Genomic DNA, 68,292 nt, shown 5'->3' on the forward strand with positions numbered 1-68,292 from the left:
CCTCCCTGACCTCTCTCTTTCTCCCCTCTCCCTTTTTCTCCTTTCCTCCTCCCTCCCTTCCTCTCCCCTGCCTTTCATATGCCATAATTTTGTCCTCCAGATACATTGCATTCCCGAACCAAGGCTCTCATTTGCCGGTATTTTCCCTCTTCTTACTTTCTACTCCTTGCCAACCTTTTGGCAGAAGCAGTAAGCTGTTTACTCAGTTCATTCACACAGGGGCGGGCTTTTCTTCCTTTTGTCAGCACTGTCTTATTTACAGGATACGATCACACTCTATTAAACACCCTGGTGTACTCTTGCCCCCTTCTCTCTCTCTTTTTCATTATTCTCGCACTCATGTAGGTCCCAGTCAAAGACCTCATGAATGGAACCAAATTCTCCTTCTGCTGGGCTCTGCCTTCCCATCGCACTTATCTGTGAAGGCAGCAAGCCATCATTGCGTCCCGCAGGAGGTGGACTTTGCTCCCGGAGTCTGAGAGTCAAGGCTCAGCATCTGTCCTCAGGAAGGTTATTCTGCAGAGGAGGCCCTGTGTGTAAACGGACATGCGTACGGCACGAGGCGGGGCTGTGGGACGATGACCCGCACGCTGTACATGTGGCCCCAGGGGCAGCGTCCATCCCAGCCCATCACATCCCAGGAAGGGCTCCTGGGACAGGTGTAAACTGAATCTTGAGCTGAACTTTGAACTGAACCTTTTTATTTATTTATTTATTTATTTTAAAGACTTTATTTTTTTCCTTTTTCTCCCCAAAGCCCCCCGGTACATAGTTGTATATCCTTAGTTGTGGGTCCTTCTGGTTGTGGCATGTGGGACGCTGCCTCAGCGTGGTCTGATGAGCAGTGCCATGTCCGCGCCCAGGATTCGAACTGACGAAACACTGGGCCGCCTGCAGCGCAGCGCGCGAACTTAACCACTCGGCTACGGGGCCAGCCCCTGAACCTTTTTTTTTAAATAGCTTCATTGAGGTATATTTTAAATATCATAAAATCTACCCTATTTAAGTATACAGTTCAGTGCTTTTTTAGTAATTTTTCCAAGTGGCACAACCATCACCGTAAGTCAGTTTTAGAACATTCTCGGGGTCCCCCGGTCAGATCCCTCCCTTGTGCCCATTTACAAGTCATCCCTGTTCCCATTCCAGCCCCAGACAACCTCTGACCCACTTACTGCCTGTCAGTTCGCCTTGTCTGGACATTTCACGTGCGTGCGATCACACACTAGGTGGTCTCTGCGTCGGTTCTCTCGCTTATCTCAGCATCTCTGCCGTTCATCCATATGGCAGCACCGCCATTAGTTTGTTCCTTTTTATCGGTGAATGGGGTTCTAGCATATGGATTTCCCACACTTTGCCTGTTAATCAGTTGATGGGCATCTAGGTGGTTTCCAGTTTTTGCCTCTCGTGAACAATGCTGCTATGAACACTGACTCACAAACCTTTGTGTGGACGTACGTTTTTGTTTCTCTTAGACAGGGATCTGGGAGTAGAATTGCTGGGCCACATGGTAAGTTTGTTTAACTTTCTTTTTTTTGCAGGGAAAGATTGGCCCTGAGCTAACATCTATTGCCAAATCTTCCTCTTTTCTTTTTTCTCCCCAAAGCCCCCAGAACATTCTTGCATATCCTAGTTATAGGTCATTCCAGTTCTTCTATCTGAGCTGCCACCACAGCACGGCAATGACAGATGGGTGGTGTGGTTCCGCGACTGGGAAGTGGACTGGGGCCGCCGAAGCAGAGCATGCCGAACTTTAACCACTAGGCCATCATGGCTGGCTCTGCTTAACTTTTTAAGGAACTGCCAAACTATTTTTTGAAGATGCTGCCCCATTTTATATTCCCTCCTGCAATGTCTGAGGTTCTGTCATTCCACATTGTAGCCAACATTTGTTATTGTCTGTCTTTTTGATTATAGTCCTTCTACTGGGGGTGATATAGATTGCATTTCATATTTGCATTTTCTTTTTTTGAGGAAGATTGGCCCTGAGCTAACATCCATGCCCATCTTCCTCTGCTTTATATGTGGGACACCTGCCACACCGTGGCTTGATAAGCAGTGCGTAGGTCTGTGCCGGGATCTGAAGTGGCAAACCCTGGGCCACTGAAGCAGAGCGGACGAACTTAACCACTGTGTCACTGGGCCAGCCCTGCATTTTCTTTTATTTTTGGGGAAGATTAGCCCTGAGCTAACTACTGCCAATCCTCCTCTTTTTGCTGAGGAAGACTGGCCCTGAGCTAACATCCATGCCCATCTTCCTCTACTTTATACGTGGGACACCTACCACAGCATGGCGTGCCAAGTGGTGCCATGTCCACACCCGGGATCCGAACCAGTGAACCCCAGGCCGCCGAAGCAGAACGTGCACACTTAACCGCTGCGCCACCTGGCAGCCTCCCAGCCCTGCACTTTCTTAACGACTAATGATGTTGAGCATCTATTCATGTGCTTATTAGCTATCGGTATATCTCCCTTGGAGAAATACCTGTTCATATCTTTTGCTCATTTTTTGATTGGATTATGTGTCTTATTATGTAGAAGTTCTTTGTAAATACAGGATACAAGTCCTTTATGAGATTTTGTTTGCAAATTTTTTGTCCTAGTCTATTGTTTACCTTTTCATTTTCTTTTTTTTTTAATTTATTTTTTTGAGGAAGATTAGCCCTGAGCTAACATCTACTGCCAATCCTCCTCTTTTCGCTGAGGAAGACTGGCCCTGAGCTAACATCCGTGCATATCTTCCTCTACTTTATATGTGGGATGCCTGCCACAGCATGGCTTTTGCCAAGTGGTGCCATGTCCGCGCCTGGGATCCAAACTGGCGAACCCCAGGCCGCCGAGAAGCAGAACGTACGAACTTAACTGCTGCGCCACCGGGCTGGCCCTATCTTTTCACTTTCTTAACAGTAGCTCTTAAGCACAAAAGTTTTGAATCTTGTTGAATTTCAATTTATTAATTTTTTTCTTCTATAAACCAGGTTAAGAAATGTTTGCCTAACTCAAGGTTTTGAAGATCTTTTCCCTATGTATTCTTCTGGAAATTTTATTGTCTTAGCTCTTACGTTTAAGTCAATGATCCATTTTGAGTTAATTTTTACGTACAGTGGGAGGTAAGAGTCTAAGTTCTCCCTTTTGCTTGTGTGTGGGTAGCCAACTCTGCCAGCACTGTTTGTTAAACAGACTATTCTACCCTCGAATGAACTTCCCCAGCACTTTTGTCAAAAATCAATTGACCAGGGGCCGACCCGGTGGTACAGCGGTTAAGTGCGCACGTTCCGCTTCAAAAGCACGGGGTTCCCCGGTTCGGATCCTGGGTGCAGACATGGGCACTACTCAGCAAGCCATGCTGCGGCAGCCGTCCCACATATAAAGTAGAGGAAGATGGGCACGGATGTTAGCTCAGGGCCAGTCTTCCTCAGCAAAAAGAGGAGGATTGGCAGCAGCTGTTAGCTCAGGGCTAATCTTCCTCAAAAAAAAAGATCAATTGACCATAAATGTAAGGGCTTATTTCTGGACTCTCAATCCTGTTCCATTGATCTACATGTCGGACTTTAGGCCAGTACCACACTGTCTTGACAACTGTCGCTTTATAGTGAATTTTGAAATCAGGAAGTGAAGATCCTACAACTTTGTTCTTATTTTTAGAGAACGTTTTGGCTATTCTAGGTGTTTTTCATTTCCATATAAATTGAGGGTCAGCTTGCCGATTTCTGGGGGGAAAAAGCCTGCTGAATTTTGATAGGGATTGCGTTTGCTCCGTAGACCAGTTTGGGGAGGCTTGCCATCTTAATACTGTTTCCAATCCAAGAACACGGAGTCTCTCCGTTTATTTACATCTTCATTGATTTCCCTCAGTAAAGTTTTGTGATGGTGTACAAGTCTCACACTTCTTTTGTTAAATTTATTCCTAAGTATTTTATTCTATTTGATACCATTTGAATGGAATTCTATTCTCAGTCTCGGTTTTGGCTTGTTCATTGATTTCTACACATTGATCTTGTACCCTGTGACCTTGCTGCACTTGTTTATCAGCTCGCATAGTAGATCTTTCTAGATTCCTCAGGATTTTCTATCTACAGGATCATGCCATCTGACAATAGGACACTTTCACTTCCTCCTTTCCAGTCTGGATGCCTCTTTGCCGTGTCTCCACCTGCGAGGCTGCTCCTGTTCTGGGGTGTCTGCCTGGGTTCTTATTCCCCTAGAACCTCCATGGCTCATTCCCTCACCTCCTTAGGTCTTTACTCACATGCCAACTTCTTGCCGAGGCCTCCCTGGAACCCCTACCTCAGCTGAACCCCTCTCCCCGCCCCAACCTCCACCTTGCACCCCCTAAACCTTCTCGTGCTTTATATTTCTCCACGTCACTGACCACTTCAGACTTTACACCTCTCCCCTCTCAAGACCGTCCTGAGATCTCCGACAATGAGTAACGCACCTGGAAGGAGGGCGAGAGCTGGTACCTGGCCAGTGTTGGATGAAGGAGGGTCCAGGAGTTTCCACTGGAGCACTCAGGGCCAGCCTGCCCTTCTCGGCTGGGAGGGGAAGGACACCTCTAAGCAGTGGGGAGGACATTCAGGAGGCAGTGGGGGGTTACCCAGGGGCCCCTCAGCTGCTGCCCACACTCAATTGAGGCTCACATACGGCTGTGCCTGTGCTGGACAGCCCAGCCCTCCGGGGTCCACCTGAAGCTTGTTTGCACTTGATCTGACCTGGGGAGGAAAAGCTGGTGCTCAGGAAATGGGGAGGGTAGGGGAGGGTAGAGGGGGGCTCCCAGAGACTCCTCCAGCCCCGACCTGGCTAAAGGCGCTGCTACCTTGCGGATCCACTGCCCCTGCACAGCCCCTGCCACCCAGGGGGCAGTTGCTCCCCCACTCTGGGGCTCCATTTCTTCCTCTGTACACCCCGTGTGAGGATACCTCCTCAGGGGCCAGCCCAGCCCTGTGGTGTAGCGGTTAAGTTGTCCCGCTCCGCTCCAGGAGCCCAGGGTTCGCAGGTTTGGATCCCTGGTGTGGACCTACACACTGCTCACCAAGCCATGCTGAGGCAGGATCCCACATAAAATAGAGGAGGACTGGCACAGATGTTAGCTCAGTGACAATCTTCCTCAGCAAAAAGAGGACGATTGGCAACAGATGTTGGCTCAGGGCCACTCTTTTTCAAAACAAAAACAAACAAACAAAGAACCTCCTCATGGGCTAGGGACTCCAAGAAGATATTATCCATTAAAAAAACATCTTTTGGTAGTAAAATACACATAACATAAAATTTACCATCTCAACCACTCGTAAGCACACAGTTCAACGGCATTAAGTACATTCATGTTGTTGTGTACCCCAAGAAGATATCATCCTTTCAAAAGTACTGTTCATTCCCACCCTCCCGTCCTGTGTCCCACCCCTGTGCTGGGTGTCACCCTCTGCCCTGTTCTTGTCTCCTTGAGCGGTGAGATGATTTATGCGTCCCTCTCTCCAGGGTGGGACCATGTGTAGCTTATCTCCTTGGCCCCAGTGTCCTGAACAGGCCTGGCACAGAGTGGATGCTTCGTCCAAAGGAGTCAGAGAGAGGCGGGAGGGGGCGAGCCTTGGGCGCAACGGCAATCTGCTGGAGCACCAGTGGGATGTGAGGGTGCCCCAGACAGAACACTGTTCTTACAAATAGTGCCTTCAAATCGCCCAGCCCTCCCGAGAGCTTTGGAGGAGGGCGCTACAGTCGTCTCCATTGTGGAGATGAGGAGCCTGGGGTCGAGGGAGCACATGTGACTTCCCCCAGCATTGCCCTTTGGGGTTACGGGCAGAGCTGGGATTCGAGCCCAGGCACTGGGGCAGGCACACTATTTTTCTTTAAATCATGAAGCATTTGAATTTTACTTTCTTAATTGATGCAAGCACTCTACACTGTTAAACTCACTTTGAAAGTGATCCAACTTCGCTTCAACTGTAAGTTCTCTTTTACTGGCACACCTTGATTTAAAGAATACCATGACTTTCCATTGACGGGTCGCTAGGTGAATCGTTAGAGCGAACGGTTTATTACAATCTCCTTGTTCTCATTCTCAAGTAGTGTCCGAGATTATTGTCTACACTAGAGAACAGAGTATTAGCCCTTATAAATGGGTACTGCTTATAAGGTGCAGCAGAAAGATCCCTATTAACGCCATGAATGGTTCATTAAGGAAAATAACTTAGTCCACTTTTAGGCTGTTTCTCCAAACCCTCCTAGCCCTTCTCAGAGACTGGCTCACCCAGATTAACATCCATCGGCAGAGCTGGGGGAGTACAAATCTCTGTGGATTTGGCAGATGGTTGGGCTTCAGCTTCCTCCTTTGCAAATGGGGACCTCCTTGTGGGGACGCCGGGAAGATTAATGAGTTGGCTGTTGAAATGTGGCCGGCACCCCCAGTAAGTGCTGGAGCATGTTAACAATTTTGACTGTCTCAGCTGAGCTAGTTGCCTTGGCTGACAGCTTCCAGTTCATCCAGAGCTCAGCTTGAGGCCGTGTGACTGGACCCCACCTTTTATTATGACAAATTTCAGGCATACGGCAAGGTGGAAAGAATACCATCCATGAACACTCTTACACCCATCACATAGACTGAACAAGCGGTAATGTTTTGCCGTATTTAATTGACTTATTTGCATATCTTCTTCTGCATCTTTAGAGCAAGTTGCTAACACCATGACCTGTTATCGATAAATACTTCAGCATGCATCTCTTAAGAACAAGACATTCTCCTAAGCAACCACCGAAGTAAACACTTTCCTATGTTGTCTACCATCCAGCCCTATTCAGATTTCTCTGCTCAGCAGAGGGGACTGTCAGATGTTCAGATTTTTGCCAATCTGATGGATGAGAGTCTCTTGGTGTAGTTATGATGTGTTTGTCTCTTTTTATGATTACGAATGAGCATCTTTTTACATGATCAGGAACCTCCTGCAGTTCTTTTCCTGTGAACTATCTGTTCATAGCTTTTGTCCATTTTAAAACCATATTTTTGTTTTTTGCATTTTTAAGAACTCCTTAAATATTGGTGAAATTAGCCTTTGTCTTTAAGTTGCAAATATTGTCTTCCAGCTTTCTTTTTTTTTAAACTTTGCTTATGGACATTTTTGTGTCATGAAAAGGGTTTGCAACAATTTAGCTTTAGTTTTTTTTTTTTTTGGAGGAAGATTAACCCTGAGCTAACTGCTGCCAATCCTCCTCTTTTTGCTGAGGAAGACTGGCCCTGAGCTAACATCCATGCCCATCTTCCTCTACTTTATATGTGGGACACCTACCACAGCATGGCTTGTCAAGCAGTGTGTAGGTCCACACTTGGGATCCGAACCGGCGAACCCCGGGCTGCCGAAGCAGAACATGCGCACTTAACCACTGCATCACCAGGCCGGCCTCATGGCTTTAATTTCTATGTAGTTGAATTTATCAAGCTTTTCTTTCATTATTTTGAGTCCTAAGTTGAAAGGCTTTCCTCACTCCTTGGTAATGAAGAAATCCCCTCATGTTTTCTCCTACAAATTGCAAGATCTCATTAAAAAAAATCTGGATCTCTGGGCCATTTGGTACTTATGTAGGTGTTTGGTGTGAGGTATGGGTCCACTTATCTTTTTTCCAAATGGTTGTCCAATTGTCTCAAGACCACTTACTAACAAGTCCCTCATGCCCCAGTGGTTGGAGATGTCACCTTCGTCACACACTGAACTCCCATTTGTCCTTGGGCAAATTTCTGGAGTCTATTCTGCTCCCTCGGTCTGTCTGGCTATGCAGGCTCCCAACGACACCATTTAACCGTGAGGGTTCGTGGTACGTTTGAACTTCTGGTAGGGCTTACTTCCACCCCACTGGCCTTCCTTTTCAGTTTTCCTGGCCATTCTTGATTGTTTATTATTTCACATCAACTTCAGAATCAACTTGTTTAACTCTAGGAAAGGAAAACCAACCTACCCTCAGCATTTTGAAGAGGATCATGTTAAATGGATACCTTTACCTGGGTTAAACGGACATCTTTATGATATTGAATGTGGATTATCAGGGGCTATCTTTGGGGCACAGACTCTGTTATGGGTTGAATTACGTCCCCTAAAAAAGATATGCTGAAGTCCCAACCCTCAGTACCTCAGCACGTGACCTTATTTGGAAAGAGGGTCTTTACCCAGGTTATCATGTTAAAATGAGGTCATTAGGGTGGGACCTAATCCAGTATGACTGGTGTCCTGATACCAAGAGGAGACTGGGCCACAGACACACAGGGAGAATGCCACGTGAAGATGAAGGCCGAGATTGGCGCGATGCCTCTGCAAGCCAGGGAACACCAAAGATTGTCAGCAAACCACCAGAAGTTGGGAGTGAGGCCTGGGACAGATGCTCCCTCACAGCCCTCAGAAGGAACCAACCTTGCCAACACCTTGGTCTTGGACTTGTGGCCTCCAGAGCTGGGAGACAATCAATTTCTGTCATTTGATGTCACTCAGCTTGTGCTGCTTTGTTATGACAGCCCTAGCAATCTACTGTAGGCCCCTCGGAGGACCTCATAGGTCAGAAGCGAGTGGCCTATCCAAGGCTTCAGGACACCAAGAAGCATTTGTGTGCTTCCCTGTTCCCGACCCCAAGCAAACCCAACCAGGCCTGTGTGGTGCCTGCCTGAAGTTGGATGAGAGGACCAACGAGTGCCCTGGAAAGCTGGAGGTGTGACTTCACTCTCGACGGGTGGCCAAACCCATTGAGGTTAGGGCCAGTGAATGAATCATTTGTGCAATGTGGCTCAGTGAGTCAGGGAGGGCCAGGCAGAAAGCCCGAGTTTGGAGCATATTTCCTTTTCCCTTTTCTTTTCGACCTAGAAGCAGCCCCCTAAAAGTCATCATCCCCCCAAATAAACAGTGAAATGGTGCAACACGCCATGCTCATGACATGCCCACTGAATGCTGTGAGAGATGAGGACAAAAGACTGAGAAAACAGAGAGAGGGGGCACCAGGCACCTGGCTGTGCCACTTACTTGCTGCGTGCCTCTGGACAAGTTAGTTTCCTTCTCTGGGCCTCCATTCCCTTCATCTCTTCACCTGGGGGTGGTGATGGTACCTGTCGCCCAGGGTTAGCGTCACGGCATGCTGAGGAAATGAATCTAAGGCAATTGGTAAAGTGCCAGGCTCATAGTAAGTGCTTAATAGAGATTGGCAATGATTATTATTAAGAACTGCCCCTAAATAACCTACTCACAAAGGCCAAATTGGGATGCACAATTTCTGAGTCTTCCACTACGATTCTGAACACACCGCCAATAACTTTTCTTCCTCTTTCCGTCAGGGAAGAGTTTGGAATAGACAAAATATGACCTCATTTGCTCCCCCCAACATTAATTAATGTTTCCTAATTATGAAAAGGAAATTACGTCTCAATTCATAATCTGTCTAAAAGAAATTAACTAACAACAGAAAGCTGTCGCTTCTCACCCTGGCGTCAGCTTCCCCCGCGGCTGGGGTGTGGCTTGGGGCCATGTTGTCAGGCTGTGTCCTTGGTTCAGGGACAGGCCTGAGTCACCGAGGCCCTGCTGCTTCCTGGTTCCTTTCCCAGGCTCCTGTGCTCATCTTCATGTGTTTGTCCGACAAACCTGCCTTGAGGTTTGTGCTGGGGACCAAGAGGGGCAAGACGTCACCTCCCTGCTCCGGGGCTCGTGGGAGAGACAGGAACGAGCAGCCCTGGGGACCGCTCACACAGGCTGCTGGGGCTTTGTCTGCTCCCACGGCGAATCTGAGAGTTGGTCTCAGGGTTAATCCTGCCCCATTCAACAGGGGAGGAAACTGAGGCTCCCAGGGAGAAAGTGGTAGACAATTGAGGCCCATCTCTCAGGGGTATTTCGTGCAGATATTTCTATCCCACGTCAGTCTTTATGTCTCCAGATAGACATCCTCTCCTTGGCATCTTCCCCTCATAACCCGCTCCCAGCTGGGTGAGGGCCCCTTTTCTGGTCTCCCCAGTTTCCACTCTGGCACTTAGTACCTGGGTGTACTTTATCAACAAGTCTGTCTTCTGCTAAAATGTTTGTTAATTGAATGACTGCAGCGTTTCAATTCTTGTCTACCTTAAACCTTTTTATGTGACTGCATCCTACCAGATCTAAGGTGTCAGCAATTCTAAGACCCCCTGATTAATTTATGCACCGTTAAGAAAGGAAAATGCAGGGCTGGCCCAGCGGTGCAGCGGTTAAGCCCGCACGTTCTGCTTCGGTGGCCTGGGGTTCACAGGTTCGGATCCCAGGTGTGGACATGGCACCGCTTGGCACACTATGCTGTGGTAGGCATCCCACATATAAAGTAGAGGAAGATGGGCACAGATGTTAGCTCAGGGCCAGTCTTCCTCAGCAAAAAGAGGAGGATTGGCAGATGTTAGCTCAGGGATAATCTTCCTCAAAAAAATAAAATAAATAAATAAAATCCTTTTCAAAAGGAAGAAAGAAACAAAGAAAAATGCTGTCATTGAACTATGTCAATTAACTATGATATGCCTCTGATTCTAACTCACCTTCCACTTTGAGCAATGTTAAAATATGAAAAATGTGCTTTAGACTCAATGAAACATAAAAGCAATTACGGCTTTTAAACGCAGCCTAGGGGAAGAAGGCTTTATAAATAGCAGTACGTTAATAACAACAAAGTTTACTAAACACTGACCCTGTGCCAGGCATTGTTCTTAAGTGCTTTTCATCCACATCCATGATCTCATTCATATCAGGAGCTGACACACTTTTCCTGTAAAGGCACAGAAGCCAACATTCTACGCTTTGTGAGCCATACAGTGTCACAGCTACTCACCTGCCATTGCAACGCGAAAGCAGCCACAGAGGGTACGAAAGCCAACGGGTGTGGTTGTGTCCCAATAAAACTTTATTTACGGACACTGAAATCTGAATTTCATACAGCTTTCACGTCACAATATTACTCTTCTTTTGATTTTTTTCCCCCAACCCCTTAAAATGTAAAAGCCATTCTCAGCTTGTGGGTTGTACAAAAAGAGGGAGTGGGCTCGATTTGACTCATGGGCTGTAGGTTGCCGACACCTGTCTCACGTGGTCTTCATCTTGGCCCTACAAGACAGATGCTATTATCATCCTCATTTTACACGAGGAAACTGAGTCTCAGAGAGGTAAAGTAACTTGCCCAAGGACACACAGCTGGTGAGTGGTCAAGCTGGGATTCTAACCCAGGTGGTCTAACTCTGTAACTTGCTTTTAACAAGTTACCCTGAATATAATAAATATGGTTTACCCTAAATATGGTTGCCTTTTAACATCTTTAACTTTTTTCCTGTTTACAACAGTTCCAATTTGTGTTGAAAAATTCAAACCATACAGAGTTATAAGGAAGAAAACAAGAGGAACCCACCCTCCTGAGATAAACACTTAAGGGTTTGAACACACAGGTCACACAATGCTGACTAGATTTAGAATGTTCCGAACACTGTGTGACTTTGGATAGGTTGCCTAACTTCTCTGGGCCCTTGTCTCTCAATCGAGGGGGCGGGCTGAGATGACGCGGCTCTGCAGGCCCTCCCAGGCCTGACCATGGAGACCTGTCGGTAAGGCTTGTGCAATAGCAGCTGGCTCTGTCCTAACCGCCTGGGTGTGGAGGGTGAAGTCAGCTCTTGTCAGTCCCTTAAGATGGGCCGAGTGGCTGCTGGGTCTCCCTGCCTGTGGCCCCCCCAAATCCCAAGCACTGAGTGACTTTGGAGAGGCAGTGGGGACACCAAGGCCTAAGTCAGGGATCCTAGGAGCCTCAGGCTCCCTCCAGGGCTGGGGCCAGGGACCACTCTGCTCAGAGAATCAGAGGCTCCAGCCAGCGCTGCCTGGGGTGGGGCCTGCACGGGCGAGGCCTTCACAGACGGGGCTTCCTGAGGCGGCTGCCTGGGCCCCAGCTCCTCCTCCCAGTCAGACAGGCCCAGGGCTTGGATCTGCGTCCGAGGATTACCAGCTTCGTGACCTTGGGTGTGTCCCCTCTCTGAGCCTCTTTCCTTGCCTGTGACTTGGAGATAACAACCTCCTCACAGAGGAATCATTGATTAGTTCATGAGATGATATTTGTCATGCAGAAGGCACAAGGAGAGGTTTAATAAAGGCGAGTTCTGTTCTCTTCTCTTCTGAGTCTTTTCAACAGTACGCTTTAAAAAAATTCGTCCATCATGTCACAAACTGTGGACCTACTATGTGCCAGGGCTGCATCCAAGGTCATAGGGTGGTGAGGTATAGAGATGAGAAAAACACAGTCTGCCCTCAAGTAACTCAGGGAGGGTCAGATAAGGAGCTGAGAGACTCTTACAGTCAGAAGGTTCGGACAGAGTCCTCCAGGGCTCAGGGGTAGGAGACGTTGGAGAAACCAGGGCAGCCTCCACGGACATGGCTCTTTCGGTCTTGAAGGATGGGGAAAGATTATGGCCAAGTCCACAGGGGGGAGCGTCCTGGCAGGGGAAGGAGGAGCAGTGTGAGCAGAGGTGGGAGTGGGAAAGGACGTGGGCCCAGCAAGTTTGCCTAGAGAACAACAGGAGAGTCAATGAGAGTAGCGGGGTCTGGCCAGACGGATGGGCGAGGCCCTGTGGTGGTGGGCTTTGGATCTGGTGGGAAAGGGGTGCCACGGAGGGTACTGGGCAAAAAGGGAGGAGCCACCAGATAGCCCAGAGGAGACAGTACCAGGGCTGTGGACTCTGCCAGCTCCCTCTGCCGAGAGTGCCCCTCCTAGGAGAGACCCACTCAGGCCCTTTCTCACACACTCTCACTTAGGCCTGGATGGATCATATTTCCAGATTACAAATGGGGAAACCGAGGCTCAGAGATGTTAAGCTGCTTGCCCAATGTTGTGGAGCAGTGAGCTGGGCTACTTTCTGACTGTCGTCTGTGGGAGCGCCACCCTTTCTCCTCCTGTGACCCCAGGACAGAGCCAAAGTCGACTTTGAGGGCAGGATCCCGACAGGGATTAGAGGGTCACGCCAACCCTGGCTACACTCCCCACAGCCCCGAGAGGTACCTGTTGTTATCTCTGTCACAGGAGGAGGGCCTGGAGGCTCAGCGAGGGGAACTGACTTACTCAAGGCCACACGTAAGGGTGGGGAGTCCAGGCCAGGCCTTCTGAGTTCAAATCCTTCCTGCTACCCTACACTGCCCCCGGGTTTGTTCCCAAGCGCATCTAAAATGGGGAGAAGCCCAGGCCCGAAAGGCCCGGTTCTCTTCCCTGAACCCACGTCTACTGATTCCTCCTCCTTCGTGGCCCTCTGCCTGCCAGGCCTGCAATTCCAGTCCCCGCTTCTTCTGCAGTCACTACAGACCCCATGATGCTGGGCCTCCCTTTGGCTCCATCTCCAGCCAAAAGCAGCATCTCCACTGCCTGGACTGGGGGCCTCAGTGGCTACCCCTTCACCACCAGACCCCTGACCCCAGCTGTTGTGTGTCAGTTGGTCTCAGGGAGGGACATTTCCCTCAGCTGGGCCCTGTCCCAACCATACCTACTGGCATCTCGTGGTGACCTTCTCCCGGGTTCTGGTGCCAGAGCCTGAAATGCCCAGTGGCATGATGATATAAGAAGTGCTCTGCTGGGAAGGGGAAAGCCAGGAGATCTAGTGAATCATAACGAGAGGAGGTTGGGTAGGGCCTGCGTTCCTTACACCCACCGTCTCTCACTTGGGCTTAAACCGGCCACGAAGTAGCCAGCTATAAACCCACTGTACAGATATGGTCTTAGAGGCTCAGCACGGAAAGAGATTCACCTAGGATCACCCAGCAAAGAACTGACAGCATGGGGATCGAGCTATGCTCTTTCGGAAGGGGATAAAGAGGAAAACCCCAGAGCTCAGCAGACACCTGACTCCAGGGCCAGACTGCGCCCCATCACTGTAAGATCTGCATTAAAAAGTTTTCTTTTTAAAAAATGTGAGTAGAGGAAGGTATAATGAATGTTCCTGGCAAACAGAAAAAAAAATTGGGGCAGATCAAGTTGGTATGCTGTGAAAAGTCAGCAGCTGTAACATTTTATGATTCAACCCCCAAAATATGTGAGTTCCTCAGCTGAATAAGTAGTATAAACAAATAAAGAATTTTTTTCTTTTTTTTTAAAGATACTGGGAGGGTGTTGCCATTATCTGAGGACCTCTTTGCTGTCCTCAGTCAATGTTTATCTGAAGGTAGAAAACGCCCTTAAAAAAAAAAACAGCCCAAACTTTTCTAGAACTTGGGCCGAAAGTTCGAGCATGTGTGAACACAGAAGCCAAACGGGGCAAATGCAGAAGTTGCCTCTCTTGGTGATATAATCAACAGATCAACGACACAGGGTGGCAGTGAAATCCCCGCCCCCTCCGCCCCGGGAGGACAGGGGAAGAAACCGCAGAATGTTCCTGACTCGGCACCCCGGCCGGTGGCGCAACCTTTCTGTTTGTGTACCTAGCGCGTCGCTGCCGCCACAGCGGTCTCCGCTGCCCTGGGGGCCGTCACTGGGGCTCAGGGGGCGGGTGACCGCATGGGGTCTTCCCAAACGTTTGTCCAGGTCCTGGAAAGCCTCCTAAAGCCGTAAGACGGGATTTCGAGTTCAGCCCATACAGATGGCGAGAACCAGGGCCTGGGGTTGGTGGTGGTGTTGGTGGGGGGCTCAGCCCCCCGCTGGAGCCCCCAGCCCCGCGCACGGAAAGCTCCCAATCCGTACACATTTGTGGGAATAAAGGGCGAGCCGGCGCGGCTCCATCTGTCCCAGGCAAACGTGACCAGAAACGCGCCAGGCGGCCCCTGGGGGGCGCTGTCGAGTTGCTCTGGGGGTCGTCTCCCCAAACGCCAAACCCAGCCAACCGCAAGGGCACCTTGCGACCCCCCACCTTGATTTCAGCCCCATTCCCCGGCTCGAAGTCTTCTAGGGACCACACCACTAGGAATAACATTTTTTTCGCTGGGGGTTTGCTTGGAAGGCATTTTACTTATTAAATGTACATTTTTTTTAAGTAACAGGAAATGCTGGGAAACAGGAAAGCATTTCCCTAAACCCCTCCAGCCCAACTCACCCCGGTTGTTCTTGGTAGGAACAGTTCTATGAACAAACTTCTAATTTTTCTCCGACCCTTATTTCAGGCTCCTCTCTCCCCTCGGTCCCCCCCGCCTCCCATTGTGATACTGGGCAAGTAAATCGCTTCTCCTTGGGACCCTGCCTCCCCGCCTGTTGGGGACGCGGAAATGAAAGGGGCACACGTGTCTGCGAAGGCGCAGGAAGCCCCTTTCCGCTCGGGTCGGAGGCGGCCGGGGGCGCAGGGAGGGGCGCGGGGGCAGGGGGTAGGGGGCGGGGGCGGGGGGGGGGGCCGAGGCCGCGGGCACGCTGCCCGCTGTGCCAGAGGTCAGCCCTCGGCTGGCAGTCCGCCCTCCTTCTCTGCTCCACTCTGGGGCCGGGGAGCAGCGCGGGCCGGGTCCCCGGGGACGCGCCATGCGCAGGCCGGACGGCCGGGCGGGGGCCGGGGCCCGAGCCAGCGCCAGGCCAGCGGACCCCGCTCGGAGGCCGATGACGTCTTCGCCTCTGGCTCCGCCGGCGCCAAGCCGGGCAGGGCGGGTGACGTCACCACCCGGTCACGTGACCGCCATTCAAACAAACAGACCCCCCTCCCCCTGCGCGCCCGCCCCGCCCCGCCCCGTCCCGGGAGAGGCCACATATAACCGCGCTCCCCCGGGCCGAGCTCGCAGTGAAGGACAGCAGGGCTGGAAGTGCAGCGGGGCCGGAGGGGCAGAGCCGGGGAGAAGCAAGGAAGCCGAGGCGCCCGGAGTCCCGCACCGCGCTCCCTCGTTCAGTCAAAGGCAGTTTGGGGTTCGGCGCAAAGCAAGCCAGTGCCGGGCTTTTCCTCGAAAGCGGTCGCCCTGCTCTTGGCTCCCGAGGACAAAGGGCACGGGAGGATTTGCACGCTGGGGGCGCTGGGGCCGGCCATGGTCATGGAGGTGGGCTCCCTGGACGCCGGCGGCCTGCGGACGCTGCTGCGGGAGCGCGCGGCGCAGTGCCTGCTGCTGGACTGCCGCTCCTTCTTCGCCTTCAACGCCGGCCACATCGCCGGCTCGGTCAACGTGCGCTTCAGCACCATCGTGCGGCGCCGCGCCAAGGGCGCCATGGGCCTGGAGCACATCGTGCCCAACGCCGAGCTGCGCGGCCGCCTGCTGGCCGGCGCCTACCACGCCGTGGTGCTGCTGGACGAGCGCAGCGCCTCTCTGGACGGCGCCAAGCGCGACGGCACCCTGGCCCTGGCCGCCGGCGCGCTCTGCCGCGAGGCGCGGGCCGCGCACGTCTTCTTCCTCAAAGGTACGCCCGCGGGGACCCTCGGGCGGCCGGACGCCCCCTGCCGCCTTGTCGGGGGACCCCTGCCCCACCTGGAGCGCGTGGGCGCCTGAGTCGGATTCTGGGGACTTGTCATTGGCATTGTTTGCCTCTAGGAACAAAGGCGATCCGAGCCTCTCCGGGGTAAACTTCCAGCCCCGGTGGGTGGGGGAGTTGAAGGAAGGTGCCCTCTCACCCCCGCGGTACTAACGGAAACAATGTCTCTTTGTATTCCCAGGAGGATATGAAGCTTTTTCAGCTTCCTGCCCGGAGCTGTGCAGCAAACAGTCGACCCCCATGGGGCTCAGCCTTCCCCTGAGTACCAGCGTCCCTGACAGCGCGGAATCAGGGTGCAGTTCCTGTAGCACCCCACTCTATGACCAGGTTAGTAGGGGACCGTGCCAGAGGGGAGAAGGAACAGCTGGCAAAGGTCTGGAAGGGCAGCGCTGGTGAAAATATGGAAAGTGACCTGCGGCTTATTAATAACGGAGGGGACACAGGGAACTTATTGATCCCATGGCTAAGTGGTATGATGGAGCTTGAGTCTCGAATTGCCAGCACTACAGAAACGAACCTGTTAGCCCTGCCCAGGCACGTGGGTTTAGTCCCCAATTATTTAGACAACAACGGCAGTGCAGAGAAGTTTGCCCAGTATTGAAACTGACTTTTCCAGCCGGGAGTTTTTGTGGGTGTGGGCACTGGCATTGACATGAGCGAAGCTTGACAGTTGTTGGATATTCCTGGATTTCAGGGTGGCCCAGTGGAGATCCTGCCCTTTCTGTACCTGGGCAGTGCATACCATGCTTCCCGGAAGGACATGCTGGATGCCTTGGGCATCACTGCCTTGATCAACGTCTCAGCCAACTGCCCCAACCATTTCGAGAGTCACTACCAGTACAAGAGCATCCCGGTGGAGGACAACCACAAGGCGGACATCAGCTCCTGGTTCAACGAGGCGATCGATTTCATAGGTGAGTGGAACAGGTGCCTGGGACTTCTGCCTCACTCCCCCATTTGAGCCACTGGGCCCAACTCTATGGCAAGGACTTGAATGACCTTCTTCTAAGCCTTTCTCCAGACTTTAAATGTCAGTGTGGTGTGGGTAACATGCCTGCAAAATAATGGATTTGATGGCCCACTTTACAAATTGGCGACCCGAGGTTCAGAGAGTTGAATTGGTTTGTCCAGTATCAATCTGCTGGGTGGCAATGGCTGGGCGAGGTTATATCCCTCGCTGTTCTTTGCACCGTGCCCCACTGCCTCCACGAACAGTGTCCGTGTGATGGCGTGAGGCGAGGGTGGCCACCTCTGGACAGGACCCATGACATTTCTCAGACACCCTATGCCTGGGGTCGGGGTCATTCTGAGCTCTTGAGTAAGCAGTTGCCCTTCGTTTTCCAGACTCCATCAAGAATGCCGGAGGAAGGGTGTTTGTCCACTGCCAGGCGGGCATTTCCCGGTCTGCCACCATCTGCCTCGCCTACCTCATGAGGACTAACCGAGTGAAGCTGGACGAGGCCTTTGAGTTTGTGAAGCAGAGGAGAAGCATCATCTCCCCCAACTTCAGCTTCATGGGCCAGCTGCTGCAGTTCGAGTCCCAGGTCCTGGCCCCGCACTGCTCGGCCGAGGCCGGGAGCCCTGCCATGGCCGTGCTCGACCGCAGCTCCTCCACCACCACCGTCTTCAACTTCCCCGTCTCCATCCCCGTCCACTCCGCCAACAGTGCGCTGAGCTACCTTCAGAGCCCCATTACGACCTCTCCCAGCTGCTGAGGCCGCGGGAGGCGATCCGCACAGCCCACCGGACTCCTGGCTCCTTGAGGAGAAACTCACTGACTCCGGGGAGGGGGCTCGTGAGGGCCGGTCCTTATTTATTTAATTTCACCTGAGTTCCGCTGGGTTCCCAGGCAGTCACAGTGATGACTTAGCGTCGAGACATTTGCTGGACTCAGCACGTTTGGGACCAATATATAGTGGGTACATGCAGTCCCTCTGACAAAAAGGGGCACAAGAGAAAGGACTCTTTGTGAGCCGGTTTCTTTTTGCTCGCCCCCCGTTTTTCGTAGGAACTCTTCATGCTTGACATACCTACCAGTGTTACCATTCCCGGCGACGTATATGTGTGAGAATTTACCTTATTTATTTTTGTGGAGGTGGTCTGCCTTCACAAGCGTCAGTGTCTACTCCTAGAAGAACCAAATACCTCAATTTTTGTGTTTGAGTACTGTAATATCCTGTAAATAGATCCTGAACAGGTTTGTTTTCAGCACTGATGGAAAGCACCAGTGTTGGGTTTTTTTTTAGTTGCCAACAGTTGTATATTTGCTGATTATTTATGACCTGAAATAATATATTTCTTCTTCTAAGAAGACATTTTGTTATACAAGGATAACTTTTTTATACTACAGAATAAATTATGACATTTCTATTGATCCTGCAATGCTTTATTTCTTGGGCAGCCCTGCCACACCCCTCTTGCACTGGTGGAATAGTGGAGAACCCGGAGGCGGGCCTCCAGAGTGTGTGTTCGGTCTGACCCCACACTCCTTGGTGGCTGCAGGATGGCTGGGTTGCAAGGGAGGTAGAGAGTGTGATCTATCACAAAAAACCACAGCTGTATCCCCGACCATGTCACCCAGGGAGCCCAAGTGTCTCCAGAGCCAGAAGTAGGACATAGCCATTTGCCTGGGTTGCCTTTTTCTTTGAATACCTTCTCCAGAATAATACGGAACCTTCCTCCCGTTTCTGAGCTGTGCTAGAGTCATGAGGACGATAGTAATGTGTTCCTACTATGTGCAAGGCGGCAGTGTGTGGTACCTGCCCCCAAAACGATTCAGCAAAATCGTTTACAGATTTCGAGACCCAGGGTGGTGGGAGTGGGGGGTGGGGGAATTGGGCCCCACATCTGTTCTGCTTCCTAATTCCATGTGCCTTGTGCCCTATCGGGTGCTTCTCATGTGCTCTCTTGAGCCTTTGATAAGACCTTTATTTTTGTGAAAGTAATACCTCAGATGGTTAAAAAAAAAACCAATCACCATAAGCAAATAGAAGGTAGACAGATCACCTGAAATCCCCACCCACCCCCAACCTGACGCTTAGCGTTTTGGAGCCACATCTCTGCGTGTGTACACAGCATGTCTGCTGGCTGTCTCCTTCAGGTCACCTGCTGCTCTAATTTCATGACTTTGTTGAAGAAGATAGGCAATTAAGTCTGACCTGCTCTAGGGCAATATTCTGGATTTTTACTCTCTCTTGCCAAAGCGGCCAAAACAGAGAAGGTGTAATCGACTACCAACCCAGTCTGTAATGTTGAATTAAATAATAGTGAAGCTTCTGGGTTGCTGGCCCCTTAGCTGCCGCACCCCCTCTGCTTGTTTCTGGACAAAGTGCTGTAGGAAGCAGAAAAGGAAAGCTCTTACTTGACTTCTCTGGGAGCGCCCTGAGCAGTGGTCTTGGTCCAGTCCCGTGGCTCAAGGCCTTGACGCAGAATCAGTGCCCTTGACCTTTCCCCACTGGTTCACCGTCTGTCACCTGACTCCCAGGGCCTTAAAGATCCCTGTGTTCTAAGTTCGAAGAACTTATCCTGGCTGGCAAGCTCATTTCCTCGCTGGGCTTCCGTTTGCAAGTGCATTCACGCCTTACAAAACAAACCGTACCCAGTGTTTTTATCAAACCCTAGAAATCTACTATTGCAAATATCTCCCTTCGTGGAAATGTACCAGCGACTTCGAGCCCATGGCAGATGCCATGGCTGACTTCCCCATGGGCTCCGGCCATCACTTTCTGCTTGGCAGGCACTGGCTGAACAAAATTAATCTCCAGTGTGATCCACGCAGTGGAAAAATACAGCGTCTGCCTTAGGGAGCCGCCGGTGAAAACAGTTCACTCGCTTCTCCCAGCACAAGCCGTTCCACCTCCCACCAGCCCGGGAGAGCAAGGGTGGTCAGCCCTTTCCCCATGTATCCGATTACCTGTCTTCAGGCCCTCCAGAAAAATGTCACTTTTGGCCTGAGACTACGTTTCTTAGGGGAAAAAAAAAGTACCTCATGAGGAAAAGATGCTTAAACTATTGAAATGTTTGTTTTTCAGTGGGAGGTTGAAATAGAGACAACGCAACATTTAATACTGATAGTGTGGTAATAATAGCTGTCAATTTTAGAGCTGATGTCGTGTGCCAGCCACTGTGCTAACTGCTTTCCATAGGATCACATTTAACCTTTAACAGCAACACCCATTTTACAGAGGAGGAAGCTGAGGCCCAGAGAGGTGAAGCGACAGCCTTGTACTTCCAGCCCACGGTCACACAGCAAGTAAGTGTCATTGCAGACATTGAGACCCGGGTCTGTGAGGAGACTGTTGCCTGAAGCCTAGTGCAGTCCAAAAGACAGTGTGAGGGAGCGGGGAAAAGATGAGCTTTCTAGCCAGCCAGACGTCATCATAGTTTTACCATGCAATTTTGGGGTAGAAAAGCTGTTTATCCCTTTGGGCCTCAGTTTCCTCATCTGTATGATGAAGATAATGAAACCCGTTTCACTTGTGAGCAGGAAATGGGCTCATGAATGTAAAATGCCCGGCAGGTCGTGGGCCCTGGAGAAACACTCAGACCCTTTTACCTCTCCTAGTGACCTCTAGCGGTTCTTGGGTCTCAGTTTTCCCCCCCGGTCAAATGACCAGTTTGCACTGGGTCTAATGGGTAAGGTTCCTCCCAGCCCTGTAATTCTAGGACGTAGAAAGTGCATCAATGCATACTTTATGCTTTTCTGTGGTTTCCAAGTACCCATTGTTCCATTAGGATACTTCCAACACGAAACGCTTCCGCCACGTCCTCTCCTTTCCTTGGAATTTTGCAAATCATAGCTAATTTGCCCTGGACCTGCAGCCTCCGGCGTCTGTCTCCCTGCCTCCTTCCCCTGGCGCATCTAGGATGACATCATGGTGTGTACACCTTTAAGATTATATAAATCTGTGATCATACAGTGGCCTCCATTCCCATGGTAATGCGGAGGAGTTTCCCTTTTGTGAGGAAAGCTGTCATGTCACTTCCTGATGCTGACAAATCAGTTTAGGAGATTAAACTAAGGGGGGGGCAGGGTGCGAGAGGCAGCCTCTGAGAACTGCTGGCCGCGGTGGTTTCTGGTTGCCATACACAGAGGCAAACAAAACCGGGCCACGCGAGGGAGCCCCGCCCAGAGCCAGGCCCGAGCTCGGGTTTCCCACACCTCACCAGGCCGGCCTGGATCCAGGTCACCCTGAGCTGGTTTTCTCCGCAGGTTGCCTTCTGGGGAGCAGGTGGGAGGGCTGCCCACCTCTGGGGACTTTCCTGGGGCTCTGCAGGGAACGCCTGTTGGAGAACAGCCTCTGGGTCCAGACGAGCCTCTGCTGCCCTTTGTTGGCTCGGGAGGTATTCTTCCTCCTGGAGGACAAAGGGTGCGCACGTTGCTAGCACGACAGTGGACAAAACTGGGCTGCCACACAACCAGAAGGACCTACAGCTAGAACAGACAACTGTGTGCTGGGGGGCTCTGGGGAGAAGAAGAAAAAAAAAGATTGGCAACAGATGTTAGCTCAGGTGCCCATCTTTAGAAAAAACAAAACAAAACAAAACAAAACTGGGCTGCCAAGGAGAACACCGTAAAATCACCTTTTTCTGGACTGTGGCTTTTTAAGCTAAGCAGCAGGTCCACACACTCATTCATTCATTCAACAAACACTGATTGACTCTGAGCCTGGGATGCTCTCATAGGATACAAAGTTCTTGTTCTCAAGTAGCTAACAATGTGGGGGTGGGGGAGCATTCTATAAACAGATAATTAAGAAATAAGGCAAGGATGAAGGCTATGACGGCGGGATAATGAGGGGGGCTACTTTAGAACTTGGCATCAGGGAGGCCTCTCTGAGGGTGGCTAAGCGGAGACCCGGATGGTGCCACCCAGCTGCCGCGTGAGGCCGAGCTGAGAAGAGGGCTCTGGGCCGGGAGGGTGGCAGAGACCTGAGGTTTGAGAGCGATCTTCCAGGATTGGTGGACAGAGCACGGGACATGGAGCCAGCTAGACCGGAGTTCAAGGCTTGATCCTGCCACGTGTTAGCTGTGTGGCTTACTGTGGGCACATTACCAAACTCTAAACCTCAATTTTCCCAGCTGAGATACAGGCCAATAACACCTGGCCTTCAAGGCTTCTTAAGGATTAAATGAAAGGCGGTGACATCTGGGCACACCAGCGAGGCTTGGGAAAGGCTCATTGTCCTCTCAATGACTCAGCTGGTCCCCATCCTGCCCCCATTCTGTCATTCGAGCAGCAGCACCCCTCCCCAGAGTGTCCTGGAGAAGGGAAACGAAGAAGGAGGTTGTGCTGCCCGTCCTGACACACAGCCCAGGCCTGCGCGCCCATCTGGCTGCCCTCCGGCCTTCGGAGGCTTGTTGGGGAGCGGCCTCTGCATGGAGACCCCGGCCCTGCCCCGTTGACCGTGGGCGAGGTGTGCCCTTTCTGCACCTCAGTTTTCTCGTCTGTAGAGGCACCTGGAGTGACCTTCATCTATCTTCCTTTCCCACCCAACTGCCGGCTCTAAGCCACTCCCCACCGAGCAGGGAAGGCTCTGTGTCCCTGGGTTCGTTCGGGCTGGTTCAGGGGGACAGAGGGGAGAGGCACGTCTGGGAAGGGGCAGCAAGGGGCCACGGGCCTTTGGAAGGCGGGTTGGTGTAACAGACATGTGACTGGTCCTGCAGGAATAGGTCCCACCCAAGGCCCCGCGGGGGCATCACATAATTCTGGCCCCCGCGGTCTTGCCCTTTTCTCCAGCTCAGGGCAGTCCTGTGCCATGGGCCACACCGCAAAGTTCCGATTTAAGGGATTCATGGAGGTTAACGCCAATGGACATCTGAGGTTGGCTGCCTCCTCGTCATTCCTCACTTTTCACGTCTCTAAAAAGGGAGTGATGAAAGTATTTGCTTCATGTCCCAGTTGTCAAGATCAAATGAAATAATGTACATAAAATGTTTTGCACAGCACTTGACACAGCAAGCGATGTGACTGTTTTAACCATCGTCATCATCGTCATCATCATCATCATTATAAGGGAAAGACAAAAAAAGGAAATAAATGTAGACAGCTGTCACATTTTCCTCTCTAGCCGGCACCTCTCCCCTACCCGCAGACTTGTAGATTTACCAGCCTCCTTGAGATATCCATTTCTTGGTCGAATAGACTCTCAGATTTGGCAATTCCAAAAACAAACTTCTGATTTACCGTTGAACCAGCCCCTGTGGTCTTCCCACCATTGTTATTGGCCACGTCATTCTTCCATTAGCTCAAGTCAAAAACTGTGGCGACCTCTGTGACTTTGCCCATTTTCTCATAACCTATATTTACTGCACCAGAAATTGAGACAGGTCTATTTTCAAAACATAACCATTTTCAAAACATACCTCCTTCTCATCACTTGCAAAGCCACCTCTCTGGTCCCACCCCCATCCTGTGTTGTCTACGTTACTGCGGCAGCCTTGTTGCCGTTCCCCGGCCTTGGCACCGTCTCGCTCAGTCCATCATCGATCAGAAGAAGCCAAAGTTATTCTTTCAGCATTGCATATAGCTCACATCTTGTGATGACAGATCCTCTCAGTTTTTGCTTCCCTACAAATATTTTTATTCACTTTCATTATTAAAGAATGTTTTCACCAGGCAAAGAATTCTAGTTTCAACCTTATTTCTTTTACCACTTTGAAGATACAATCCATTGTCTTTTGACTTTCGCTGTGTCTTTTGAGAAGTCAGCTAACTATCTTAGTCTCGTCCCTCTGAGGGCAATCTTTTATTTCTGGCTGCTTTAGGATTTGCTCGTATCTTTTTGTTGTTGTTGTTTTTTGGCAGTTTTATTATAATGTCTCTGTAGTTTTCTTTCTATTTAGATTGCTTGTGATTTGTGGTGCTTTTGAATCTGTGGCTCGGTATCTTTCATTAATCTTGGAAAATTCTGTTATCATTTTTCCATTTTGATACTTTTGCATATTGAACGTAGTTATTTTAACATCTGTGACCAACAACTATATGGATCTTCTTGTCTTTGTATCTACTGCCCATTGTTTCTCTTGTTTTTTAAAATCATGTTTTATTCCCTCATATGCCTGGGTGTTTTTGATTGAGTGTAAGGCACTGGATATGGAAAATTTTAGAGATCATTTGTGGCTTGAGGTGGGGTTATCCTCTTCTCCAGAGGGTTCACTTTGGGGCAGGTGGCTAGGGGCCTCAGAATTCCAGGCCACCTTCATCCAACCAGAGGCTGAGATGGCTTGAGAGGCCTTGAACTCTGTGATGGCTGCTTCATTCTTCCTCCAAGGCTGTGTCCTTTAGGGCTTGTGACTAAAGGCTGGGGGATTGAACAGGCCCCACAGCCTGGATTGCTTTTTGGGGTAACACTAAAAAAAACCCCAGGAGTGTACCAGATTCCCCCTTCATGTGCCTTGAACACTATTTTTCGACCCATTAGGCTTCTGATTCTTTCAAGAAGTCTGCTCCGTTTCTTAGCCTTTCAGCCTCCTATTTCAGAATTGGCAGATGCCCTTTGGGGGAGAGAGGCCCCCAGTTCTCTGTGCTCGTCCCTCTGGGTTTTCCTCTTCCAGATCTTGATCTCATAGTTCCTCACTGCCCTTTTAGTGCCTGAGTGTGTGCAAACTAGAATACCTACAAATATTCTATCCCGCTTTCCTAGTGCTCAGCAGCACGGCGGTTCTGAATTACGTAGTCTGCCATGACTGGACGGGAGTCAGACTTCTAAAAACCCAGAATGAAACTTGTAGCGCATCAGGTCTTTTTTCTCCTCTGCTCAAAACCCTCCCGGGGCTCCCATCTTTCCCATTTTTCTCAATCCTAAAAGGCCAAGTCCTTACAAAGGCTGTGAGGCCTGACATGATTTGTCTTGCTGATGTGTCTCTGATCGAATCCCCTGCTGCTCTTCCCCTCACTCCAGCCAAGCTGGCCTCATGGCTCCTTCTAGAACAGGGAGAGTTCACTCTTGTTTCAGGGACCCACGCTCTTCCTTCTGCCAGACCCATCTGCCTTCAGACCTCGGCAGGGCCGGCTCACTCGTCTCCCCCGTCTCCCCTAGCTCTGTGTTCAAGAATCGTCTCATCCGTGGACCATTCCCTGACCACATGCCCCTTAAACCAGCAGCCACCCTGCCCCAAACCTCACCATGCCATATCGTTTCTCTGCCTTACCACCCCCAATATTTCCTGGTTTGTATGCAGTCTCTCCCCCGACTCAAACATGAGGCCTTGAGGGCAGGGACCCTGTCTGTGTCTGTCGCACACACCCCCGGATCTCCTGCCCCGAGAACCACACCTGGCACGGAGTGGGACTCAGTCAGTGTGGTGGACAAAGGGAAGAACTTTGATGGCTCTGGACAATCCCCTCCTTTCTGGGTCGGTCCTGGGCCCAAGCTAGAGGGAAGTGAGTCCTTTCTGCTCAACAAACCTCTTTCTCTTCCACATGAGGCAATTTCCCTTGGAGACTTTCCAGTAACACACGGTAGTATGTAAGTGAAATAAAGTGTATAAAAGGGCTTTGTAAGCAGGGAGCAACACGAGGGTCCTGGCTCTCCGAGACCCACTGTCCTGGGGTTCTGGGCTTGGGACCACCGCTGTAATTCTGGAAAGGACGATGGTGAGAAAATCTGCTCAGGGACTCTACTCAGAGCCCCATCCTCCCACCACTTCCCCCCACATTTCCTCCCTCCCGTCTGAGGGAGAATTCCCCATGGCGTGAGCCTCTAAGGAGGAGAATGGGGCAGTGGGTGATTCATGGGGAAGTCTGTAGGGCCGCTCGGGGCTTATGACTCACGGCTTCTCATCTAATAGGAGGATTAAATATCCATACTGAATCTCCCAGAAATGTCCTTTGCTGAGGCCCACAGTGACCACTGGAGATGCTCCCCCACAGAGCTCTCAACAGCACCTTGCTGGCACCTGTCACTTTGGGTAGAAGTGTGTCTGTTGCTCAGCGGGAGGGGGAAGGTGGGGAGCGGACTTCTGCCTCCCCCATCGGACTGTGAGCCACTGAGGGCAGGACCATGCCCTTTTCATTGCTGTGTTCCCAGCCTCCAGGGCAAGGCTCAGCATACAGCTGGGGAAGTGAATGTTCAAATAAATGAAGAAATATTTGCAGGGGTCTTGAGGGACCTCATTCTAGGACCTTGCCAGCCTGACAGAGCCTCAAGGGGGTGGCAGGTGGGGGAACTGTGAGTGTCAGCCAGGCTGGGGCTCTGTGTCCACTGTGGATGACCCTCGAGAAGCTAGGGCAGATGGCCTAGTGGAGACAGGTGCTCTGAAGCACAGGCCAGTCATGAAACAAGCACCTGCTGAGCTCTACCTGCTGCCAGGCCCCTGTGCTGGACACTGGACACACAGGGTGGAGAAGGCACGGCCCCTGACCCGGGCTCTCCGGCAAGCGCTGGAGGCTGATGGGGTGCTCCAGGATTTCAGTGTGGTGGTCTGGGAGCTGTGGGTGAGGGATGGGCAGGGTGAGGGGCGGGCAGGGCAGGGCGGGGAGGGGCAGGGAAGTGGCAGGAACAAGGAGGAAAGACTTTCTGCGGGGGTGACCCTGGAGCCCAGGGGTCTGGGGACTGGCTCAGGGAGGACTGCTGTCCTCAAGCTGATGAGGGATGATCTGAAGCCAATTCACTGTTGTTCGACAGACGTCATGGAAGGAAGAAAGGCCCCAGGACTTGTCCCAGGCCTGACCTACTTGCCCGAGGGGTGAATTCCCCGGAGCCCTCCCGAGAGTTCCTGTACTTGTCCCCCTCATGTAGCGCCCTGTGCTTCCTGAGGTGGGCACTGCAAAGTGTGGCACTGTGGTGCCCTGAGCGAGGCCAAGAGAACACCCCCAGGGAAGAGGGACCGAAAGGCCTTACGGGCCCCGGGCCCCAGCTTGCCCCAATATCACCATGGGATGAATTGTGGGTGGTCCCCTCCACAGCAGGCAGAGGAAGGGTCGACTCTACCACGAGCTGCCGCCCTGGGGTGCAGGGCCTCGCGGCCTTGGAGGGGCAGCACCTGGGGGCCCACTCAGGCCGTTGCTCATCCTACTGTAACGTGTATAAGAGACGGGGGGTGACTTTATTTCTAACGTCCCCGGCCAGAGCTGGTGACCAGTAGAACCACGACAGCTCAGAGTGGGAGAAGAGAGAGAAAGGAAGCCTCTTTTACTGAGCACCTGCTGTGACCATGTGCTTTACATCTGTGACTTATTTCATGCTCCCGTCTGGCCTCTTTGGCAGGGCTTACTATCACTGCCGCGTCACGAGGAGGTGTCACTGAGGCCTGGAGAAGCAGGGGATTCACCTAGAGCCACAAGCTGGGCTGAACTCAGTGTCTGGTCTGAGGCCCAAGCCTGGCAGGGTCTTTCCACGGCACCAGGCCAGACGAGGGTGAGTCCTGCCCTCACTCTGGGGCCCACCATCCCTCTTTAAGATTGGGGAAGGTGGAAAGTGCTGGTGACGGCTGCTAGATGAGGCTTCCTCCCAGGGCTCCTGGGAAGGGGGTTTGTTTATTCTTGTGTCCTCAGTACCCTCGATAAATTCACAGACCATGATTAAACCGACTATGTCGGGCATACATGGCTGGTTCCCCAGTATCTATCCTTCCTTTCTTCCTTAGTAATAGATTTTAGCCAGGTATATGTCCTACATTTTCCAGTCTTTCTTGCAGACAGGTGTGGCTGTTTGAGTAAGTCAGGCTTAAGATATGTGCCACTTCCAGGGAGTGTCCTCAAAGAGAGGGAGAATGCCTTTCTTCCCCCTTTCATCCTTCTTGTCTGGAATATAGATGTGATGGCTGGAGCTGAGGCAGCCATTTTGAACCATGAGGCAATGCTGGGAATGATGGCAGAGCAGCAAGATAGGAGTCTGGGTCCCTGAGGACTGCTGGGGGATAATTCTCCATGGCATTTTTATACCTCTTATGACAACTTTTGTCTTGAGTCATTTTTTTCAAAAGATCTGTACGGCAAATAGCCTGGGGGAACAGAGATAGAGTCTCCTTCTGGAACAGAGAACAAATTTTAATATATTTTATTTTTCAGAGCAGTTTTAAGTTCACAGACAAATGGAGTGGAAAGAACAGAGAGTTCCCACATGCCTCCTGTCCCCACACAGGCACAATCTCCCCCACTATCAACATCCCGCACCAGAGCAGGGCATTTGTTACAGTCAATGAACCTACCTTGACATGTCATTATCACCCACAGTCCGCAGTTTACATGAGGGCTCACTGTTGGTGATGTACATGCCCTGGGTTTTGACAAAAGTACAATGACACGTATCCCCCATGACAGAATCATACAGAATAGTTTCACTGCCCTACAATCCTCTGTGCTCCACTGTTGGTCCCTCCCTCCCCTCAACCCCTGGAAACCACTGATCTTTTTACTGTCTCCATAGTTTCACCTTTTCCAGAATGTCCTTTATGATTTTACAGTGTGTAGCCTTTTCAGGTTGGCTTCTTTCTCATAGCAATATGCAAGCAAGTTTCCTCCATGTCTTTTCATGGCTTGCGAGCTCATTTCTTTTGAGCACTGAATAGTCCATTGTCTGGACGGACCACAGTTTATTTATCCACTCACCTACTGAAGGACATCTTGGTTGCTTCCAAGTTTGGGTCATTATGAATAAATAATTACAAACATAATTCATAAGTAAATATTATAACCAAATTATGAATAAAGCTGCTATAAACACCCATGTGTGGGTTTTTGTGGACATATTTTGTTCTTCTTTGGGTAAAGAGCAAGGAGTGTGATTGCTGGATTATAGTGTAAGAGCATTTTAGTTTTGTAAGAAACTGACAAACCATCTTCCAAAGTAGCTGGGCCCTTTTGCATTCCCACCAGCAACGTGTGGGAGTTCCTGCTGCTCCAAATCCTTGTCTACTTTTGGTGTTGTCAGTGTTTTAGATTTTGGCCATTATAACAGGCACATAGTGGTATCTTGTTGCTTTAATTTGTGATTCCCTGATGGCATCAATGTTGAGCATCTTTTCATGTGCTTATTTGCCATCTTTATATCTTCTCTGGTGAGTGTCTGTTTAGATCTTTTGCCCACTTAAATGATCAGGTTGTTTGTTTTCTTATTGTTGAGTTTTAAGAGCGTTTGTGATTTTGGATACAGTCCTTCATCAGATGTGTCTTTCGCAAATATTTCCTCCCAGTCTGTGGCTCGTCCTCTCTTTCTCCTGAATCTGGTGGGTTCCTTCGTGGCCGAGGAAACTATTTCCACAGTCCTGTGTAGTTCAAGCTGCTGTTATGCCCGCCTTGTCTTGCAGCCGAGCCCAGTTCTAGCTGACACAGGGAGCCACGCTTCTGCCTGGAAGCCTCCAGTGGCTCCCCTCAGGCCCGGAATGAAGCCCCCTCTTTCAGTCAGTCTGGCGCCCGGCAGAGTGGTCAGGAACAAGGCCTCCGAAGCCAGGGGGCGAGTTCTGGTGGCGTTGCTTCCCACGTCTGTGACCTCGCGGACGTTAACTTCCTGGGGCCTCAGGTTCCTCACCCGTCCGATGGGCTAATAACAGCACTACCTCATCAAGCGGTTGGAGGGCCGAACGGCTCATCACAGCAGACACTGCGTCCGGCACAAGGCCGGCTCCCAGTCCACGCGGCCGCGGGCGCTCTGTCCCCTCCCGCCGCCCCGCGGTGGCCACACCCCTTCCTCCCCTGACTTCAGTGGGCGGAGCCTGCGCCGCCGCCGGACTCGCTCCTTTCCCTCCGCGGGAGCTCCAGCCCCACACCCCGGGACACTCGCCCCGACACATACACTCACCCCCACACTCACACACGTCCACGAACACTCGCAAACAGGGCAGCACACACACTCTCGCACAGCCACCCATGCTCACACACACATCCATATCCACACTCAGATCCCTAGGCTCACACACACTCCTACCCACACACGCTTGCACTCAATGCTTTCATGAACACTCACACTCACACACACATTCGCACGCACCACCACACACACTCCTTTGTGAGGCTGGCGTCTCCCCCCTCCAGAGGTCCTGCCTGACCTCCCTCCGTTTCTCCAGCTTTGCGCCTTGTTCGCTGACGCTCCGCGGGGCTGCCCCCACATCCTTTCAGCAGAGGGATGCCCAGGCGCAGCCCTGGCTTCTGTTCCAGGGTGACGGTGCTGCTCCCGTCCGCGCGGGGGGCACCTGTTGCTGCGCAGGGCCACATCGAGCTTGTTCGCAGTTGCATCCCAGCCCTGCCACAGGCCTGGAACACAGTGGGTGCTCGAGCAATGTTTTGGAGGACGAACGAACGAACGAGTGAATGCACAGGACCACAGGGTGTCTGAACAGGAAGGCCCTTGTGCACACCACCTGCCAGGGGAGCCGAGGCTGAGTGAGAGGCGCGGCCGCGGCCGGGGCAGAGCACGGAGGGACGCCCCACTGGGCCTCAGCTTCCTGCCTCCCACTTGGCCGGCAGTTCTGTCTCCACTTTTCCACAGGGACAAGGATGCGGCCTCCCCTCCTTAGTGGGCTGGTTCTGGAACCCACTATTCTCCCACTTCTGCCCCCTCACAGAGAGCAGGCAGGCCAGGAGGTGGTGGGCAGCAGCCCGGGGGGGGCACAGGCCATGCTTCTGCTCTGCGCGTGGCCCGGCCCTCTCCCTGGGCACAGCACCCTTCCACCGGCTCCCGCCTGCCACCAGGGCTGTGAGGCTCAGCAGGTGAGGCTGGGCAGGAATCAGGAGTCCCCACGTGTCCTCCCTCTTTGTTGGCCTCGATTCTCACTGACTGGATGCACATATCAAATCTTGGGAACAGTAGGTAGTTTGAAAACAGTTTGAAAATGCATATTCAACCTTTTTGATTTTTTTTAACGTCAGGTCGCAACAGCAAAAAGCAAGTTTGACAAAGATCTTCTTGGGGGTGGGGTGGGGGTCGTGGAGAAATCGAGACAAAGGTGTTGAAGATTTGGAAACGCTGCCTTAAGAATGTGGAGACATTGAGTAGTGAAAATGAGGTGCTTGGTGTGAGTGTGCGCCGTTTTGTGGGTGCTGAGGTGTGTGGGTGCAGGTTGGCAGCTGTGGGTCCCTCGTGTGCGCACTGCTGAGGCCCCTGTGTGATTGTCTAGGTCTGAACGTATGCGCCGCGCTGTCTTGTCTGGATGGAGAGGAAGGATGTGCCATGGGGGGAGGAAGGGACATCTTTGGGTGGGAGGCCAGGGTGGTCCTGGCCTGAGGACGCGAGGTGGGAGCCAGCCTTCTCCGTGTCCACTGCCCTCGGCCGACTGGACCAGCAGAGCTCATGGTCATTTAAGGTGCTGGCTGGGTCAGGCAGCTGTTTGGGTGGCAGGCCACCCGGGGCCGAGATGGTGTGGGCCTTCCAGGGGGGCCCTGGGAGCTATTTTTAGTGGTCTGGGCTGACTCCCAAATCCTGCTGACTATTTCTGGCCCCAGAAGACTGCCCTGAAGGATGTGGAAAATTTTCGTGTCAAGAATGTCTGATTTCCCTTTGGCTATGCAAGGGCATTGCAGAGAGACCGGGACAAAAGGCTGGAGGCCCGAGGGCTTCTGGGAAAATTCACTGGCACTGAGAGCATGAAATGCCATCTTCCTGCCCTTTGGAGACTACCATGGACTGTTAAAAACACCAGCGTCATTATGGGCGACCGTCTGGCCCGGGTTGCCTCCGTGTCTCAGTTTAGCACTAGAAGCCTGGCATCCGGGACACCCTTCTGACCCAGGCCAACGGGGACGGTGGTCACTTGAGCTCCGCTTCAGCCTCTTTTAGTTCTAGAAGTGAAATTAATCAGAACGAGAATTGAACTACCCGCATCACCTTCCAGAATGTTCTCAATCATCACATACCGGAGGTGCTGTTTTCACCTCCATTTTCACATCAAGAAACTCAGGCACAGAGCTGCGAGGCAACTTGCCTAGTGCAGAACAGCCAGTGAGTGTGGGGCCAGGGTGTAAGCCCTGCTGCTCTGGAGCGGTAAGCCTGCGGCCGGCACAAAGAGGGGCTTTGCAGGCGGGAGAACCTGGGTTCAGCCCCTTCCTAGCCAGACACTTAAACTGGGATAAAGACACCGATTTAGCCAGACTGTCATGGGGGTTAAATGAGAAAGTGTGGTTGCATGCAGCCTGAACTAGCAGGCGCCAGAAGTACCAACTCGGGGCCCATGGCTCTCCCTTTGGGGATGGCAGCCCGGCTGTGTGGACCCCCCTGCCAGCTGCACCACGCGGCACCTGGGTACCAGAGACCCCCTACTTGCCGCTCTCTGGGCTCCCTTGCCAGGTAGCGAGGGAGGGAAGCGACATGGGTGGGGCAAGAGAGCCGGGGCCTGCGAGCCACCCGTCCCAGTCCTGCCCTCGGTGCCCTGGGCGTCCTTGCTAGCCTCTGGCCTCCACTGTCTTCAGCGTAGGGTGGGCCAGTGGGCCTGCCCTCGCGGGGGCGGGCACGGACACTCCGTGAGGCCTGCTCCCCCGCAGCCGCCCCGCAAGGCTGGTCCGGAGCCGGGCGCTGGGAGGGCCCAGGGTGCGGACGTGAGTGTGCGGCGGGGGCGCGAAAGGAGGGGAGGGGAGGGGAGGGGAGGGGAGGGGAGGGGAGGGGAGGGGAGGGGAGGGGAGGGGATGCGCGGCCGGGGGCGCTGTTCCTTCCGCGGGCCGCGCGTCAGCGGGCAGGAAGGGCCGGCCTGCTGTTCCCACCGCCCCCTCCCGGCCGCTCAACAATAGGGCCGCCCGGAGGGACCGTGCCCGGGGAGTGTATGTGCGTTTGTGCACGGGTACCCTGGGGGATGCTGAGAGGCAGAACGGGAGAGCAGGGAGAGGACCCCTCCATGGGTCCACCCGCGTCGGCCGGGGCCGCGTCATCTCGTCTAGTCCCCATGGCGGCCCTTGGAGGAGGCCCTCGCATCCCGGGCGTGGGCATCGCTCAGGGAAGGCCCTGCTGGCTTCTGCCTGCTTCCAGCGCTGGGTCTGGGACCGAGGCTGGGCTGCAGGCGTGCCCAGCCTTTGACGAGAGACCCGAGCTCTGCCCCCAGGCCGGAGTAAGGCTGTGGGCTCAGCAGCATCCCTGTCTTACAGGCGGGCGGCAGAGGCTCAGACTAAGGTGCCTACCCACCCTGCAAACACCTATTTATTATACCAAAAAGGATTTAAGCTCCTAAAGAAAGGTAAAGAATCGTAATTAACTCAAGCTTTCCTACTGCAGTGGTGCCCCGGGGTAATCAAATGGCTGATGAGGGTAAATTTCTATTTATAGACTTACACCTGCTTGAAAATGTAGAAGGAAGGGTAAAATTAGAGACTCATCATTGTGCAACCTCTAATGAATGGATGAGGCAGCCACAGCTGCTTACATCTCAAGGAGCCAGACAGACAGTGTGAGCCTCAGCAGGGAGGAACATGTACCACCGGGAAGTGGTCTTGCCCCAAACTCAAACCTGCATCTGATGGAGCCCCTGCATTTGAACAAGTTACAGGAGCGACAGGGGACAGAAGAACAGGTTAAGGGGCACCTCAGGGATGCAGGCAGCCAACTTCAGATATGGGAGACGCTGTTGATAAACCGCTGCTGTCTTCTAAAAATACATTGCAAGAAGAGAGACAGACAGAAACAATAAACAAACAAGTCAATAAGTAAATAAATAAATGTGGGGGGGAATTGATAGAGTAAAGATTTGGAGACATGTCAACCAATCACCAGATGTAGATAATCATTTAGCATTCTGATCTAAGCAAATTGTAAAACGGACAAAAAAAAAAACACCTCAAAATAAGTGAAAACCATTTATGAAATAAGAAATTCAAATAGATCCCAGAGAATCACCTGCTGGGGGTTTGTCATCACTGGGGAACCAGACGGGACCCTTGGGGTCAGGCAGCTTTGAGACTCCTGCCTTGGGGTGCCGTGGGAACTGCCCTGGGACACTGATCCCTGCGGCCTCCTCCCACTGGGCACCCCTGGTGGACGGACACACCCTGGAGTTCGGGGGAGGTGGGGAGGGGAGGGAAAGACCGTTTTCTCCCTCCTGTCCTCTGCACTCGGGTCATCTCTTTCTGGCGCGTGCATCTTGTAGGAAGCCAGGATCCGGCCTTTTTGTTCAGTCTGCCCAGAACCCAGTGTTTAAAGTTAGACCCCTGGAGCCAGTGGGCACTGTGCTCCTGCTCCCTGGGAAGCGGCATAAACAACCAGCTTCAGTTGCTGGGACATGTGCCCCAACCCGGGGCGGCCCAGGACGGCGAGGCCCACCCTTCTGAGGACAGCCCCTGGCTCAAATCCAGCGGTGGCCCTCGGGCCTGGATCACAGCGTGGGCGCTGGCGGCTCTCTGTTCTCTTCTCCTGATGGTCTTTCCATTTTAAAGATGAGGAAATGGAGTCGCCATGAGCCTCACCCAAGGTCAAACAGCAAGTTTTTATTATTATTAATTCGTATACATAGGCTTTAGAAATTCTTGTTTAAAATGGTTTGCTCTCCTCTTAACAGGTTAAGTCGTGTCCATGGGGAAGATTTCAAAGCAGCCAGGATGTGATCTGTGATGAGTGGCTTCTCTCCAGCCCCACCCCAGTCTCCTGACTCTCCGTTGGAGGAACTGATGCCATCAGTGTGTCACGTGGCCAGCCTTCCTCCGCCGGCTTCGAGAGAACGAGGGCTTGAGGCGTGGTGCATGGAAGGAATTAGCTTCTCTCCTCTGCATCCCGAGTGGTACCGGTTATGAACCATCCTTCGGTGAACTGAGCCTTTGTCCCTTGTGTCATTTTCCGCATTCTGTGCCAGATCCTGACCCCCAGCTGGTCGGTTAAACCAGCCCTTCCATACCTCTCTTTCCCCTTCCTCTATCTCGGAGAGGGCGCATTGTTAGCGTGCACACCTGCCTCTGGGTTCCGGCTGTGTGGTACCCCACGGTGGGTGCGTGTAACTCATAATGTGCCTCCTCTGACGGGCATGCAGTTCGCTCGAGTCTTTTGCGTGTGTGCTTCCATGTGTATTACATGCACATACGTGAGGGCATCTGCGAGATAACGTCCTAGAGGATCAGACATTACTGCCTTGTGTCCGAGCTGGTCCTAGCGCCCAGGCTTCTGGGGCACAGACAAAAAGATTCTGTAGCCAGTCTGGGATCAGCCTGGCCCAGATCTCTGGCTCGCCTCCATCTCCAGTTCTCCTAGAACAGACTGGAAGTTAGAGGAGGGGAACAAGAATTGCAGATGTTCAAGGAAGAGAATGAACGGTTATCGTGGGCCTACTACGTGTTAGGCATCTCCATGTTGCCTTATTTAATTCTCACGGCAGCTCTGTGGGGTGGGTACCTGTTTCCAGTTTACTGCAGAAGCTCAGAGAGGTTAAGTCACTTGCTTGGGGGCATACAGTGGGGAAGTGGCAAAACTGGGATTTGAACCCAAGTGAGTCTGAATCCAAAGCCTGTGCCCTTTCTGCTCCACCACCTAATGGCTGCGAATGCGTCCAGAATGGCCAGGGGTCAGGCTGGCAGGTTGCCCACCTCCAGAGGGTATTATTCACATTGCAGTCTGTGTGCTTGGCACCCCCGGCATTGTGCAGTGCACAGTCTGTGAGGCCGCACATGGCAACCGTGCTGGGGTGCCCATGCTCTACTCTCAACAACAACAACACAATCACCGCCTTTAAGAACATGCAGCAGCAGGGGCTGGCCCCGTGGCCGAGTGGTTAAGTTCGCGCGCTCCGCTGCAGGCGGCCCAGTGTTTCGTTAGTTCGAATCCTGGGTGCGGACATGGCACTGCTCATCAAACCACGCTGAGGCGGCGTCCCACATGCCACAACTACAAGGACCCACAACGAAGAATATACAACTATGTACTGGGGGGCTTTGGGGAGAAAAAATAAAATAAAATCTTTAAAAAAAAAAAAAACATGCAGCAGCAAACCAGTTGACTCATAAATTCTTTCTCTTATATGTTCATTAAGAAGTTATTAGTGATACTAATAACATCAAAGTTGAGAGAGGCTGTTTCCTGCCTTCCAGGGCCTCTCAGTCACTGTGATTTAGAAGTGCCTTGTGATCAAAGGGGAGGATTGGACTGACCCTGTTGGGCTGAGGATCAGGGAAGGCTCCTTGGTGGAGGGGGCAGTTGGCTGGGCCCTGAAGGATGAATAGGAGGTTTTGGTAGGAGAGGGTATAGGGGGCATGAGGGTGGAGGAAGGACATTTCAAGCAGAGGGAACGGCCAGCAGAAGGCACAGGTGTGAAATAAGCAGGCCCATCAGGAGCTGCCAGTGCTTCCCTGTGACTTGGGCGCGGGGAGCATGGGAAGAAGTGGGGAGCAGGCAGAGGCCCTTGGAGGGATTAAACACACAGACACACGCACATGTGTGTGCAATGAGCAAAGAAGGGTCCCTGGAGACCCTGACTTGGGTGTGAATCCTGATCCTCACTCTGCCATCTTGGGTGAGGCCCTCCCCCACTCTGGGCTTTGTGTCTGCGTTCGGGGGAGGGGACGGGCTGTGGCCCATGGTGGGAGTCGGGGGAGCCGTGGTTGGCGTTGTGTGTGCTGAGCCCTGAGCATGCAGCTCGCTCAGCTGGCCTTGGCAATGCGGATGCACCTTGTTTGGCGTGACCCTCCCTGCTGGGGTCAGGCCCAGCTGGCAGCCTGGGGAGGCCAGGGTGAGGTAGGGGCCTTGGTGGGGCAGGGGAATGACCTCTGGCTCAGTGGTCTGGGTGCCGCCCGGGCTGGGTGTGCAGACACCTTCCGCGGGCTGGGGCGGTGAGGGCCCACTGAGAGCTGCTGGGTCTCGGTCCCCTGTCAGCAAAGCGGCCACTGTCCGCCTCACAGAGGAGGGGACCGCAGCCCCGGTTCGCACAGGGAAGAAGGGCTGCAGCCCGCGGCTGGTGGGCTGCTCTGGTCTGGGTTCTGTCTGTCCTTCACTTCTTTCCTCATTGCCCCTTCCCAGGTGACAGGTGAGGTGGGGGCCAGGGTCGGCTGCCGCACTGGCTTCCGTGCTTCCCGAGCTTGAGTGAAAACAGTGTCTCTGGGTCCAGCCCTCGCACTGTGTGCTCTTGGCGTCACCTCCTCCAGGCCTCCGTCCCTGTCCAGAGGCTCTTCCCTCTGCCTGGAATGTGCCGACTCCTCTTTGCCTTCTCGGCAAACTCCTGTTCATCCATCAAAACCCAGATTAACCAGCACCTTCCCCTGGAAGCTGTTCGAGACTTTGCCTTAAACAGAACGAGTCCCTCCTCCCTCTGGCCTACCCAGGCCCCTTCTAACATCCTCTCTGTGCCCCTCTGCAGGGGGTTGTGATTGTACATGGGCCTGTCTGTCTCCCTAACTCGATGATTAATTCTGTAAGGGCAGAGGCTGTTCCTGCTTATCTCTGCACTCAGCTCTCGCTGCAGGCCCCAGAGTGTAGCAGGTGCTCAGGAAAGCCTCAGTTTAATTGGGGTCTGTTTGCTTTGTAAAACTAGATAATGTTTGCTGAGCCTGTACTGTGTACAGCACTGTACTAAGTACTTCTCACACATTTAGGTCTCACAACAACCTCATGAGGTTGGGTTGTTATCCCCACTTCACTGAAGAGGAAACTGAGGCTCAGAGAGGTTAAGTAACCAGCTCAAGGCCACATGGCCAATAAGTAGCATAGGTGGAGCCTGTTCAATGCTGAATTCCCCAGTTTGAACTTACATATTGCTATTTCTCAAACCAGCATGAAATGGTTTGAACTGGTGCTTGGACTAGCTCTTTTTAAAAAAACTGAGCATTTATTTATTTATTTATTTGCTGAGGAATATTGGCCCTGAGCTAACACTGTTGCCAGCTTCCTCTATTTTGTATGTGGGATGCCGCCACAGTGTGGCTGGATCCACACTGCATAGGTCCACACCCGGGATCCCAGCCTACGAACCCCAGGCCGCCGAAGCGGAATGTACAAACTTACCCACTACGCCACCGGGCCAGCCCTGAGTATTTATTTTAAAGTGTATTAGAAGAATAAATAACTAGTGTATCAAACTCATGTGTTCTGGTAAACTTTTATTCTTATAGTTTCACTGTCCGTCTTTGGTCTTAACAGTGTGTTCACTTGTTCATTTAAACCTCCACTAGTTGTGTGTTTATGTCAATGGGCATTAGAAGAAAAATATGTCATGCATTAAACTCAAGACTTTTGACTGCGATATAATTTCCTTTTAGAAAACAAGTTAAGTAAAAATGGCAATTGATTTAAATGAAAGTTTCAAGTAAAAACAGTAAAGGTCTTGAAGAAACCCCTGCAGTGATACTGGAATGAGAGGGGACTCTTGCCCATGCCCCGCTGCCCTCCTGCAGACAGTGGGAAAGGCGAAGGACAGAGGGAGCCTGACCCTTGAGGAGACTGAAGGCTGTCCTGGTCCCAGCTTGCCCCATACCCACCACCTGTCCATTGCCCTTCTCCCCGCAACGGCCAGAGTGACCTTTGAAAAATGTAAGCCACATCCCATTCCTCTCTTGTGAACGCCTTTAATGGCTTCTCAAAGCATTTACGAGAAAGCAAACTCCTCCCCACAGCCGAGAAGGCCCTATATAACCCAGCCTGCTCCAATCTATCTTCTCTCTTCCTCATTGGCTGTGTTGGCCTCATTGCTATTTCTGCCTCAGGGCCTTTGCACGTGCTATTTCCTCTGCTTAGAGCATTCTTTTTCCAGATCTTCACACAGATGTCTCTTTCTCAGCCACCTCCCCAGAGAAGCTCCACCCTCCCACACCCCTCACAACTCAAAGTAGCTCTTCTAAGTACTCACAATCACCTCACACTTGTTCGTTTATCTGAGCAGCACCTCTAACACTGTCTATATTTTCTTCTTTCTTTTTTTTAAAAAAGCGTATTTTTTGTTGTTTGATTAGAGCAAGAACTCTGTCTTGTGTCCCCAGAATAGAGTCTGGCAGGTAACAGATGTTCAGTAACTATCAGCGGGGCCCCTATGTGTGTGAGTGGTGGCTGAGGGGCTGGGGGCGGGTTGCATTAAGCTCCTGCATCCACAGCTGGGACCCGAGCTCCTCCAGAAACAGCTGAGAGGTTTGAGGCCTCCAGCCGAACAGTCCAGGCAGCTGAAACCAAAAATGCAGACGGGCTTAGTCACCCTTGGAGCCTGGTAACGCTGGCACCAGACCCGCTCCCCAACCAAACACATCACAACACCCGGGCCTCGCGTCTCCAGGGCCCCAGATGGCAGCTCTGGCACGCGGGAGCGGGCAGCCGCTGCGGCGCGGGCAAGGGGGTGGGGTGGGGGTGGGGGGCGTGGGGAATGAGCCAGGCTGAGGGTCACAGATAGGGTCACCCGGCCTGGGGACAGCCAGTGGCCAGCGGGGGTTCTGAGCACAAACTTTGAGACAAGTTGCCTTGAAGAACGAGCTCAAAGCTGTTGAAAAATAAAAATCCCGCTGATAAACCGAAGCAGACCGCTAGGTTGTGAAATCCATTTCCATGACACTTTGTGTGTCTGCGAGGGGAAATTCTCTCCTTTCTCTTTTGGTTTATAACGGCTTTATTGAAATACCATTCACATCCCATATAATTCACGCATTTAGAATGTACGATTCCACAGTTTTCAGTATATTCCCGGTTGAGCAACCATCACCACACGAGTCTGAGACCATCTCCACACTCCGAAGGGACGCCCCCCACCTGTCGGCATCCCTCCCCGCCCCTCCCCACCAGCACCATGCGCCGGGACTCTGATGCTGTTTCTGTAGATTTCTCCTTCCAGACACAACCTAAAGGCAACCGTGTGTAACCTCCCGTGGCTTCTTTCTTGTAGCATGATGTTTTCTGGGCTCATTCGTGTCATAGGATGTGTCAGGACTTCATTTCTCTTTAGGGCCACGTACTATTCCACTGTATGGATGTGCCACATTTACTCTGTTCACTCATTGGTTTATGGACGTTTGGGTTGTTTCTGTTTTGGGGTGTTGTGAACAAGGCTGCTGTGAACATTGGGCAAGTTTGCGTGGACATATATTTTCACTTCTCCTGGGTATATATCTAGGAGTGGGATCTACTTTCTTCTAAAAGGAAAAAAAAATCCCCCACATCCAAATGTAGATAGTGTGGAGTGGATTTAGAATGTCACTTGCCACTCTGATAGAACCAGTGAACTTCACGGTGGGGCCGTGGCCGTGCCCGGAGCAGACTGGAAGCTCAGCGAGGGTTTCTGAAGGAATGCCCAGATTGTTCCTTGTCCTGGACTCCCCAGAGAAAAGGCCTAGGGGTAGCAATTCGACAAAAATGGGTCTCCATCCACTCATTCAATAATTACAGTGGCACATAGTAGTTCCCCAGATGCCGTTTGAGTGTAACGAACGGTGTCGAGTTTCTTGGACAGAGATGGGGGAGCCTGAGTGTCCGTGTGAGGAGCGCAGCATGCAAGGGCAGGCAGCGCGGGGCGCCGGCACCTTGGCGCAGGGGGGAAGTGGGGCTCTCTCCGTCCCTGTCACTCCTGCTGTTTCCTCCTGGAGCTGGTGACCCTTCCCCCAGACTCCCGGTGTGAGCTCGCCCTGTCCCGGGGCAGCAGCCGCCATGGGACGAGAAGGCGCCATCTCAGGACCTTGATCTGTGGTTAGCACCCATCCTTGGGGCGCCCCGCTCCTGTCTTTGTGTCTGACATCGAGGACCTTTCTTACTCTTCTGTGGAATAAAGAGCGTCTTCCTGTGGCTTTTTTCTGGTTCTTGACGTATTTCCGCTGTCCTCCTGAGGACAGTCTAAGTTGTGCCGGGCGCCTCGGGTGCAGAGGTGAAGAGACAGGCCCTGTCCGCCGGGACCTCCACCTGGTGGGACAGACACGGTTCCCCAGGCAACCCAGAGGGACAGGAGGACTCAGAGGGGCCCCTGATCCTAGAGCTGCCCTTGGAGGCTCCTGTCTGAGCATATACAACCCTCTGTGTTTTACTAACTTGTCAGACATATTCCTACAATCGGTTCCTGCTATACTTTTGTTCTTAGAATTTTCATATGTATCTTTATTTTTAAGGAAGATACTCACTCGTTCATGCATCAACATTTATTGAGTACCTGCCATGTGCCAGGTCCTCAGAGGGGTCCAGAGACGAGTAAGACGGTACCTGGGCTTGGGTGCCTCACGGTCTAGCAAGAGAGAAAGACAAGGAAATTACAGCCAGCCCCGAGCGCGTGCTGGAATAAGGGCATCTACGGGACACCTAGGATTTCTATTCTGTCTCACGTATAATCTTCTCACTTAGAATATATAAATACACCCATATACATATTTTAGATATTATTTTAGTAACATCTCTGACATATAGTCTGTTCTCATCTGGATTATATGTAATTTTATATATTATTTTTTCTTTTAAATGTTATATTTTTAATTTTCTTCTCAAAAGATATTTTCTATCTTTCTACTGCCTCTTTGAGTTTCATCTTCTTAATGATACATTTTATCTTTTTGAAAAGGTGCTCTTTTCTCATGATTTTAACAGAGGTGCGTTTTCAATGGAGAAAGTTAAAAAATATAGAAGAAATAAATACATAGATAAAAATTGCTCATAGTCTCAGCCACTGGAGACAGGATTTGTCCGCCTGTGGCTGTCTTCCCTCCCAGTCTCACCTCTAGGGGTAAGCAAGATTAGTGTGTTCCTATTGAGACAGTAGAGTCTTACGTGGTAGTTAATTCTAATGGGACTGGTAGGAGCACAGGTGTCTCAGAAGGCGACGCACCTACACCTCCCTGCCCAGAGGAAGGCTTCCATCCTCTCCCTCTCTGGGTCACTAGCTCCCCAACGTGGCTACTAAATCCAGGAGGCTGGGGCACGACCAGCCAACCCCGTGGCAGGGAGGGTGTCTGGAAGCCTGGGACTAGGGTCCAAGACGATGCCCAAGGTCAGGGAGTCGGCTGGGCTCCAGATCCCAAGCCCTTGCTCACCCCGGGGTGGGGGTGGGTGGACAGGGCCAGGCCCCCCACAGCGAAGGTTCTAAATAAGGCCCTGGAATCTGCTGTGTCAAGTGACAGCTGAGAATCCCTGTGGCCCAGTGTCCTCTACCACCCGGCCCCAGAGTGACATGGGGGGTGCCGATGGCAAACCAAGACCCCCCGCCCAACCTTCAGCCACCCTCCAGCCTCTCGGAGAAAGGAACTTCTCAGAGAAAACAAAAGTGAGTGAACTACATGGCCTGTGACACCCAGCCCGGGAAAGGGGAGTCCCAGCTCTCTATGGCGAGGAGGTGGCCAGTGTTTGACCGAGCTGGAGGAGAAAGGAGGACCACGAGAGGTCTGGTGCAGGAAAGGTCACACAGACCCCTCCTGATGGCTCCAGGAGGCAGGTGTCACTGCCCCCTGTGCAGCGAGGCAGAAACTGAGGCTGGGAGAGTGAGTGACTCGTCCACCGTCACACAGGGTTGAGGCGACTCTTAAGACAGACACGGTTAACCCCGTGCTGTCCTCCTTTACCCTGGGTTCGCAAAGGCCTGTTGGTGGCCTCCATCTCTGCAGGCGCTGAGCATCCTGCAGGATCAATTTCCCCAGCACCCTGCCCCCCCTCCCCCTCCCTCCTCCTCCTCTCTCCACCTCCTCCCTCCTCCTCCCCCTCCCTCCTCCCTCCATCACTGCGCAGGCAGGATACTCAGCTCCTCATCTTGGCTTCCCGGCAGCCCCCAGCCGTGGCCTTCACACATAAATATTTATCTAGCGAATTAATAAACACAGAGAGGAGGCCTGCAGATAAAACCAGGCTGGAGCAGAATCTTCCACCACAGGTTCTCCTGGGGGTCGCTACGTGCCCAGCCGCACAGCGCTCTGTGTGTGTATGTGTTGGAGGGGGCAGTGTTGTTGATAAAAGAGGCAGATAGTGGACTGCAGAGGTTTGACAAACAGATTCTGGAGCCGGGCTGCCTGGATCTGAATCTCAGCTTCTCAGCTGTGTGACCTCGGGCAAGTGCCCACCCCTCTCTGTGCCGTCTCCTCCTCTGTGAAACAGTGGAGTGGTAAATAGTCCATGCGTCCTAATTAATGCAGCCTCGCTGGTACAGGAGTCAGCACAGTGCCTGGCACACAGCAAAGCTTTTAGAGTGAAAATAAATACTCGGGAAACCGAGTCAAGATTCCACGATGAAGTAACTTTATGACAAGGGAGAGGCCCCCTTCAGGAGGAGGCTCCTCAGAGGGGGTAACGTCGGAACGTTCTGGAATTCTCCCCCCTCAAACCCGCTGATGACTCCTCTGCTGTCCTCAGAGGCAGCCGGAGCGGGTTTGTTGATTGTTTCCATGGCTCACAAGGCTCCACACGGTCTGGAGCCCAAAGGAACCCCTCGATTTCGCCCCATGAGCCTGCTCTGCTCGCCTCGCCCATGCGGGCTCCCTAGTCCCCGCCCCCCCCCCCCCCCCCGCCCCCAAACCCTGGAGCTGCTTTCCACTCCCCGGTTCTCTCACGCCCCACACCCCTATTGCACGCTGCCCTCTACCACGTGTCCTTCCTCCAGCCTCCTCGCCCACCTCCACCAGGCCGGCTGCCGGCTCTGCCGCAGGAACCCCTCCCTTGAGTCACCCTGGCCCCGCAGGGGGGGGACAGACCCTCTCAAAGCAAGGCTCTGAGGATGCTGCCTCTCTGCCTCTGACTCCCCACAGCTCCCCTCCCACCCGCAAGAAAACGCCAAATCCTCGGAGCTCATGGAGCGCCAGACCACGCTGGCCTCTCCTCTCCAGCCGCCTCTCCTCCTGCCCCGCCACTCACCCACTCTGACCACACGGGCCCCCTTGCCGCTCCGCCTCGGAGCCTGCGTCCCTGCCGTTCCCTCCCCTGAAATGCCTTTCCCGGGTGCTCCCACGGCAGGTGCTTCCCCTTCTAGGTCTCTGCCCGGCATCGCCTCCTGAGAGCCTCACCGGGTCCCCCCAGCACCCCACTCTCTCTCTCACGTGTGCACACCCTCCTCATCTTGTCACCCCTTTCCTGCCTTCGTTTTTCTTCAAAGTGCTTATTTCCACCTGAAAATATGTTATATTGTAATAACTGTATTTATAGAACGTATAAATAGTTTATAAAATTTACAACATTGTCTGTTGCTCTGAAGTGTAAGTTCTAGGAGAGCATGAATATTGCCTGAAGGAAAGATGGAAGGGGAGAGCGATGCAGGGAGGGAGGGAGGAAGGAAGGAAGGAGGGAGCCGAGGGTCAGATCTGCTGGGCGGACACAGGAGGGCGCGGGGAGGTGAACCCCAGGCGCTGGGACATTCGAGGGGACGGTGGTCTGGCTGGCTCAGAGATAGGGCACTTTGTGACGTGTGAGGCCGGAGGATGACATTTGGAAGAAAATGTGTGGAGCTTTAAATACGAGAAAAGGGAGCTGCGGCACCAAGAAGCAGAATTCAGTATTGACCCTAAATCCTCTTCCTTTTCACTGGAAGGCAGGGTAGCTTCTAGAAAAGAGAGCGAGGGTCGAGTCCTGTAGCTCGTCCTCCAGCCTCGTCTGAGCTGCTCTGCCGACCCTCCGGCCCGGCAATGGGGAGGGTGTGGACCCGGCACCGGGGCCAGGGAGGAGCTGGCAGCGTCACACCCTCTGGAATGCTGCGGCTGCGAGTAACTCGCTCCAGATTCGCGCATTCCCGTCAGAACACGAAACCAGAGGAAAAACCCGTGAGGCCCAGATTGATCAGCACAGAACTTAGCAACAGCACAACAGGCTGTGGCCAGCCGCCCTGGCCCGCTAGAGGGGCTTTCCGCCAGGCCCGGGGTTGGGGGACTGGGAGCTGGCTCCACCACCCCTGACAGGCTTGCAGGGCCCAAAGGCCCCCCACCACGGGCGTCAGGGTGGAGGCGCTGGAGCTCCTGCTGGAACCACAGGGCTCCCAGAGATGGTCTGAAATCCCGGCCTTCCCCACGCGCTCCCTTCTATGGGGTCTGAGAGGAGAACGCTGACGGGCGTCCCCACGCGCAGCCGTGGTTCACTCTGCTGGTTGGGCAGCCAGGAGCTGACAAGGGCATGGGGGACTTCTGAGTTTCAGAAACATCCAGATGGTCCGGCATTTCTTGGTGAGTCATGCCCTCCCGTCTTCTCCACCACATCTGGACAGCGAGGAGCTTGGCCAGCTCCTGACCCAGTTCCTCAGTCGCACTTCCCTCCTTCCAGGCCAGCTTCAGGCTCACTGGGCCAGCGTGGGTCTATCTCAAGCACATGGAAAAGTCCAGAAAATCATACTGCCGACAAGCACCCCTTTCTCCTATTCAACACCTAATGATTTGCTTTATTGGCGTCCCATCTTTCACTTTTTCTTTGAAAAAACCCACGAACTCTCAGATGTATAAGACCTGCGTGAGCACAGGCCTGGGAGGTGGTGGTGGCGGTGGTGGGATGTCCCCAGGCCTGTCCTAGAGAGAAGCAGACCAGCAGAGCTGGGGAGAGGGGTGGAGAGCACAGGCGTATCAAAGCCCGTGGCGGAGGGGGAGGGGGTGTGCCTGGCACGGGTTAGCTGCTCAGGGAGCGGGGTCCCAGCATTGCTGCAGCCTCCCCACTTGCAGCCTGTGAGGCTGGCCCGGGGGAAGATGCCCAGACCGGGGCTCAAGGTCACTGGGCCAGGAACAGGCCCAGGACGAGGAGCCTTGTTGGGAGCAGAGAGAGGACAGCCACTGATCCCCCACTGCTGTCCCTTCCTGGGGGTGCAGGGAGGAGGGCCATCTGCTGGGGTGCTGAGTGCTAGGACCTGCTGGAGAACAGTGATGTTGCAAGTCACCCTGATTCCCTGCTGCGCCTTTTGGGGAAGTGGAGGCAGGGCACGGGCTTCTCCAGGGGTGGGGGGTCTCTGGGTTCACCCTGATGACCCCTTTCTCCCCCTCTGCAGCAGCTGCCACCTGGCCTGGTTGAACCTGCTCGTGGCCTGGCCGCAGTGGCAGGGAGTTAGGGCTGACCCTTTCAGCTGGGGGCCTGGAGGAGCCGGTGAAGGGCCAGAGCCTGGGATCGCAGCAGCCCCACATCTGCGCGCCTGACTCACGGACTCTGACATAGTGACGGTTTGTGCAGCTTGCTAAGGAGAGAGCACCCAGGCCTGTCCTCCAAGGGCCCCGTCTGAGGCCCCGTCTCAGAGGTGCGGCAGTAACAGGGTCCCTCTGGAGCCCCAGCCCCCAGGGGGGAGTCCCTGCCCCACCTACCAGTCTGTGGCCCGTGCACAGTTTCTCCTCCCTGAGTGTCACCGCTTCCTCGCCTGTGAGCTGGGAGGACTAAGTGACCAGCGTGGCTCGTTCCTGGCACCACATACACTGCAGCCCTCATTCTGGTAAGTACTTGGCGCTCCTGCCACCCTCCACCCCACTGTATTGCAGCAATTCCCAAAGTGGGGTCCCCGTAACCATAGCAGCGTCACCTGGGAATCTGCTAGAAACGAAAATTCCTGGGCATCAGGAACTCCAGCGTGGGGCCCAGGGGTCTGTGTTTAACAAGCCTGCTGGGGGATTCGGGTGTCCACTCATATTTGGGTACTACACTTGTAGGGCATCAACCTGACCATGTCACTTTGCTGTTCTAGAACCTTCCATGTCTCCCCACGGTCTTCTGGATAAAGTCCAAGGGCTCTAACCAGCGTTGGAAGCCCTCCCCCGGTGGACCTGACTGGTGTAGGTGCTCAGCCTGTTTTTCCAGTCAGATGACACCCTGCTGGAGGGTGTCGGTGACCGGGGCCTCAGTCCTGGGTGCTGGGGCCCCAGCGCAGGAGGCAGGAGAAAATGATGGTGTGTGATGGCTGCGTGTGTAGCTCCCAGTTGGAGTCTAGGCTCAGAGTCTGGCCTCTTCCTGTGTGAGCCAGGCAAGCTGCTTCACTGCTTGGAGCCTCAGTGTCCTCATCTGTCAAATGGGCACGATAATTAAGCGCCTGCTTAGGTCGCTGTGAGGATTAAACACCATCGCCAGTGCAACGTGCTCAGCTGGTGCCTGGCGGGTGCCTCATAGCATTGAGGGTCCACAGCCCTTGTCCAGACCCTCAGGCGGGAGCTTTCACAATTCTGAGTTTTTCAGATTCTAAAAAGGGAAATACACCATATATTACACAGCACATCCAATGGGGGGTCTTCTATTAGAAAAACATACTGATGTTTCTGTATCAAAATGTATGAATATGCAAAGTATTGCAAATGATATAGACTATTAACAAGTAGCTTCTCATCAGCTAAGGTCATGCTAAGGCTCTTGGACTTTTCCAGAAGGTGATGGGGAGCCGTCCAAGGGTTTAGAGCAGAAAAGTGACACGGTCAGGCTGATGCCCTAAAGAGCAGTGCCCAAACATGGGCGGGTGCCAGGATCACCAGAGGGCGTGGTCAACATAGACCACTGGCCACACACACGGTCACTCGGGCCTCATGGCGGCTGGTGAGGAAGGCGTGGTCACTCTCCCGTTTTACAGATCTTTCTGCAGAACACTGAGGCCCAGGAAGGTGAAATCACTGGCCCCGGTCCTTGCAGCTAAGTGGTGGGCTTGGGACTTGCCAAATGACTTTTGGGGCCAAATTTATGAAAAACCTTTTGGTTTTCAGAGATGAACTGCCCTCCTGCTGGGCTCCATGAGAGGCCTGTGACAGAGGGAAAGAACACAGGCTTCGGGATTCAAACCGGTACCAACACTTCTTGGTTGTTTCACCTCAGTCAAGTAACCTTGCCTCTCTCAGCCTCAGTTTCCCCATCTGCAAATTGGGATTAGCAGTTGTCCTTGGGCAGGGTTGAGGGAGGGCATGCTGAGATGAAGGGTGCTGGGCACCAGGGGAACCAGGAGGAGCAGCATGGCTACCAGCTCTGCTCTCCTCTGGGGCACCGGCTGAGCCAGGGAATTACCCAGGCCCCGCCCCCGCCCCCGCCCACACCCCAGCATGCCTGGGCCTGGGCTCCAGACCAGGAGGAGCGCTTCCAGCCTGTTCTGCCCAAATAGTGCAGAGCTGGCTCTGTTGGTGGCTCTCTGTGGTGATGGCACCTGAATAGGATGGGGTGAGAAAGCTGCCTCCACACCAGGCACCCGCAGGTGCTCTGCCCGCCCCTGGGACGCTGCAGGAGACAGGCCGGCTCACCCAGGCTGGCAGGGCCACTGCCATCTGAAGGAGGCCACAGGGCAGCTGGGCCTCGGCACACGAGCCCTCCAGGGAACCCAGCAAACGGGTGCTTACTGAGCCCAGGTCTGGGCTGCTCTTTCCATTCCAACCGTGGAAGTGGCCGCATTTCCAGTCCGGGCACTGACTGTCTCTCTCTCGAAAACTCTTCTTTCAAAGTTCAACATCTGGTGACCACCGCAGCGGACTGGGGAGCTCGAAGTTTCCAAAACCAGAGGCCTGAGTTCAAACTCCAGCTCGGCGACGGCCAGCTGTGTGATCTTGGGCAGGTCCTTGGCTCTCCGTGCCTTAGTTTCCTCAGCTGTAAAGGAGCTGCCACCTCTGTCCTTCTAGGGGTCAGATGGAAACCTCGGAGATGCCCTTGGCTCAGCTTTCTCTCACCCCCACATCTGAGCTACCAGGAAGTCCAGGCGGCTCGACCTCCAGATGTTTCCAGAACCCAATCACATCTTTCTCCCGCCAGCTCTACCCCGCTGCTCAGAGCCACCACGGCCTCACCTCCCTGCTTGCACCCTGGCTCCATGATGCTCCTTCTCAGTGCCCTGCAGTGCCTCCCCGTCACTGACGTCACATGTGTGCCCCGCGCCTCCCCCACCCCCGCCGCCTCCCACCGCTCTCCCCTGCTTGCTCTGGCCGGCCACCCTGGGCTCCCCCTGTCCTGCACATCCTTCCCTGATGCATCGCCCTGGCTGTTCTCTCTGCCTGGAATGCTCTTCCCCAGATGCCGGCCTAGCTGGCTCTCTCGCCTTTGCTGGGTCTTTGTTTAAATGTCATCCATCTGACTCCAACATTTAAAGGGCGGCCCCTGTCGCCCCAGACCCCCCCGACGCCCGCTTGCCTTGTTTTCCACACGCTCTAATCGCTGTTTAACACACCCTGTATGTACTTCAGGTGGCTATGTCCTCCCGTCACGGAGTGTGAGCTGCAGAGGGCAGGGGATTTTGTGGTTTTTTCTCTGCTGTGCCCCCACACCAGAACAGCATGTGGTGCACGGTAAATACTTACCTAGCATTCAGGGCCCACTGCAGGTTTGTCGCGAGGGTAAATGAGTTCCTGCAGAACACTTGGCACGCGCAGAGCTCCTGGGAGGCGCTCCGGAGTTCTGCTGCGCTGCTGGGCTTCCAGACCCCTGCTAAGCCGGGGTGTCCGGAGCGGGCCGGCTCTGCCCCTGCCGGACGACGTCCTCTTGTGCACACTCCTGAGGCTGTGAAGGGCCTGGGTGCCCTCGAAATGCTGAGCAGTGACGGGGTGGAGGAGGGGCCGCAGATGAGGCCCGAGAGGCCGGGCTCCATGTACTGAAGTGCTGGAACACAGGGCTAGGGGTCGGGGCTTTCTCTGAGGGCATGGGGAGCCCCAGGGAGGCCTTGGTTGGGGGCGGGCAGGGGAAGGGGTTGATGACTCTGAGAACCAGGACCTGTGCCCTTCGAGGTCTTAAAGGGGAAGCTCGCTGTGGCAGCAAGGGACTGAGGACGCTCTCTTCCTAAGGGAAGGGTCTTCACTTCAGCCCCCTGCCCATGGCCGGGAGAGCAAGAGGGACCCCAGGCCCCCCACCCCGTGCCTAGCCCAGGGTTGGGGAGGAGGTGAGTTCCCGTCTCCGGCAGTTTTCCAGCAGCAGTCCTGGGTCACTAGGGAGGAGAGAGAGCGGCTGGACCGTGGGGTTCTCTGACCCACAGGAGGGGTGCAGATGGTCTCCCAGTGATGGGCAGGAGGTGGGCTCAGTGCACTGGGGGCTTCCGGGGAGGGTCTCTTCACCCATTCCTCCAGCACGTGCTCAGCGAGCACCTCCTCGTGGCCAGGAGGGTGCCGGGCACTGGATGCACAGCGGGACAAAGATGAGCAAGGCCCTGGCCCACCTGGGCTTGACCGTCTGGGGCAGGAGGCAGCAAGCCAACCGACGAGCCGACAGTAGTGAATTAGAGTTGTGGGCCCTGCTGCGAAGGGAGTGGGCCTTTCACGGGAGAGACTGATGCCGACTGGGGATCTGGGGAAGGCTTCTCAGCGTTCTCAGCGAGGACCGCATCGAGCCAATATCTGAGGTCAGCAGGAGGTCTTCACACAAAGAGGAAGGGGAAGAGCCTTCCAGGCAGAGGGAACAGCAGGGGCGAGGCTCAGAGGCCACTCCCCACCTAAGGCTGCCCAAGATGATGCTGGGTTTTCCAGAACTGGTCAGAACCCGCATTTGGGGAATCCACTTTTAAAAGCAAAACTATTAGAAGGGAGGCCCAATGTCATGCTTACTAGGGTCTCCTCTGCCCTTTAAAAAACAGAATGTTTATCCCCCGCCCCTACCGGCGTAGGAGAAAAGAGGTTCGCCAAGAAAGGAAGAGAGGTGGAGTCAGCACTTCCTCCTTTGGAGGTGGGAACAAGCTCACCGAAGAACAGAGGGAAAATTAATTAATTAAAGGATTTCATGCATTCAATATTTATTGATCCCTTACCGTGTGCCCGGCATCGTCCTAGTGCAGGGCACACAGCTCTGGACAGGACCAAGTCCCCCTTCACAAAGCTTACAGTCTAGCAAGAGAGACAGACAGTTAACAAGTCAGCAAATAAAAATATCACTTCAGGAGTAAAATGATAAGTGCTATGAAGAAAATAAGGCGAGGGTAGAATGGTTTAGGGGCGGGGTTGGTGGTCAGGTAGGGCCTCTGTGAGAGGATGATATTTGAGCTGTATAAAATGAGAGAGGAAGCCTCAGAGGACGAGAGGTATTCCACACGGAGGGAATAGCAAGTGCAAAGGCCCTGGGGCAGGGGTGGGGAGGCAGTTTAATTGGTTTGAGGAGCAGCAAGGAGGCCAGCATGGCTGCAGTGACATGAGGGAGCAGACTGGTGGTAGGGGAGAGGGCGGGGAAGCACTGGCAGGCAGGTCAGGCAGGGCAGTCAAGTTCCTCAGGGTGTGGGTAACCCTGTGTTCAGGGCCTAGGGACCGCCACAGATGTTCCAGCAGGGCTGGGTTCAACCAACTGTCTGCTCTCAGGCACAGACCAGATGAGATAGCGGCTCTGTGCAGAGATGTGGTCCCACAGACCCCACTGTCCCTTCCTCCTACTTTTTTTCTAAGTCTCTCCTTCTAGAATGTTCCATTAGTCCAGTTTGGGGTGGCAATGGTGACTGCGGTGGGGAGGCTGCAGCTAGAGGCCTAACGTCCTCTCCTCCCGGGCACAGCTCTTCTGTTCCCAGTCAATATACTGGCCGGATTGACTTCCTTTCCCCACTGTTCGCTCTGGATCCTGCTCTCTGCCTGGCCCCATCGAAAGTCCCCACACCCCGTGCTGGGCCCTCTGGGAGCTCCAGGCCACATGCTGGTCCCTGCCAGTCTTCTTCTGAGCCACCTTGCTGTCCCCAACCCTGCTTTCCTACCCTTTGCCTTTGGGTCTGGGCTTCCATTTGCTACCTCATCTTGGTTGGCTCTTGGCTCTGACCTCGTCAGCTGGTGACATATCCCATCTGATGGCCAATTAATTGATCTGCAGTTGTAGACGATGATGTGTTTGCCCCGTGTTGACACACATCCCTGTGGCCAGGCCCTCTGTGGGGCGATGGAGATGAAAAAGACGTCTGCCCCCAAGGAGCTCCCAGGCGGCAGGGGCGACAGAGCTATAGAAACTCGGCCGGAGGAGTAACGCCTCCACGCCCACAGCCATCTTCCTTTGCTGTATGGTCTATCATTTTTCAAGTTTATATCTGGAAAAATTTCAAATCCACAGAAGAGTTGCAAGAATGGCTCAATAACCACCCATCTGTCTTCACCTAGAGCAGGGGCCCCTCAGCTTCTTGCTCGAAGGGGCGGTTCCGGAGGCAACAGCTAGAGACATTTTTGGTTATTACAACTAGGGCCTGCTACTGGCATCTAGTGGGTAAGGCCAGAGATGCTGCTAAACATCCTGCAATGCACAGCATGTGGTGACTGTCCCTCACAATAGGGAATTTTCTGGTTCTCATGACAATGACAAAAAAATTGTGGTGCTGGATGTTAACTAAACTTACCTCACAATGCGTACATATATCAAATCATTATGCTGTACTAAACCAATACAATGTCATAGTGATACGAATATCAGACAAATAGACTTTAAGCAAATATATTAATAGGGATTATGAAGGAAAATACATAGAACCAAAGGGAAAATCCTTTAAGAAGCCATAACAATCATAAACGTGTATGCACCTACAAGCATAACCTCTAATATATAAAAGGAGAAATTTACAAATCCACAGTTAATTTAGGATAATTTTAATATATCTCTCTCACGCAGACAAAAGAGAAAAGATACAGATAATTTCAGCAACGAAATATACGAACTTGGTTATATATACACACCAGCAGACACTGAGGGGGTCCCCTCTAGGACCACGTGGTACCAAATCTCATAGTATCGGGTGGTTATCCCCAATAGCCCTGGAGATTACATCATTACAACAAAGTGATGAACTTGGAATTGCTGTATCCAACTCTAGAAAACAAAAGGGAGAGAGAATTTTCTGGTCCAAAATGTCAGTGATAACCAGGTTGAGAAGTCCTGCTCTAAACTGACGGGTGGGAAATGTTTTGACTCAGGTGCTTCAATCTCTCTCTCTCTCTCTCTATTTCTTCTTCTTCTTCTTCTTCTTTTTTTTGAGGAAGATTAGCCCGGAGCTAACACCTGCCACCAATCCTCCTCTCTCTCTCTTTTTTTTTTTTTTTGCTGAGGAAGACTGGCCCTGAGCTAACATCTGTGCCCGTCTTCCTCTATTTTATGTGGGACACCTGCCACAGCATGGCTTGCCAAGCGGTGGGTAGGTCCGCACCCAGGATCTGAACCAGCAAACCCTGGGCTGCTGAAGCAGAATGTGTGAACTTAACCGCTGCGCCACAGGGCTGGCCCCATATTTCTTCTTATTATTATTTTTATTTTGTTTAGCCCTTTGGGAGTACATTGTAGACATCGTGACTCTTTGCCCCTAAATACCTCAGTACCCTCTGTATAATCACAGAACACATTTGATACAGTACAATTATCTTGTGTATGATTTATGTTCAGATGTTGCCCATTGTCCCGACAGTACCGTGGCAGTGTTTTTTTCCCCCATCTGAAATGCAGCCCAGGATTAAGTCTGCATTCAGTTGTCCTGTCTCTTTTCTCTCCTCTAATCTGGAACAGTTACTTCCCCAGCCCTCTGTGTCTTTCGCGACCTTGACATTTCTGCAGAACACAAGCCCATTGTTTTGTCGAGCGTCCTTGTCCTTGGATGTGGTTTGTCGGGTTGCTTCCTCATGATCAGCTCCAGGTCCTGCGTTTTTGGCAGGAAAGTCTGGCAGGGCCGCCAAGGTCTCAGTGCTCACGGCGGGAGGCACGTGACATCCGATGGTCCCAAATGTTCTCTTTGCTGAACTGGTATCTGCCGGATTTCTCCACTGTGAAGTACGCTTTCCCTTCGGGGATTAATAAGTAACACGGAAACGGGTGCTTTGAGGCCGAGGACATTCCTGCCCACCCACAACGGACTTCTCCCCGCTGACGCTTCTCACCTAAATCAGGTTTTACTCTCATGGAGCCAAATGATTTTCTAACTCCATCATTCCTTGAGGCTTCTGACTTGACGATTCCTCCGCACCCACTGGTGACAATGAATGCGTTTTTCCTACGACAGTAGTCAGGTGATGATTTTATAGATCCATCACTCCCTCTCTGTCTGTTAGTTGGGACTCTTCTCTCCCTCCGTCATCTTTCCTTCCTCCCTTTTTCCTCCATTTTATATCTATCTGGGTAACTCTATGCATTCTTTCTTAGTCAATATGTTATAACCTGTTGCCTTCATTGCTCAGTGCTCAGTTGTCCCCTCTAGGTCAATACTCAAATTGTTCCACCGTTGGCAATGGTGGTCTCTATCCTTTTCATTTGTCCCCATCATTCTTCAGGCAATTCCTTGTTTTCTGCCAAAACTTGATGTTCCGGGCTCCTCTTGTGTTTTTCCTGTTTCAGCCTTGGAATCATCCATTTCCCCAACTTGCCCTGGTTCCTTTCCTTGGGGAGTGATCTTTAGAAACCAAGATCTGGGTGCTAGGTGGGCTCATTGTCACTGGGGTGTCGTTGACCCCACGCCCTTTCAGCAGACAGAGGTAGAAATCAACCTTCATTCGTGTTTAAATATATTTACATCATGAGCTCATACCTTCCTCTCAAATTCCCGTCCAGCACCACAGGCTTCTTTCTCATCTTCCCCTTCCATATTTGTCGCCCCCTTGCTGAAAACCCTGACTCCCATCAACATTAATATATGTGCTCATTTGCCCGGTGCTACGACAACCACAAAATAGTTTCAACTGTGGCGAACACCAGTAAACCTATCGAGTAACGTTTAGGCTTTCCTTCCCGTTCCGCCGCCTTTAGAGCAAAGGTACCCTTGTCTTTCGGCTGTGTTGAGAGGTTGCTTGGAGTCACTGTCTTTCTGCTCTCTGTGGTATCATGCTATCACAGTATATGAGACCAATTTGCTCTACAGTTAGGTTAACTTGCTTTTATTTGCATTTAATATTAGGTTTTTGCCTGTTCTTGTTCATTTAGTTTAACACCTTGCTTAGCTGCTCTCTGGCTCTGCCTCCTGCGACACTGGACGATGTCCTGAGCTAAAACGCTGGGCGCCGGTCGTGCTGTGGGGGCGCCTCTGCTCCAGGGTTTCCCGAATGTGGCTGCGTTCTCCTGCTCTAGCAGAGACGGTTCCACACAGACCTGGCATTAAATCACCATCAATCACGCTGTGAGAAATGCATTCCTTTTCTGCTTCTCCTTCCACCCTCTGCTGACTTCAAGGAGAATGTCTCAGGTGGTGCTACTGTGGCTTGAACGCCTCTTCAGCACTTGCTGATCTTCCTTTGGAACAAGGAGGCAGAGGCCTCAAGCAGGAGCCTGCAGAAGGCAACGCTATTTAGAGGGAAGACACAACGTTGTTTTATTTATCTGTTTGTTTCTTAGAGCCCGGCTGCTTGGTTTCGAATGGTAACCCTGCTTACTTTTCAGCTGTGACCTTTGGCAAGTTACTTAAGAGCTGTGTGCCTCAGTCTCCCCGTCTGCCTACTAGAGCTATAACGGCACCCCTCGTAGCATCGTTGTGGGGATGAATGAGTTAATGTTGGTAAAGTGCCCCCCAGAGTGCCTGGCACGGGGTAAGCTCTATTATATTCATTTTATGGCAACTTTCTGTTGATAGGAAGCGAGTCTAGTTTTCCATTTGGGGTAGTGATGTAACATTTCCTTTTAGTTCAATGAGCCAATTAAAAACAAAGGTTAAGTTATAAAATACGTGGCCTGCAGATTTAGCAAAAATCTCCAAAGCACTGTGGCGTCAGGTGGACCCGTCCCTGCAGGTTTCCTTTCCGGCCAACTTCTCAATAAAATAATGTCCGTGAAGGGACACTGCGCAAACTGTAAAGCGCTCTCCCTCCTCCCGCCCTCCCTTCATCCTCCCTGCCATCCCCCTCCTCCCTCCTCCCATCCTCCCTCCTCTCTCCTCCCTCCCTCCTCTCTTCCTCCCTCCTTCCTTCCACAAATAATAACAAAGACTCCAGCCAGGTGCTGAGTCGGGCCGTGCGGTCACGAAGCCCGTCCTCCTGGAATTCACAGCCTAGTTGAGGAGGCAGACTGGTAGCCGGATAATTATTGCTCTGTGGTGACTGCCCTGATGGTGGAGTTCAGCAGAGCATGTAACTGGAGCATGGAGGGGTGGACTGCCTCAGCAGCCCAGGTGACGGGGGCGGGTCAGACACGGTTGCTGAAGCCAGACCTACACCTTGAAGACTGTGCAGGATCCATCGGGGTGAAGGAGAGCGGGAAGGCGCCCCCCACAGAGGGCTTCATCCGTGTAAAGCTGTGCGGCCTCAGAGAGCACGCGTGGTGTGTTAATTCAGGAGAATCCACAGCACGTCAGGGTGGTGGCGTGCGGGGCACAAGGCTTGGGCTTGAACAGGAGGCTGGAGAGGGCCACGGGGTCACGGTAGGAAGGAACCAGAAGGCCAAATGGAGATCTGAGGCTTGACCCTGTACCACTGGGAGCCGCTGAAGGTTTCCAAAGGACAGCACGATGTGGTCACATTGCACTGGGGAAGGTCATTCGGGCGCTGGGCCAGCTCGGAGGGGCAGGCCTGGAGTCTGCACTGGGGGACTCTCTCAAGCCTGGCACCACAGTCCCTGTGCCCCAAGCCTCCACCCCTTCCTGAGCCACCTAGGAGCCTGGCTCCCCAGAGAGGCCCCACCCGGCACGGTAGGCAAAGACTGGGTCACCCTGCCCCAGCCCCCATCGCAGCCTTGCCATTCTCTGGCTGGGTGGTCTTGGACTAGTTACTTTCCCTCTGGAAGCCTCGGTTTTTTCCTCTGCCCCATGGGCAGAATCCCACCTGCTTCAAGGACCACGGTGAAGCTCAGTCATGGCACCACAAGCGACAGTCCTTCGTGCCTTGTCCAGGGCCGTGTCTGTGCATGGGCTGGGTGTTTGTACCCAGTTTCTCAAACTCCCATAGCGCCTGGCTGAGTCAGAGCCTCAGCATATTCGCTGCCCCGCGCCCAGCTCGGGGAACTCCACCTGCTCCTGCCCTTTCCAGGAGATGCTCTAGGGTTCACTCACCATTGCTCTGTGCACACAAGAGGTTGCCACCGTCTCCTGATGGCCTATCCCCAGCACTGACACCTGCCCCCACTCTGGATAGCCCCACACTGGAGGACCCTTTACCTGGGTCACTATATGCTCTGACCTCCTTCTTGTGAGTCGGGGGACAACACAGGCTCAAGCCAAATAGTCTTTCATTCATCCATCCATTTATTCATCCATCCATCCATCCTTTTGTCCACCTATCCGTCCACCTGTCCATCCAGCTGTCCATCCATCCATCCATCCGTCCATCCACCTATCCATCTGTCTGTCTATCCATCCATCTATCTGTCTGTCTATCCATCCATCTAGCTCTCTATCCATCCATCCATCCATCCATCCATCTGTCCACATCCATTCAACCTCTGTCCGTCATCCACTCATCTTCATGGAGCCCCTTTGCTGTGCCAGGTGCAGTATAAGCTCTGGGGAGAGAGGGATGAGTGAGATGGACTCGCGCTTGCTCTCACACACAGTGTGTTTGTTCAGGAAAACGTAAGCACACCAAAGTGGCGGAGTGTGGAGTCCAGGGTTTGGGGGATTGAGGCACAAGGCTGGAGAGGTTCGCAGGGTTTAGGGTGCAGTCTGATGGAGGAGATGAACACACACAAGTAAACAAGATCATGTTAGCCTGTCACAGGATGAGGAAGGAAGGAAACAGGGCCATCCGGGGAGAGATGACAGGGTGTGTTGGAGTGGTGGCGTCAGGGAGAGTGGGGCTCTGCGGGTTAAGTGGACTGGACCTGCTGATGGGTGAGCTCAAGGGATCCTGAGGGGCTGCAGCCAGAGAACTTGTAGCCCTGAGGGGGGATGGCCCTCCAGATGGCTCTGAGGCTTCCGGGGCCCAGGGAACCATCTGCCCCTGTGGGGAAGACCTGGGTTCAAGTCTTGGGTCTGCCACTCCCTGACTGGTGTGACATTGGACAAATCACCTCCCCTCTTGGACCTGCAGTTTCACTATCTCTAGAATGGGAATCTTAATGGTAATGTCCCCTTGAGTGACGATGATAATGTACTTTCTCAGATTTCGGTGATGGCTTTCACCTGAGCTTGCTTTATTTACTTTTTAAATTTTTGTTTTATTACGGTAAGACACTTAGGATGAGATTGACTCTCAAGAGCTGTTTAAATGCACAGCACAGTATTGTTAACTAGAGGCACAATGTTGTACAACGATCTCTGGACCTTATTCGTCTTGCACGACTGAAACTTTATACCCATTCATTACCCCTCCCCTCCCTCATGCCCCCGGCCCCTGGCAACTGCCAGCGTACTCTCTGATTCCATGAGTTTGACTCCTCTGGTGACCCCACATAAGCCAAACTCGGCAGTACTTGTCTTTCCGTGACTGGCTTATTTCACTTAGAACGATGTCCTCAAATTTCGTCCATGCTGTTACATATCGCAAGATTTCCATGCTTTTTAAGGCTGGATAATATCCCATTGTATGTATATACTGCATTTTCTTTACCTCTTCTTCTGTCCATGGACATGCAGGTTGTTCCCACATCTTGGCTGTCGTGAATAGTGCTACAGCAAACATCAAACTAAAAAGCTTCCACCCAGCAAAGGAGACAATCAACAGAGTGAAAAGGCAACTACAGAGTGGGAGAAGATATTTACCAACCATGTGTCTGATAAGGGGTATATAGCCAAAGTACATAAGGAACTCCTACAACTCCACAGCAAAAAATTGAATAACTCAATTGAAAAATGGACTAAGGACTTGAATTTTTCCAAAGAAGACACACAAGTGGCCAACAGGTACATGAAAAGATGCTCAACGTCACTGATCATCAGGGAAATGCAAATCAAAACCTTATACCTGTGAGGATGGTTGTTACCAAAAAAACAAAGACAAGTGTTGGTGAGGATGTAGAGAAATTGAAACCCTCACACACTGTTGATGGGGATGCAAAATGATGCGGTCGCTATGGAAGATAGTATGGAGGCTCCTCAAGAAGTTAAAAGTTGACTACCATATGATCCAGCCACCCCACTTCTGGGTACTTATCTGCAAGAGCTGAAACCAGGCTTTCTTTTGCAGTGGGCAGTACTCTCCTTCCCCAGGTGTCCACTGTCCAGAGGTCCCTGCCTTTCTCCTGCACTACCTGCCTCGGGCCTGGGGCCTTTGCTGGGGTGCTCAGGAGCTTCTGAGGGTGGGATTAACAGGCACTGAAGCTCGGTCACCTCCACAACTTCTAAGTCGGGTTTCTCACCAACGATGTGAAGATTTCATGGAACAAGGGGCCTCTGCCGCCACCTGCTGGGCACCTGGGGAAAGGGCTCTTACGCCCCAAGGAGCCCTTCCTGCTGTCTGGGCATTTATAAATGCATGCCAGCAATAGCAATAACAATAGCTGTGATTTATTAAATGATTGTCAGACATTGTACCAAGTGCTTTCAAGACACGATGTCTTAATCTCCAACAGCCTTGAAATGTGGCTGCCTTATCCTCATGTATTTATATAGAGAGATGAGGAAGCATGCTCAGCAAGAGAAAGAATGGTCAACATCACACAGCCAGCGACTGGCCAGTGGATTCGAACCCAGGTCTGTCTGGCCCCAAACTGGGGCTGAGCAGCGTCCTGGAGAAAGGCAGAGAGGGAGCGAGAGGGTGGGCAGGAGAGGCTGGAGGGCCGTAGAAGGTTCTGGAAACTACTCCTGGTGCCCTTCCCGGGAAGGTCCACTCACAGCTACTGCCTCTCTGGATGCCCAGGGCCTTGCTCTGAGTCCTCCTCAGCACATCCTTCTGCCCACCTTGGGCGTGCACTCCCTCACCCAGCATCACAGCTGGGGAAACTGAGGCTCCAGAGGTGGAGAATCTAGACCATGGATTCCAGGGAGTGTGGGGCAGAGGGGAGACTGAGCCCAGGCCCTGAGCCCAGTGCTGGGGGGACCCAAGTGAACAACCTGAAACAGGGAAGGCGACCTGAGCCCAAGTTTCTGTCCACGTCAACTCCTCACGATCCGGGGCCCACAGGGCAGGTGGGCATAGGGGCTGGGAGACCCTCTGTGGGATAGATTCCCGGTGCGCACTCTGAATGATGGCCTTGCCACCGTCAAGGGCCCTGCCTGTCCGTCAGGAGGCCTCTCCAAGGGAGGGCCTGCCACGATGTCGGAGCAGCACTCTTTTCTGGCTCTGCCACTTCCCAGCTCTGTGATCTTGGGCAACTTCCTTCAGCTTTCCGAGCCTCAGTTTACCCTTCTGTAAAATGGGACTAATCGCAGTCTCTACCTCTTCGAGCTGGATTGGGAACCAAGTGACAACCCATACGTAAAGCCCTGAGTGCTCAGGAAGCACTTGATAAATGGCATCACTAGGGACCCCCACAGACACACACTAGCCAGGTCTCAATGCCTCTGCCAGGCTGAGAAGCAGGCGTTGTGGGATGCCTCTGCAGGGGAAACTGAGTCACTAGGTCAGGAAGTGCCTGGGCCTAGGCTTCAGCTTGAGTCACAGGCCTAATGCTGGGAAACCTCCCTGCAGCCACCTCCAGAAATGCTTCGTGCCTCTGTCTGGCGGCCTCAGAGCCTCCACCCCGTGTCACCAGCCAGGGGACCTTCCCCCAAGGAGCCCCCGCAGCCAGGCAGGCTCAGCCCTGCAAGATGTGTCAGACGGAGGAAGGACGCTGAGATGCACACACATCCCTGCCCCACAGGCGAGGGAACTGAGGCTAGGAGGGGGAGGTGATGCGCCCGCGGGCACAGTGTGGGGGTAGGACCCTGACTCGACCCCAGGGCGTTCATCAGAGGAAGCTCGGTGGCTGGGCTCCCTCAGGGCTGATTTACAACCCCAGCTCAGGCCTGGGATCAAAGTTGGTTTGCAGGAAGCCCTTCCCATCCCGACTTCCCCGGGACCGGGACACGCTTTGACGTCAGCACGTCCACATTCCTGCCCTCGGGGCCCCAGGGTGGGGGCACCGACTTCCTCCCTCCAGGGTTGGCATCGCAAACAGGAAGCAGGGTCACGAGGGCGGTCCCGCCAGGGCGCCCGGAGGAGGGGGTGGGAGGCCAGGCCAGGCGGCGGTCCCAGCGCTGGACCACCTGGCGCAGGGCACGGGGACGGCCGGGTAGTGTTATAAGGCGCCCCTGTGCTCCGGGGCCCGTACAGAGGGCCTTCAAGGCTTCATCCCTTTGGTCTTCACAAACGACACGCTCATGGATCACGATTTCTCTCTCGGACTGACAGCAATGCCTACCGTGGGCCGAGCGCTCCCTCCAGGCGTGCGCTTCACACGGGTCCTCTCATTTAATCCTTATAAACACCCCTCTTATCGTCTGTTAACAGATGAGGAAACTGAGGCACTGCAGGCTAAGTCAGTCTCCAATGTCCCGCGGCTGTGGGGAGTGGGCGGGGACTCGGACCGAGCGTCTGCCGGGAGCCCCGTCCCCGCCCTCTCGGCCCTTGCTCCGCGTGCTGGAAACTGCAAATCCGACCACGTTTCTCGCTCCTCACCCTTCCATGGCTCCCCTCTACCCGGGGACGGCGGTCAGCCTTTCTCACAGGGATCTGAAGGGACCCGCGCTGCCCTGCGGACGGAAGGACATTACCCCCGATGGCATCGCTGATGCTACAAAACCAACAGCCCTGTCTGGGTCAATCAAGGTTGACCTCGAGATAGGACTCTTTGGGTCTGTTAAAACATCTCACTTGGTGTCACGAAGTGTCTCGGAGGGCCTCCACAGGCCGTCCCTAGCGATCGCTGTCTTCCATGCCCTGGTTGGGCCCCGTTCTCCCAGCGGCAGCGAGGGTTTCTGCCGTCGCCAGAGTTCAGTGGGACGCGAGGCGCCAGCTCTGGGGGCGCGCGGCTGGCTCGCCACTCCCGGTTGACAGATGGGAGCACTGCGCCGAGCGTCCGCCGCTCACACAGCCGGAGAGCGGCAGGGGAGGGGCCAAACCGGGGCTCAGGCTTCAGCCGCCCCGCAGCGCTTCAGGGAGCCACCCCGCCCATCCCCGGAGGAGGCGACCCCGGCTGCGGGCCGACCCAGGAGGCCGGGCCATTTCTCGGGTTACGGCGCCCTCTGGCGGTCAGCGTGCAAAGGCGAGGAGGGCACGGAGCCGGGCGCCGGGTCCACCGCCTCCCTCTGCCAGGGCTTTGTTCATCCATCCATTCCGCAAACATTTTTGGAGTGCCTACCGAGTGCTTGCCAGTGGGACAGCCGCGGGGACACGTTGGGACCAAGGAAGACACAATGGCTGCTCTGGCCACACTTAAGGCTATCTGGGAGAACAGTTATTCAGACACCCACGACGTACGAAAACAGCCTGTATTAAAAATGCTTGGAGGAAAAATTCAGGGTGCATGGGCGTGCGTGCGTGAGGGCACCGAGTCAGCCGAAGTTCCTGAGATGAGCGGCCTGACTGGAAGGGAAGTAGGAGACGGGGTCGGGGTGGGTGGGCATCAGTCGGGGGATTTCAGGCAACAGACGCAGCACGTGCAAAGGCCTCACGTGGGGAGGAAGCCTGGCGCGCAGGCAGGCTGGAGGAGTCTGGAGCCCAGTGGGGCCGGTGGGAGGGGTCACGGCAGGGGAGGAAGGCTGGGGAGGTGGGAAGCCTGGTCTCCAGGGCCTTCTGAGCTTCAGCTGGGAGGTTTCTTGTCTCTTCTGTGCATCAGGATGGTGTGGTGGTTAAGGGTGTGCGCTGTGACCCCAGGCTGCCTGGGTTTCAACCATTTCTCTGCCTTTTGCCGGCTGGGTGACCTTGGGCAAGTTGCTTAAGCTCTCTGTGCCTCTGTTTTCTCCCTTGGGTAATTGAGATGATAACAGGGCTCCCTTCCTAGGGCTCCTGTGGGGGTAAAGGAGGTAACATGCCTGGAACAGTGCAGGGCCCTTGGGAGTGCCCGGTGAGTGCTGGTCACTATTATTATGGTTGTTGTCATTGTAATTGGAGGGCTCTGGGGTGGGGTGACAGGATCAGAACCCCAGTGGCAAGAGGACTCCAGCCATGGAGGAGGATGCAAAGGGGTGTGGAAGGGGCAGACCAGGCAGGGGCTGCTGCAGCCCTCCTGAGGGAGATGATGGCCACCCGGACTAGGGTGCTGGCGGGGAGGAGAAGGCGTTCCAGGTGTAATCAGGAGGTAAAATCAGCCGGGCGTGGCGGATGGATTGGATGTGGGAGGCCAGGGAGAGAGGATCCAACATGGCTCCTAAGCCCCTGACTTCACGCTGGATGGAACACGAGATGAGGACCAGGGCGTTGTTACTTGACTGGTTGATAGATTGAGTAGTGATTGACGGGGAGGTGCTGGCATATGCAGGTCCACGGTGAGCAGCAGTTCCTGGCGGTGGCCTGGAGGAGCTGTCCAGGAGAGGGGGCTGCAGGGCTCGGCGCTCAGACAGTGGCCCAGGCGAGAGAGGATTCTGGATCACCTGTGCAGGGGCCGTTATTAAAGCCGTGGGCGGGGACGCCACTGTAAGGGAGGGGATGCGGAGGTGGGGGAGGCAAGGCCTGCTTCTGAGCGCCAAGGAGAGCGCACCTGCAATGGCTGGTTAGGGAAGGACGGGCCGGAAGGGACCCTCGGGCTAGAGTTTTTGGATCCACCACCACCCGGCCCAGGGAGGTGCGTCTCTGTCTGCCGGGCTCGGGCCCTCCTTCCTCAAAGGGCCTGTCAGCCTCAATCCGCCATGTGCATCCTCTCTGTTTCTTTTAAATGCCCCTCCCCTGCCACTTATCCTCACCGTGTGGGCATTCCCGTGATACTTTCTGCTTCCTTGCCTCTCCCTCCATTTCTGTACCCTTCCTCTGTGTGCCCTGCTCAGCCAACACAAGAAAGATATCACCAATGCCCCACCCCCACCAACTCTCCACGCTTTCCGTCCCCTCCACGCCCTGACAGCCTCTTCCCTGAGGTCTCTCCCATGGGTGGTTTGAGTTTGCAAAACTCATGGATCCAGGGCTAAGTAGGTGGGGTGGGTGTCTTCCTTGTCCCCTGAGCCTGTTCCAGACCCTTCACTTTCTTGCAAACACCCCACTCCTTTGAGGTCCCTGGCCTTTAGCTCTCCCCCCGCCTTGCTCTTCACCTCCTCAGCGTTAGTCTCCTTGACCAACTTCCCAGCCATTCTCCGCCCATTCATGGAGAGCTTGGAGGCCCACAGTCTTCCTCTTCACCCCAAGGTTTGCCGCCATCTTGGACGACTTTGCTGGCCACGCACTATAGGCCCGTCCAATGTCACGGCCTCTCGTCCTCCTCCCTGTGACTGTGCATTTGATGTTTCTCCTTTCAGTGCTGTCAACTCTTACGTCATCTATTTGGGGGCTATGTCATGAAGTACATACACACTTGGGATGGTTCTTGCTTTCTACTGGACTAAACCTTTCATGGTTATGAAGTCTCTCCATCTCTGTGACATTTGTCGTGAGGTCTCCTTCCTTGGATATTGTAGAGCCAGACTTTTGATTGACGTTTGCGTGATGTATCTCTTTCCATCCATCTTTTTACTTTCCACCTTTTTTATCCTTATATTTAAATTGTGGGGTTTAAAAAAATTCTAATCTGATATTCTTTGTATTAATTGTAATATGTAGTCTGTTTTTATTTCTTCAAATTACCTACCTATTTTGAGTTTGTCTCCACCATATTACTATGTCGTTTTCTATTTCTCCTGCCTAGTCCATGTTCTTTTTCTATCTTCTTTTTTTTTGGCTTTGTATTAGGGGCTGCCATAACAAAGTGCCGCGGACTGAATGGTTAAAACAACAGAGGTTTATTCTCCCAGTTCAGGAGGCCAGAAGTCCCAAAGCAAGGTGTCTGCCGTGCTGTTTCCTTCCGGAGGCTCCAAAGGGGAATGCCCCGCTGCCGGGCCTCTGTCCCAGCTCCTTGTGGTGGCCGGCAGTCCTGGGTGCTCCTTGGCTCGTAGATGTGTCACTCTGATCTCTGGATTCGTCTTCAGGTGGCGTTTTCCTGGGTCTCTGTGTCTTTACCTGGTCATCTTCTTATAAGGACACCGGCCATATAGAATGAAGAGGCCCCCCCCCCCTTCAGTATGTCTTAATCAGTCACACCAGCAATGACCCTATTTCCTGATGAGGTCAGATTCCGAGGTACTGGGGGTTAGGACTTCAACATGTCATTTTGGGAGGACATAATTGAGCCCATTCTTTTGAATTAAATGCTTTTTATTATTTTATTCTCCTTCTGTTAATTTCTTAGTTACGCATTCTTTTACCATGCTTTGGTGATCGTCATAAAGATTGCAATAATCTAATACAATTAGCATTTTTACCATCTCTTGAACAATGCAAGACCTTGGAGCACCTTGACTGCATTTGCTATCATACTTTTTGTGCTGTTATTGCCATATGTATTTAAATTCTACATATATTTAAAATTCCATGAAATGTTGTAATTCTTATTTTATATAGTCAATCTTCATTAACATCAACCCGCATAGTTACCTTCTTCGTGTGTATCTTTCTTCTTTGATTCTTCCCTCTGAACTTATTTTCTTTCTGACTGAAGAAATTCCTTTAGTTGGGATCTACTGGTGATGAATTTTATGTTTTAGTCTCCAAAAAAATGTTTTGTCTTCATTTAGGAAGGCAATATCCACAGCATATCAAATTCCAAATTGTAGGACTTTAAAACATTTTACCTCTTTGGAGATATTATTCCACTGTCTTTTGTTTCCCTCATTACTGTTGAGGAGTTAGCTGCCCGTCTAATGATCCTTTGAAACTAACATCTCTTTTTTCCCTCCGGCTGCTTGTAAGATGTTCTCTTTGTCCTTGGTGCTCAGCCGTTTTCCTGTGGTGTGCCTAGGTGAGTTTTTATTGGTATTTGTTTTGCTTGAGGCTCTTGGCATTTCTTGAAATGGCTTGAGGTCTTTCATAACTTTTGGAAAATTTCACTCACTCTCTCTTGAAATACCCACTCTTTTCTCTTTATTCTCTCCTTTTTGAGACTAGATTTCATGCACGTGTTATGGGCTGAATGTGTCCCCCCCAGATTCATATGTTGAGCCTTGACCCCAGGGACCTCAGAATGTGACTGTATTTGGAGATGAGGCCTTTCAGGAGGCAACTAAGGTAAACTGAGGTAAAAAAGTGGAGGTTCTGCCCTCCAGGAGCCCAGGCAGGTCCGGATAACTCCCGTGCCGAGGCAAGAATGAGGACAGCAGAGAGCAGGTGCTCAGTGCGTGGCAATTTGACAAGTGATGGGAGGCAGCAAAGAGCATGGAGGGGTAGTGTGAAAAACCACTTTAAAGGTGAAGTCAGATCTGCACATGGAGGATTAGAGGAAAATAAATGCTGGCTGACTCAATTATCTGAATGTTTGTTAAAATCGTACAAATATACTAGAAGAGAGTATAGATACATATTTCTATCATCTTTGGGTTGAAAAGTTATTTTGAAGTTTCACATCAAAGGCAAAAAACATAAAGGAAAAGATTGATAGCTTTGACAACATAAATTAAACGTTTTTTATTTTATTAAAAAAATCAAAACGAAATTGAAAGCCAATAATAGACTGGGAGAAATCTTGTCACCATGTATGACCAACAAAGGATTATTGTTGTTACTAACACTCTTACTAACCGATAACCCTTCGCCAAAAAACCAACAAAGGGTAAGGAAAAGCAATTCACAATAAGATAGTCATAGACAAATAATAAAACGTAACACTTGCCAGTAATGAAATGACAGTATATTGCAACGGCAATGAGACGCTGTATATTTAAAGTATCTCACTGATCAAAATGAAAAATAATACCCACAGGTGGTGAGGTCACAGGGAAGCAATAGCCCCATATTGCTGGTGGAGTGGTGGATTGTTTCAATCTTTTTGGAGAGAGTTCTGGCAGCGTGAGGCTAATGTCCCTGATCCTTGCATATTTTTTGACCTAACAATTCCTCTTCAAGGAATTTATCCTATGGAAGCAACTGTGAGATGAGCAAGAAGACAGCTTCAAGGACCTACACTTCCACATAGTCACCCCACACTCACACTCACTCACTAACATTCACTCGTACACATTCACTCATTGACACTCACACACGCTAATACTCACCCACCCATATATTCACTAACACACTTTCACATGCACTCCTACATTCACACTTGACACAATCACACTCACACCCACTTGCAGTCCCCTCCTCTCCGGCCTGGACTGGTAGTGGGCTGTCCCCTGAGGATGTGGCACCCTCTGGGTATCTGAGGAAGATGTTTCCACCCTTACCCGTGCCTGGGAACCTGGACATGGATTCGCAGGGTCCTGCACGCCTCTCCTCCTCTGGGTCTCTGTCGTCTGGTGATGCCACCCCTTCTCCCGCCTCATGGCTGCCACCTGCCCTCCTCCTGGATGCCCCCTAGTTCACAGAAGACTTGAGTTCACTTGGGAGGACGTTGACGCTCGTAGGGGTGAGTGACCCACCCAGATCCCAGGCCTCGAAGCCTCACCCCTCTCCACCCCCAGTGACCTGCCTGCCCCCACCTCAGCCGCCTGCCCCATTTCCCTCTGTGGACTCTGCCATCTCAGAAACCACGCTGCTGTTGACACCTCAAGTGCAATTGCCAGCCCCCTCTCACCACTTCTCGTCCTGCCAGCTCGCGTGCCCAAGAGCCTCACTGTCACCATTCCTGCTCCTTAATCCCCTGGCCTCACCCTATTCTCATTCTCCATCCTCCCCCACTGCCTCAGCCCCTCCTTCCCCAGCTTCCGTCTCAGGGACCATCACTTACAAGCGATGTAAGTGCCCTCACTGCCCTGCCCTCTCTTCTCCATCTTGCTTACCTGGCAAAACCCTGACCTGGAGGAACCCAGCCCTTTGCCATCCGCGGGCCTGTCCCTGAGCAGCTAAGCATTGCTGGATAAACCCCCCGGCCCAGCTGCCTGAACTCACGTCAATTCGGTTTTGTGACGTGTACAGACAAGCGGTCCCTCGCAGCCCTGCCATCCTACCGGGATTTTCTAGATTTCCCGGCCCGTTTCCGAGAGCACAGCTCACCCCGGGGCCTCTTTCCTCTAAGCCCCAGCTGCTTCCTCACTCTCAGCTGATGACTCCGACTCCTTCTTCAGAGAGTAAGAGAAGTCCTGGCAGATCTCACACTCCCACCACCAAGCCTACCCGCCGCCCCCACCCCGCGTCTCAGACACCCAACCTCTCCTCCTCCTCGCAGCAGGCGTGTCCTTCTCCCCACCACCGCCACCAGCCTTGGGCCCTAGAGGCCCTCTGGCTCTCTCAGGAGCCTTGTTTGTTTGTTTTTCTCTCTCTTCAGCATCACTGACCCCGTCTTCAGCTGATCCCCACCAGCATGCAAGCATGCCAGGGCAGGGGGTAACTGCGGCCCACGGGCCGAGGCTGGCCTGTAAATAAAGCCTTCTCGGCACACAGCCGCA

The 68,292-nt window shown here is 52.9% G+C and overlaps 1 protein-coding gene and 3 long non-coding RNA genes across 4 annotated transcripts; 3 read left to right on the top strand and 1 right to left on the bottom strand.

Moving 5' to 3' along the window:
- The first annotated feature begins 15,623 nt into the window (after positions 1–15,623).
- DUSP1 (dual specificity phosphatase 1) lies at positions 15,624–18,733 on the top strand. The gene is made up of 4 exons (XM_014850852.3): positions 15,624–16,287; positions 16,541–16,686; positions 17,054–17,273; positions 17,704–18,733. Exons 1-4 carry the CDS (start codon positions 15,921–15,923, stop codon positions 18,072–18,074), a joined length of 1,104 nt encoding a protein of 367 aa, XP_014706338.1. The 5' UTR covers positions 15,624–15,920; the 3' UTR covers positions 18,075–18,733.
- Positions 18,734–31,755: 13,022 nt separating this feature from the next.
- LOC106837353 (uncharacterized) lies at positions 31,756–35,021 on the top strand. The gene is made up of 2 exons (XR_001399598.3): positions 31,756–32,279; positions 34,774–35,021. It is a non-coding gene; the product is annotated as an uncharacterized lncRNA (long non-coding RNA).
- A 2,816-nt stretch (positions 35,022–37,837) lies between these two features.
- LOC139046135 (uncharacterized) lies at positions 37,838–53,729 on the bottom strand. Its single transcript, XR_011505725.1, has 3 exons — positions 49,331–53,729; positions 41,276–41,376; positions 37,838–39,343 (listed from the first exon to the last, which is right to left on the bottom strand). It is a non-coding gene; the product is annotated as an uncharacterized lncRNA (long non-coding RNA).
- Positions 44,410–59,342, top strand: LOC106837354 (uncharacterized). Its single transcript, XR_001399599.3, has 3 exons — positions 44,410–45,274; positions 46,081–46,512; positions 58,447–59,342. It is a non-coding gene; the product is annotated as an uncharacterized lncRNA (long non-coding RNA).
- The last annotated feature ends 8,950 nt before the right edge of the window (positions 59,343–68,292 follow it).

The sequence above is a fragment of the Equus asinus genome, chromosome 9, assembly GCF_041296235.1.
Source record: "Equus asinus isolate D_3611 breed Donkey chromosome 9, EquAss-T2T_v2, whole genome shotgun sequence".
Classification (NCBI taxonomy): Eukaryota; Metazoa; Chordata; class Mammalia; order Perissodactyla; family Equidae; genus Equus; species Equus asinus.

Excerpts from the sequence above, each read along its gene's own strand:
- DUSP1 (XM_014850852.3), top strand. The coding sequence starts at position 15,921 with ATGGTCATGGAGGTGGGCTCCCTGGACGCCGGCGGCCTGCGGACGCTG. Across the intron at positions 16,288-16,540 it reads GCACGTCTTCTTCCTCAAAG|GAGGATATGAAGCTTTTTCA; the intron begins GTACGCCCGCGG and ends TTGTATTCCCAG. Across the intron at positions 17,274-17,703 it reads CGAGGCGATCGATTTCATAG|ACTCCATCAAGAATGCCGGA; the intron begins GTGAGTGGAACA and ends TTCGTTTTCCAG.